This window comes from Ruditapes philippinarum, unplaced genomic scaffold (assembly GCF_026571515.1).
Source record: "Ruditapes philippinarum isolate M1 unplaced genomic scaffold, ASM2657151v2 ctg2143_1_1_1_1, whole genome shotgun sequence".
Lineage (NCBI taxonomy): Eukaryota > Metazoa > Mollusca > Bivalvia > Venerida > Veneridae > Ruditapes > Ruditapes philippinarum.
This window is the reverse complement of record NW_026857690.1, coordinates 271,527-343,615: the sequence shown is the minus strand read 5'-3', so window position 1 is coordinate 343,615 and position 72,089 is coordinate 271,527. Positions and strand designations below refer to the sequence as shown.

Below are 72,089 nucleotides of genomic sequence, written 5' to 3'. Positions count from 1 at the left end.
TATATAGATTGATGAAAATTGATGCGGGTTGTAAGAGGTTTGTTAACTACACGATGTTGTCTACATGAACATTTGTATTTCAAATCGCGAGTCAATGAATTCAATTCATATTTCGTTTAGATGTCCGTAAACACGTAGTTGATTTATATGGAATTTAAACAATGCTATTTCAATCAGTGACTTAAATTCGAAAGAAACTAGTAACATGTTACTTCTTAGCAATAAATTGGTTATGTCCAAAAGCATGTCCGATTACATAATTCCCTTTAGACTACATAAATCATACAAAAAATATCCAACGAAAAGGATTAAGTTCAAAAATGTGTGTGAATATATGCTTGAATTATCAAGTTGACAGTAAGCTGTAATGTTATTATATTGTTGCATTTATTTCAAGTTTACGAAACAATCTTGAGTCAGATAAACAGAAATAAGATTAAGGCCTACAGAAACAAATTAGTTTAAGCACTTAGCATATTACATAATATTAAATGCTTAAATCTGGAAAAGTCATAGAAAGGTCTTTATATTTTCTGTATCATATCATGCAAGCCAAACATAAACAAGAGCTATCACTAATGGTGATTCATACCCCTATCAGCAGCCTTAACTTAAAAAAAATAGGTCTGAAGAAATATTTGGACTCTATCTATATTTTATGATGTTTAATCTGTGTACCAACAATTATTACAATGTTTCATTTATCTTTCACAAGCCATTTTTCTATTTCAGTAACAGTGACCTTTAACCTATAGGGTTCAACAACAATGCCAAGTGAACTTATCTCCAACCCTATGGGTTCCAAAAGCTATCCCTACTTTACATAAATATGTACCAAGTTTGATTCTCAGTCCTAACTCTTACAAGAAAAGCATTGATGCAAAGCATCAAAGGGCGTACAAGCAAGAAATGCAGCAATTGAATTGTATATTTTTTGTAATAATCTATTTTGTTATATGAATAATACATTAATATTAGCACGTTACTTGGCGATTTTCTTTTACATTTTGAAAATAATAAAATACATATATAATTTTATATTATAATTGTTATTTTTTATGGTCATAATATCGTGATTAATAATAGCAACGGATATAAACAATCATTTACAATCCATTTGTGTAACGCCTGATCAACACCACACTTGTGTATTGTCCCTTATTATGTTATCTCTATTAGCGAAGACCCCTTCTTAAGATATCTGTTCACACTGGTTTTATTACCATGTTGATCATGTTGAGCATAATTGTTTTATTATACAATAATTGTAAGATCTATTTCAATATTATTTTTTACATATTTTATGAATAATGTTTTCTTTTTTGTGTGTTTATGTGCCATTTTAATACTGATTTTTTTACGTATACTACTTTTTATAGTAACCAAACTTAGTGACAAACATTCATTTTTGAAAAAAAAAAACTTATTTGTCTGTAACGATATCAAACATCTACTCCAAAACCGGACAATAAACGTGTGATACTATTCGCCGGTCTCTAGTAAATCCCGGTCAGAATAGACCGGGAGAGACCGGGAATTACCGATAGGATACCGGCGAATAGTACATTCCTCTATAAACAGATTTTCAGACTAAGGTCATCATTCTATTTACAGCTTTCGGATACATGTACAACAATAACACACCATGTACTACAAAATGATTAATAAAATCCCGAAGAGCGAGATTAATTGACGGAAAAGATTATTTCATTTGAATATATTTGCATTGCGAAATTCTCCAGTTCGCTATTCATTGTACATATCTTAAATAATCAAACACCCTCATACCAATCGGAATGATCGGCTATTATAACCGACTAAAAAGCCCGAGAAGTTGCTGCCGCCCTTTCACAAAATCTGATTTCATTCCATAAGTGGCGCCGCGCTTTGGCGCGGACGCCAATCATTGTCCAGAAACCATTTTTCTATTTTTAAAAACAGTGACCGTGACCCCAGGGGGACTTAAGGAAATCCCAACTAGGATTTTCACATAAGTTCGCTATTGTAACGAACTGACATTCAGTAATTCTATCACAAAATGGCTTGAACCTAGTTTATTGTTTCATTTGTTCGTTACCCCACCCACTATTTTTATAAATCAAATTATTAAATGTGCTTAATCATCTTATTGTTGATATTTGTTAATTTTAGATAATAAATCACAATTTGTTGTCTATGAATGGTAATTATGTTCATTTTTAGATTTAGATTTTAGATTTTCAGATTTAATGTTTTACTGTGCACCGCGATATTTGATCGAAGTATTCACTTGAATTTTGTGTTTGAAATTGGCGATTTTGAGTCCCCTGGAATATGCTGATTACTTCTACTAAACCGCACTCATATATGCGGAATAAAGTTGAACCACTCACTGTTTGTCCAGCTAATTTTGTCTATAAAAGTAAATATTGCACGAAATCGTCAAAAGAAAGTGTATTTTTAATTGACTTCCGTGTTCAGAATTGCCATAAGCTCGCGCCACTAAATCTCGAGAATTTACGCCAAATGCCATATTAAAGCGCGGCTGGCGCGAAATTCAAGTTTATGCCTTCAAACGGTCAGTGTGTATTAAAATAGAATATCAACAGGATAATACCAATAATAAAAATGAGTGATGATGAGGTAAATTTATACCAATCAAGTTTTATTAAATAGAGCTAAAATGTTTCCCTTGTCTCCATCTCCTGTGTATTTTAATCGCGCGACACCAAATATTAACTGGTATCGAATACAAATACGCGGTTGTGTTATAATACTTGTTGGTAGATCTATATTTGTGAAATATTTATGAATTATCAAAACAAAGTGATTATGGTATATACCAACATAAATGTTGAATTATATTAAAAGACAATAATTAAGATCAACAAGGCAAAGTTCACAGGACACAGACCCCGACACACCAAAGTAGGGCACCCAGAAGGCACCCAACCAAAACCTGGAGTGGATATAAGGGCGGTGAAAGGAGAGGGACATGTAATGCGTGAAATAATATTATCTGAAACGGGCCCATATATGGGAAAGAACATATTTGTGAATAATTGACAGAATACCAGTATGGTAGAATTCTATCTGGTATCGATACCAACAGATGTTTTACTAGGATTTCGTGTGCAAGCTCTACCTAAGAGTATACTTTCACATATTTATAGCAGTGGTGATAATGTTAATCTTTATACATGTATATTAAATAATCCTATAATTAATTTGAACGTTAGTGTTATATTAATATAAATACCGAATACCTACCGGTATAATTGGTATCAGTAAAAGATGGTAAATGAACAACAGTAACATACGGTTATTGATAATGGTATCGTGATATCCGGACATTGTTAATAATAACAGATCAGTGATTATTGTTACGTGTATATTCTCGAAGAAAAGGTTATTTGTATAATTGATGATTTCGAGAGTTTAGTGACATTGTGAACATTATTATTAATTAGTGTATTTTATTTCTTAAACCGTGGTGCACAGTATATAACGTTTTGCATTGTGTATTGGTATTATAGATGCAGAATAAATAGCGTTATAACAAAACTATATATTGACAGTCTGATTGAAGAATATTGATACTTTTGCTTATTTTATGTAATAGTTAATATAGTAACAGTTAAAATTTTAAATTGCCTCCATTATATTATTCTTTAATCATCCTCTATTGGTTTCGCCGCGAGCTGGGTCCAGGCGAACTCACGTAACATCCCTTGTATAGTTAACAGGCTAACGCTCAAAGAAGGTGTTCGTTACAAATTTGGTGGCAGCGATGGGATAGCAAACTATTAAGTTTATATTGAAGTGAATTTGTATTTAATTATATTATATTGCTATCATAAACCTTGTACCGGTGGTGAATTGGAATATTTTTTATAATGGAAGACTCAAGCACTATAACATTTAAACAAAATGAGCATTTGTGAATCGTTACCGAGGTGATAATGAATCGATTGACGAAAATACGTGTAGTCCGTGCGGTGGTAGTATTAACGCAGGAAATGGAGATAGTGAGGACAATTCTCTCGAAAAATTAGTTAACAATTTTAATAGTCAGTTACAAAAAGGTTTGCATTCTGTACAGTTAGAAGTGAGAAAATCTATGATTGATTTTGAAAGTAAATAAGACCACATGCAAACGCAGATTGATAATGTCCATGCTAAATCGTGCAATAAAACAAATTTATATGATGACATGCATAATAAAGATTTGAGTTCTCGTGATTTATGTCTTGAAAATGGTCCAATAAGCAGTACTCATGATAATGACGATACCAATAATAATAATCCTAATTCTGTGACTCAGATTACGCCCTTTTGTAAGAAAAATAGTAACACAGGCGATTATTCCAGACAATATCCGGTAAATACGCAAGGTACTTATAGCATGTCCGACGTGTCAAATATTAAAATGAAGCCACAGACTTATGATGGTTCAGATGACCTTGACGAATATTTAGAGCAATTCAATATTGTTGCGGAACTTAATAAATTGAATTACCATACTAAGTCATTGTTTTTGGCAAGTAGTATAGTAGGGGGTGCACGTGCTATTTTATGCGAGTTAGACATAGAAAAAGGGCGTGATTTCGATTCAATCGTTTCTGCTTTGCAAATCGTTACGGTTCTATTTATAAGGTGGAGATATTTAGATTTCGACTACAAAGTAGAATATTAGGAAGGAATGAAACTATTCCTGAATTGGCACAATCAGTTAAAAAACTAACGAGAAAGGCGTATCCTAGTGCATCATCAGAAGTTGTTGATTTGTTGGCAATAGATTATTTTGTTGATGCTTTGCCGGATACTGACATTCGGTTAAGATTATGGGAAGTAGGAACAAAAATTAAAAGTGAAGCTGAAAGAGGATACATCTCAGTGCGCAAAGAATGTCTCTTAAGTAATAAAAGCTGACACGAAAGTGCTATGAGATAATGAAGTTCTTGACGATATCAGTGAGAGCTTACATGTGCAGGTCATTGACACTCATACTGATAAGAACGCAACCTCTGAAGAGTTAGGAAGTTGTAATGAAGTGATGATCGATATAGATATGAACGGTCGAAAAGGTATTCTGGCCGAAACGTATGACACAGCTTAAAATAATGGTAACATACGCAATAATACTATATGCTTTGAAAATATACCAGTAACAGAAGCTGTAGCCACCCTAAATAAGAACATTATTCTTTATATATAATTGAAGAATTGTTGTACCATCGTTGGGAGAGTGATGAATGAATCACTTCAGACTATCTTATTGTGATACCAAAGACCTTAGTGCCTGATATCTTAAAGGAATTACACAAAAGTCCCACAGGTGGTCATTTGGGAGTTAGAAAAAAAGTTTAAAGTGAAAAAAGAACTTTTTGGTATGGACTAACAAATGATATAAAGCGTTCGTGTAACACTTGTGATGATGTTCATCACATAAGCACCCTCAGAGATAGGCAAAAGCCGTCCTAAAACAATTTAATGCAGGTGCACCATTAGACAGAATAGCTTTAGATATAATGGGACCTCTACCTCGAAGCCGTGAGGGCAATAAATATGTGTTGACGATAGTGGATTTCTTTACAAAATGTATTGTAGCAATCCCTAATACATGTAAAATTAAGAGCCTGTAACAGAAGCAAACAAATTTATAGAAAAATTGGTTTCAGTGTTTGGAGTTCCAAAACAAATTCATTCTGATCAAGGTAGAAACTTTAAATCTTCCTTGTTCAAGGAAATGTGCAACATTCTAGGATCAGAGAAAGCACGTGCTACAGCATTTTGGTCGCAATCGGGCGGTCTCGTGGAAAGAGAAGAGGACAAAAACAATGCTAACAAAATTTGTTGATGACAATCAGAAGAAGTGGGATGCATATCTGCCAATCTTGTGTATGGCATACAATTCAGCCGTACAAGAAACTACTGGCTTTACTCCTAGTATGTTGATGTTTTGAAAGGAATTAGACTTACCGATTGATTTAGCACTAGGACGCCCTTCTACGCTTACAAGTGATAACAATCCGAATATGCCATGATGCCTTCCGAAAAACTTGAAGCTGTACATAATCTTGCGCGAAAACATATTTCAATCGCTAGTGATCCTCAAAAACGAATTTACGATAAAATATTGAAATATTGGTGATATAACAAAGATAATCCGCCAGTCGAACCCGGTTAAAGAGCAAAACTTTAAAAACGTTGGACCGGCCCGTATGTTATCCAAAAGAAACAAGAGCCGGTTGAACCGGGTGATGCTCCCCGAATAGGTTTTGGACACAGGAAGGTATACCTCTTGTTGTGTCAGTGTTATGTCACAGACAAAGTTCAAAGTGTAAAAACAACCCAAATATTGTGCACGACACATTGTCTCAATATGGTGATCATTTTTTTGAAATAGTTGTAAAATCCGATTTCAAATAACAAAGTTATGCGCCTGACATTATTTTGCTGCAAGGTCATGCTGTGACCTTGACCTTCAAGGTAGTGACCCAAATGTTGCATGCGACACGTCGATTCAATATGGTGATCATCTCTGTGAAATAGTTGTTAAATCCGACTTCCAGTAACAAAGTTATGGGCCAGACACGATTTTGCTGCAAGGTCATACTGTGACCTTGACCTTCAAGGTAGCGACCCAAATGTTGCGCGCGACACAATGTCTCATTGTGGTGATCATTTCTGTGAAATAGTTGTAAAATCCGACTTCAAATTATGAAGTTATGTGCCGGACACAATTTTGCTGCAAGGTCATGCTGTGACCTTGACCTTCAGTGTAGCGAGCCAAATGTTGCGCATGACACGCCATTTTAATATGGTGATCATTGCTGTGAAATAGTTTAAAAATCTGACTTCAAATAAGGAAGTTATGGGCCGGACACGATTTTGCTGAAAGGTCATGCTGGGAACTTGACCTTCAATGTAGCGACTTAAATGTTGTGCATCACACGTCATCTTAATATGATGATCATTTATGTGAAATACTTTTTAAATCTAACTTCAAATAGCGAAGTTATGGGCCGGACACGATTTTGCTGCAAGGTCATGCTGTGACCTTGACCTTCAAGGAAGCGACCCACATGTTGCGCGCGACACATCGTCTCAATATGATGATCATTTCTGTGGAATATTTTTAAATCCGACTTCAAATAACAAAGTTATGGACCGGACACGATTTTGCTGCAAGGTCATGCTGTGACCTTGACCTTCAAGGTAGAGACCCAAATGTTGCGCGCGACACGTCGTCTCAATATGGTGATCATTTCTGTGAAATATTTTTAAAATCCGACTTCAAATAATGAAGTTATGGACCGGACACGATTTTGCTGCAAGGTCATGCTGTGACCTTGACCTTCAAGGTAGCGACCCAAATGTTGCGCGCGACACGTCGTCCCAATATGGTGATCATTTCTGTGAAATAATTTTAAAATCCGACTTCAAATAACAAAGTTATGGACCGGACATGATTTTGCTGCAAGGTCATGCTGTGACATTGACCTTCAAGGTAGCGATCCAAATTTTGCACGCGACACGTCGTCTCAATATGGTGATCATTTCTGTGAAATAATTTTAAAATCCGACTTCAAATAACAGAGTTATGGGCCGGACACGAATTCGGGACGTACGGACGGACGGTCAACCCGACGACTATATGCTCAACACGTCGTCTCAATATGGTGATCATTTCTGTAAAATATTTTTAAAATCCGACTTCAAATAACAAAGTTATGGGCCGGACACGAATTCGGGACGTACGGACAACCCGACGACTATTTGCTCGACACGTCGTCTCAATATGGTTATCATTTCTGTAAAATATTTTTAAAATCCAACTTCAAATAACAAAGTTATGGACCGGACACGATTTTGCTGCAAGGTCATGCTGTGACCTTGACCTTCAAGGTAGAGACCCAAATGTTGCGCGTCACACGTCGTCTCAATATGGTGATCATTTCTGTAAAATATTTTTAAAATCCGACTTCAAATAACAAAGTTATGGGCCGGACACGAATTCGGGACGTACGGACGGACGGACAACCCGACGACTATATGCTCGACACGTCGTCTCAATATGGTGATCATTTCTGTAAAATATTTTTAAAATCCAACTTCAAATAACAAAGTTATGGACTGGACACGATTTTGCTGCAAGGTCATGCTGTGACCTTGACCTTCAAGGTAGAGACCCAAATGTTGCGCGCGACACGTCGTCTCAATATGGTGATCATTTCTGTGAAATATTTTTAAAATCCGACTTCAAATGATGAAGTTATGGACCGGACACGATTTTGCTGCAAGGTCATGCTGTGACCTTGGACCCAAATGTTGCGCGCGACACGTCGTCTCAATATGGTGATCATTTCTATGAAATAAATTTAAAATCCGACTTCAAATAACAAAGTTATGGACCGGACATGATTTTGCTGCAAGGTCCTGCTGTGACCTTGACCTTCAAGGTAGCGACCCAAATGTTGCGCGCGACACGTCGTCTCAATATGTCGATCATTTCTGTGAAATAATTTTAAAATCCGACTTCAAATAACAAAGTTATGGGCCGGACACGAATTCGGGACGTACGGACTGACTGACAAACGGACAACCCGACGACTATATGCTCCCCCGAATTTTTTCGGGGAGCATAATAAATGATGAAGTGTACCGCATACAGTTAAACAAACGTTCGAAACCGAAAGTCGTCCACCATGACCGACTTAAACGATATGAAGGGACCACTGATGAATAAAGTGTTATATAAAACTTGGAACTCACATCTACATAAGTCATTGTCAATGAGCTGATAGTACATTTATAAATACATAAATAAATAAAATCCGACTTCAAATAACAAAGTTATGGACCGGACATGATTTTGCTGCAAGGTCATGCTGTGACATTGACCTTCAAGGTAGCGACCCAAATTTTGCACGCGACACGTCGTCTCAATATGGTGATCATTTCTGTGAAATAATTTTAAAATCCGACTTCAAATAACAGAGTTATGGGCCGGACACGAATTCGGGACGTACGGACGGACGGACAACCCGACGACTATATGCTCGACACGTCGTCTCAATATGGTGATCATTTCTGTAAAATATTTTTAAAATCCGACTTCAAATAACAAAGTTATGGGCCGGACACGAATTCGGGACGTACGGACAACCCGACGACTATTTGCTCGACACGTCGTCTCAATATGGTTATCATTTCTGTAAAATATTTTTAAAATCCAACTTCAAATAACAAAGTTATGGACCGGACACGATTTTGCTGCAAGGTCATGCTGTGACCTTGACCTTCAAGGTAGAGACCCAAATGTTGCGCGCGACACGTCGTCTCAATATGGTGATCATTTCTGTGAAATATTTTTAAAATCCGACTTCAAATAATGAAGTTATGGACCGGACACGATTTTGCTGCAAGGTCATGCTGTGACCTTGACCTTCAAGGTAGCGACCCAAATTGGTCAAAGACGTACCACCGTTTGGATCTTTCGAAAGTCTTTCAGAGGATGAGATTAAAATGCTCATAAGTCAGTTACAAACTAAATCTTGTGAGCTTGACATTCTGCCCACCAAAGTATTGAAATCATTTCTCAATGAACTTTTGCCTATGATTACCCAGCTTGTGAATCTTTCTCTGACGCAAGGTGTTTTTCCAGCTAAATGGAAAAAGGCAATAGTCAGGCCTCTGTTGAAAAAATCTGGTCTTGAACTCACATTTGCCAACTATCGACCCGTCAGCAACTTGTCATTCTTGTCCAAATTGATTGAAAAAGCCGCCCTTCATCGACTAAACAAACATGTAAACGGAAACGATCTCCTTCCAACGAATCAGTCGGCCTATCGTCAGTTTCACTCCTGTGAGTCAGCCCTTCTTAGACTCGTAAACGACATTCTTGATGCAATGGAGCATCAAGAGGTCACTGCACTGATAGCTCTAGATTTAAGTGCTGCTTTTGATACTGTTGACCATAACATACTGTTAAATGTTCTTGAAAGTCAATATGGCGTCTTTGGATCTGCGCTGGAATGGATAGATTCATATTTGAGGCCGCGTAGCTGTCGAGTGAGTGTTAACTCGAATGTGTCATCAGAACGGGAACTTGACTGTAGTGTCCCCCAGGGAAGCTGTTTGGGCCCTTGGCTCTACTTGACGTACGCAGGAAACTATCTTTGACATTGTACCTCCCTCCATTTCCGTGCACGGATTTGCCGACGACCACGTTGCGAATAAACGTTTTAAACCATCACCTACCGCAGAAGCAAGCGCAATTCGGGACCTCCAGGACTGTGCAGTGCATATAAATGAGTGGATAAACAGCAACAAGTTAAAAATGAACAATTCAAAGACAGAGTTTATTCTTTTCGGAAGTCGTCCACAGCTGAATAAGTGTAACATCAAAGAAATCAATATATGTGGTAATGTTATTGAATCACAACATTGTATACGGTATCTTGGTTGCTTTTTGGATGAAGTCTCTAAATTTCAAAGATCACGATTAAAAGAAAGTGTAGAACTGCTATGTTAAAACTATTTCAAGATCAAGAAGCATTCGAAAAGTATGCTGACAAAGGAAGCCGCTTGAAACACTTGTTTTATCTTTTAGTAAATATCCCATTTAGATTATTGCAACATCATTCTGTACGGCATATCTCAAAATGAATTAGCCAAAACTTCAACGTATTCAAAATATGTGTGGCCATAACTGGTGTTAGGTCGTTCAAGTATGATAGTTCTAAAACAGGCATTATTCGATCTGCACTGGCTTCCCGATTAAAGCACGAAATCAGTTTTCAAGATACTGACATACATGTATAACTGTTTCGGTTAGGAAAACGCACCAATCATATTTAATAGAGCTTTTGTTCTTCATCAAGTGTTCCAAAACGAACCTTAAGATCATCTGAATCCTCAAGTTTGGTTGTTATGTTGTTCCTTTTAATAAGAAGAAGGAACTTTTTATCTGACAGAGCTTTTAGCAAACGAATAGGACACAAAATTGTGGAATGAAAACTACCTATTAATATGGAGAAAATGTGAATCTGTTTGAAATTTTCAAAAGACATACTGAAATCAATTTTACTTCAAGGACCTTTTTTTGCAAAGCTTTTTTAAGTGACGCTGAAGGCATTGGTCTGTTCCTAATTGTTTTGTGCATGTTTGTATAATTTCTTATGTGTTTTTATTATTTTCATTGTTATAATAATATTAATACAAGTCTAGCCCATGTGTTATCATGTGCAGGGTGCAAGGGGTGTAGTTGTTATCATGTTGGTGGGGGATTGACCCAATCACTGTGGACCGTCGCAAACTGGCTGGGGAGTATTGTGTATGGTAGCACTGAGGGAGTTAGCACATATAAGGTATATAGCTGTACAAACGCCATTGAATATGTATTCTATTATGTAGAAATAGGCGTTAAAATCAAGTTTTCAATTTTCTAGTTTCTAAGTTTCCAAAATGTTGCCGGCGCCGACAACGTTTCGTCCCAATATGGTGGATCATTTCTGTGAAATAATTAAAATATCGACTTCAAAATAAACAATAGTTTATGGACCGGACATGATTTTTGCTGCAAGGTCAATGCTGTGACATTGACCTTCAAGGTAGCGATCCAAAATTTTGCACGCGACACGTCGTCCTCAAATATGGTGAATCATTTCTGTATATTGAAATAATTTTAAAATCCGACTTCAAATAACAGAGTTATGGGCCGGACACGAATTCGGGACGTACGGACGGACGGTCAACCCGAACGACTATATGCTCAACACGTCGTCTCAATAATGGTGATCATTTTGTAAAATATTTTTAAAATCGACTTCAAATAACAAAGTTATGGGCCGGACACGAATTCGGGACGTAAACGGACAACCCGACGACTATTTTGCTCGACACGTCGTCTCAAATATGGTTATCATTTCTGTAAATATTTTTAAAATCCATACTTCAAATAACAAAGTTATGGACGGACACGATTTTGCTGCAAGGTCATGCTGTGACCTTTGACCTTCAAGGTAGAGACCCAAATGTTGCGCGTCACACGTCAAGTCTCAATATGGTGATCATTTCTGTAAAATATTTTTAAAAATCCCGACTTCAAAAATAAAGTTATGGGCCGGACACGATTTCGGGACGTAACGGAACGGACGGCAACCCGACGACTATAATGCTCGACACGTCGTCTCAATATGGGTGATCATTTCTGTAAAATATTTTTAAAATCACTTAATAACAAAGTTATGGACTTGGACACGATTTTTGCTGCAAGATCATGCTGTGACAATTGACCTTCAAGGTAGAGACCGCAAATGTTGCGCGCGACAAGTCGTCTCAATATGGTGATCAATTTCTGTTGAAATATTTTAAAATCCCGACTTCAAATGATGAAGTTATGGACCGGACACGATTTTGCTGCAAGGTCATGCTGTGACCTTGGACCCAAATGTTGCGCGCGACACGTCCGTCTCAATATGGTGATCATTTCTATGAAATAAATTTAAAATCCGACTTCCGAAAAATAACAAAGTTATGGACCGGACATGATTTTTGCTGCAAGGTCCTGTGTGACCTTGACCTTCAAGGTAGCGACCCAAATGTTGCCGCGTGAGCGACAAGCGTCGTCCTCAATATGTCGATCATTTCTCTTCTGTGAAATAATTTTAAAATCCGACTTCAATAACAAAGTTATGGGCCGGACACGGAATTCGGGACGTACGGACTGACCTGACAAACGGAAACAACCCGACGACTATATGCTCCCTCCGAATTTTTTCGGGAGCATAATAAATGATGAAGTGTACCGCATACAGTTAAACAACGTTCGAAAAACCGAAAGTCGTCCACCATGACCGACTTAAACGATATGAAGGGACCACTGATGAATAAAGTTGTTATATAAAACTTGGAACTCACAATCTACATAAGTCATTGTCAATGAGCTGATAGTACATTTATAAATACATAAATAAATAAAATCCGACTTCAAATAAAAAAGTTATGGACCGGACATGATTTTGCTGGCAAGGTTCATGCTGTGACATTGACCTTCAGGTTAGCGACCCAAATTTTGCACGCGACAACGTCGTCTAATATGGTGATCATTTCTGTGAAAATAATTTTTAAAATCCGACTTCAAAATAACAGAGTTATGGGCCGGACACGAATTCGGGACGTACGGACGGACGGACAACCCGACGACTATATGCTCGACACGTCGTCTCAATATGTGATCATTTCTGTAAAATATTTTTAAAATCCGACTTCAAATAACAAAGTTATGGGCCGGACACGAATTCGGGACGTACGGACAACCCGACGACTATTTGCTCGACACGTCGTCTCAATATGGTTATCATTTCTGTAAAATATTTTAAAAAATCCAACTTCAAATAACAAAGTTATGGACCGGACACGATTTTGCTGCAAGGTCATGCTGTGACCTTGACCTTCAAGGTAGAGACCCAAATGTTGCGCGTCACACGTCGTCGCAATATGGTGAATCATTTCTGTAAAATATTTTTAAAATCCGACTTCAAATAACAAAGTTATGGGCCGGACACGAAATTCGGGACGTACGGACGGACGGACAAACCGACGACTATATGCTCGACACGTCGTCTCAATATGGTGATCATTTCTGTAAAATATTTTTAAAATCCAACTTCAAATAACAAAGTTATGGACTGGACACGATTTTGCTGCAAGGTCATGCTTGTGACCTTGACCTTCAAGGTAGAGACCCAAATGTTGCGCGCGACACGTCGTCTCAATATGGTGATCATTTCTGTGAAATATTTTTAAAATCCGACTTCAAATGATGAAGTTATGGATCGGACACGATTTTGCTGCAAGGTCATGCTGTGACCTTGGACCCAAAATGTTGCGCGCGACACGTTCGTCTCAATATGGTGATCATTTCTATGAAATAAATTTAAAATCCGACTTCAAATAAAAAGTTATGGACCGGACATGATTTTGCTGCAAGGTCCTGCTGTGACCTTGACCTTCAAGGTAGCGACCCAAATGTTGCGCGCGACACGTCGTCTCAATATGTCGATCATTTCTGTGAAATAATTTTTAAAATCCGACTTTCAAATAACAAAAGTTATGGGCCGGACACGAAAAATTCGGGACGTACGGACTGACTGACAAACGGACAACCCGACGACTATATGCTCCCCCGAATTTTTTCGGGGAGCATAATAAATGATGAAGTGTACCGCATACAGTTAAACAAACGTTCGAAACCGAAAGTCGTCCACCATGACCGACTTAAACGATATGAAGGGACCACTGATGAATAAAGTGTTATATAAAACTTGGAACTCACATCTACATAAGTCATTGTCAATGAGCTGATAGTACATTTATAAATACATAAATAAATAGTCAAAATAATAAGTAACAAGGGCCATCAGTGATGACATGTGTCGCCTAATGATAGCCATAACTTAGCAAAAAATCAATCAACCTAAACAAACACTGTGTAATATGCACAAGAATTTGAGCTATCAATCAATCAACCCTGTTTCATTGAAAATGCATTAGTGGTATAACAGGAGTAGTCCGGACAAATCTCAAAATTAAATGCATGAAAGGGCAAAAACTTTGACAAAAATCAATGAACCGAAAAATGTTTATGAGATGCACAACTAGACATGGCCCCCAAAATTTGAAGAAATTGCACCAGCATTTTCTGAGTAGTCCAGACAAACTTCTGTGTAGCTGGCAACACAAAAACACCCTTTTTATTCAAGGGCAATAACTCAGCCAAAAATCATTCAAGCGAAAAACTTGTGTATCATGCACAAGAACTTGACCTACCAATTAAAGTTTCATTGAAATTGCATTAATGGTATATGAGGAGTAATCCGGACAAACTTTATCATTTCAAGGGCCATAACTAGGTTAAAAATCATTCAATCGGAAAACACGTGTGATATGCGCAAGAGCTTGACCTACCAATCAATCCTGTAAAGTTTCACTGAAATTGCATAAGTAGTATATGAGTAGTCTGGACAAACTTTAAAAAATAAAACAAGAAACATGGCAATGCCATGAAACCAGGTTTTCAATTATCACCATTGTAGATAAATATGTTGTATTTGAAATACAAATACAAGCAACAAACAATGTAACTATGTGTAATGTAAAACATGAATAATGTAGGAGGAATTGCCACTGAAGAAGTGTTCACTATAATATTATGTATAAGGAAAAAAACAAAGGGCCATAATTAGGTCAAAAACTATCCAATCACAAAACCCCGACAATATGTGCCAGGGTGCTTGATGACAAAGCTTCTGTGAAAGTTTGAACAAAATCTGTTGAGAAATGTAGGACGAGTTCAGCACAGAAGAATTTGTTCACTATAATTATATTGATAATTCTGTATAATGAAAAACAAGTTACAAAGTAGACATGAAATAATATATCATATCTTTTTTAAATTACCTCCAAAGATGATATGACCTTTGACTGCCAAATCAAGTTAAAATCATGTAAACAGGATTTTCAATGTTAATGTCACTGTGACCTTGACCTTGGAGCCAGCCATGCGGAACATGCGTTCTGCACGTCATCTTGATGTGGTAAACATTTGTCTGAAGTTTCATCAAAATTCTTCAAAGGGTTGAAGAGTTACAGAGCGGACAGGATTTTCAATGTTAATGAAATCATGTAAACAGGATTTTCAATGTTAATGTCACTGTGACCTTGACCTTGGAGCCAGCCATGCGGAACATGCGTTCTGCACGTCATCTTGATGTGGTAAACATTTGTCTGAAGTTTCATCAAAATTCTTCAAAGGGTTGAATAGTTACAGAGCGGACAGGATTTTCAATGTTAATGTCACTGTGACCTTGACCTTGGAGCCAGCCATGCGGAACATGCGTTCTGCACGTCATCTTGATGTGGTAAACATTTGTCTGAAGTTTCATCAAAATTCTTCAAAGGGTTGAAGAGTTACAGAGCGGACAGGATTTTCAATGTTAATGTCACTGTGACCTTGACCTTGGAGCCAGCCATGCGGAACATGCGTTCTGCACGTCATCTTGATGTGGTAAACATTTGTCTGAAGTTTCATCAAAATTCTTCAAAGGGTTGAAGAGTTACAGAGCGGACAGGATTTTCAATGTTAATGAAATCATGTAAACAGGATTTTCAATGTTAATGTCACTGTGACCTTGACCTTGGAGCCAGCCATGCGGAACATGCGTTCTGCACGTCATCTTGATGTGGTAAACATTTGTCTGAAGTTTCATCAAAATTCTTCAAAGGGTTGAAGAGTTACAGAGCGGACAGGATTTTCAATGTTACTGTCACTGTGACCTTGACCTTGGAGCCAGCCATGCGGAACATGCGTTCTGCACGTCATCTTGATGTGGTAAACATTTGTCTGAAGTTTCATCAAAATTCTTCAAAGGGTTGAAGAGTTACAGAGCGGACACAATTTCGTTTGACGCCCATCCGCCCATCCGCCCATCTGCCCATCCGCCCGCCATACCCCAATCTAATAACCAGGATTTTCAAAATTGAAAACCTGGTTAATAATTAAGGGCCATAACTCTGACAAAATTCATTGAACCCTAAAAATCCGATGATATGCACAACTAGACTTTGTACTGATCATTCCTGTAAAGTTTGGATGAAATTGCACCAGTAGTTTTTGAGAAGTAGTCCGGACCATCTTCTGTGTATCTGGCAACACACAGAAAAACACCTTTGTTTCCAGAATTTTGTACTTCACAACAGCAGGTGTCAAGTGCCGTGTGGCAGCCGTAAAAAGTTGCCCCGTACTTCACTTCAATGTTGTTATATTTTCTGGTCCTTCGGGATCATTGATGCCAACCACTATAAAGTGTTGAGAATCGAGTACCACTCAAGCCAGTGCTAGGGGGCGTGAGGGATGTTGCACTTATTCATTATCCCTCATGTACAGACTCAATAAAACCGAGTCTGCAATTCTTATGTTATTTTGTTGTGATTAATGCTTCCGAGGGATCACTTTGTTTCCAGAATTTTGTACTTCACAACAGCAGGTGTCAAGTGCCGTGTGGCAGCCGTAAAAAGTTGCCCCGTACTTCACTTCAGTGTTGTTATATTTTCTGGTCCTTCGGGATCATTGGTGCCAACACTATAAAGTGTTGAGAATTGAGTACCGCTCAAGCCGGTGCTAGGGGGCGTGAGGGATGTTGCACTTATTCATTATCCTCATGTACAGACTCGATCAAACCCGAGTCTGCAATTTCTTATGTTATTTTGTTGTGATTAATGCTTTCCGAGGGATCACTTGGTTTCCCACAGGATTTTTTATTAAGGCCGACCATAAACTCGGCCCGAAAATCAATCAAACCGAAAACCCCGTTTTAACATGCGCAAGGACTTGAGCTATAATTCAATCCTGTAAAAAATTATGATAAACAAGATCAACAAGGAAAGGCCGGCGTTCAAATTAAAGTTTTCATTGACCATTGCTTTAAAGTGGTATAAGATAAGTTAGTCCCGGACAAACTTTTAAAAAATAAAAGTTTTTATATTACGCCACTACTTCCGTAAAGGCGAACACAAAAATGCATTATCTGACCTATATAGTAATGTCTCTTGTTTTAGATTTATTTGTTCCCAAAGTGGAGGTGGAATTTTCTTTTACATTTTAGTGGCTGTGTGGTGTTCTGAAATGTAATGTTTACATAGTTTTATTTGGCGTCCAGACATGTGATGGAAAAACATAGTCACGTTCACTATCGATGCTTGAAGTGCAGAAAATTATTCTCACGAAGATGTTATAATCACAATCAGTGTTATGATTAACAAATCCAAGATTTTGTTTAAATGAGATGTTGAGCAAGAGAAGAGGGAGTTGTAGCCAAACTAACGGAATAGAAGAAAATTAAAATGCCAAATATGACACAGAAAGTAAAATTTGGGTTCTTAAATGAATTAAGAAAGCTGCAAACCGAATATGTGCCTACCACTTGTGATTATAACAATACAGAAAGTGTGAAAAGAAGTGATTTAACAAATATAGACATTGATGCAGACATAAAAATAATTATTGAAAATCCAATTTCACCAGTAAAAAGTCCAAAAAGAGATGTTCTTACAAAACTATGGATTTTGAAGAAGTGAGTGATGAATAACTTGATTTTGTGGACACTTACTCTGAAAGCGAAACTCAAAACCAAACAAAGAAATGAACAAACCTAAAATAAACAGTAACACCGGACACTACATCCTCAAGTTCAAGTGAGTCATCTAATGAAACTAGTTCATCGGAGAGCTCTGTAGTAACGCAGAAAAAGGTGTCAAATTCAAGAAATAGAAGGCGTTCATGGAAAAAGTTCTGTACTTCTCTTAGTGAACCTAGTTCAGAAAGTGAAAGTGACATTGAAAGTTCACTTGTTGAAACAAAGAAAAAGAAAAAAGACAAAAAATAAAGATGTAAACAAGAGACAAACAGAATTAAATACGAAATAAGTGAAAATAAACTCAAGGAATCCAAACAAAAAGTTAAGATGGCTCGTGTTGAAGTATGAAATGCAAACAAAGATTTAAACTTAAATAAGAAAGGGACACTAAGAAGAGAGTTAAACATTTATGTAGTAGTGTGTCAAGATATAAATATGAGTAGGAAAATGTTTTAAACTGATAAAAAGAAAGTAAACAGTGCAAGAAAAGCAACCAACATGAAAACCAAGCTGAAAATATAAGTGTAAAAGGTAATGAATTGAATGTAAACATTGTTGAAAAAGTAAATAATAAAATTGTTGAAAAAGTAGACGACAAAGATGGTGAAATAGGGAAGAAATGAGAAAGGTAGTGGAAAAGCTTAAGACAAAGATAGTGTTAAGTGCCACATTGAAGGTTCCATGATAACCGCCGTATGAACACATCTGCGGATGTTTCTAAATTCAAAATTTTACTATTTCATGTTTAAATGTTGAATTCTGCTTAAGCCGGTGCTAGGGGGCGTGGACGGTAATTTGCACTTTCCAGTACCGTCCATGAACAGGCTCAATCAAACCGAGCCTGCAACATTTTCAATTTTGTCGTGTTGGGCTTTCTTTAGGGATTCTGTATTTATCTGTTTTAAGATCACATCCGTGTTATTTGTGCCGTGTGGCGGCTGTAAAAAGTTTCCCCGTACATTTAATCAATGATGTTATATTTTCGATCCTTGTAGATCGTTCAGCACGACATAATTGTTGTGCTTGTGGTACTTTTAGTTTCAACTTTTCGGCATTTTCTAGTTTGGGTGTGTTCCAATATTCCTACTTGAATAATGTTGAATCACCCTTAGGATGTGTTGCCTGCTTTTTAAATTTGTCTTTTGACGTCTTATCTGTGATACGCAGGCTTCATAACCTCTGATCCCCTTTCAAAATTCCATTTTATTTAGTTCCGCTCATTGTTTTCTCGTTTAGGGCACACGCTTTTTATTACTTGGGGACCATACGCCGCTTTTCATGGAATGGCACGGAAGTGCCACATTGAAGGTTCCATGATAACCGCCGTATGAACACATCTGCGGATGTTTCTAAATTCAAAATTTTACTATTTCATGTTTAAATGTTGAATTCTGCTTAAGCCGGTGCTAGGGGGCGTGGACGGTAATTTGCACTTTCCAGTACCGTCCATGAACAGGCTCAATCAAACCGAGCCTGCAACATTTTCAATTTTGTCGTGTTGGGCTTTCTTTAGGGATTCTGTATTTATCTGTTTTAAGGTGAAAAGTGTTAGAAAAAGAAAATACAAAAATAGCGATACAGTCAAAGAGAAATATAACAAAGTAGAAAAAGAGAAATGAGCAAACAAGCAATGAAAATAATAATTATGACAATATGGTCAAAGAATGAAAATATGAGAAGGGTGGTGACGCAAATATAGGAAATGTTAATCTTAGTGAAGGAGGTGTTGATCGAGTGAAATACACTAACAGTCGAAATAAAACACTTAATGAAAAATCTGGAAAAAAAAAGAAATGTGAAGAGGTTACAAGGGGAGAGTCAAAAAATACCAAACAATCAGGAACAAACATCAGTTGGTTATTGTAGTGTAAATATTATATTCTTTATGGAGGAAACATAAAAGGAAAGAATCATAGTAAATATTGGTGGGCAAAAGTTCGAAACATCCCGTGTAACTTTTGTCAAAAGACCCGAATTCATTACTGGCAAAAACTATGTCTAGAGGGAATGACCCCTAGATAGGGAAACCAATACTTTATGGATCGCGATCCAGCGCACTTCAAGTTTATTTTAAACTTCAGTGTTGTTATATTTTTCTGGTCCTTCGGGATCATTGATGCCAGCACTATTAGGTGTTGAAAATCGAGTACCGCTCAAGCCGGTGCTAGGGGGCGTGAGGGATGTAAAAAGTTGCCCCGTACTTCACTTCAGTGTTGTTATATTTTTCTGGTCCTTCGGGATCATTGATGCAAGCACTATTAAGTGTTGAGAATTGAGTACCGCTCAAGCCGGTGCTAGGGGCGTGAGGATTGTTGCACGTATTCATTATCCCTCATGTACAGACTCAATCAAACAGTCTGCAATTCTCTTGTAATTTTGCTGTGATTAATGCTTCCGAGGGATCACTTTGTTTCCAGATTTTTTTCCCCTTAGAAACGGATCTTGTGTCCTTGGGACTATTCCTCATGATATGAGATACTTATATGAATTATCATATGAGGCTCTTTTCTATTGTTTGCCAGAAATACTTAATGCTGTGATAGGGAAAATTGAACAGTGTAGTGTTGTTTGTGCTAACCTCGTGCATTTAGAGGCCCATAAACTCGGAAGAATGAAGTGACAAAATGTGTGAAAATCAAAATATGTGTATAAAGTGCTGTGAATAAAATAAAGGTATAAATAGTAGATAAAATAGATAACTACAGAATCCCTAAAGAAAAAAAAAATCTGGAAACAAAGTGATCCCTCGGAAGCATTAACCCCAACAAAATTACAAGAGAATTGCAGACTCGGTTTGATTGAGTCTGTACATGAGGGATACTGAATAAGTGCAACATCCCAACACGACACAATTGAAAATGTTGCAGGCTCGGTTTGATTGAGCCTGTTCATGGACGATACTGGAAAGTGCAAGTTACCGTCCACGCCCCCTAGCACCGGCTTAAGCAGAATTCAACATTTAAACGTGAAATAGTAAAATTTTGAAATTAGAAACATCCGCAGATGTGTTCATACGGCGGTTATCATGGAACCTTCAATGTGACACTTCCGTGTCATTCCATGAAAAGCGGCGTATGGTCCCAAAGTAATAAAAAGCATTTGCCCTAAACGAGAAAACAATGGGCGGAACTAAGTAAAATGGAATTTTGAAAGGGGATCAGAGGTTATGAAGCCTGCATATCACAGATAGGACGTCAAAAGACAAATTTAAAAAGCAGGCAACATATCCTAAGGGTGATTCAACATTATTCAAGTAGGAATATTGAAACCACCCAACTAGAAAATGCCGAAAAGTTTAAACTAAAAATACCACAAGCACAACAATAATGTCGTGCTGAACGATCTTCAATGATCGAAAATATAACACCATTGATTAAATGTACGGGGAGACTTTCTACAGCCGCCACACAGCACAGATAACACGGATGTGACCATAAAATAGATAAATACAGAATCCCTAAAGGAAAATAGAGAAATACAGAATCCCTAAAGAAAGCCCAACACGACATAATTGAAAATGTTGCAGGCTCGGTTTGATTGAGCCTGTTCATGAACGGTACTGGAAAATGCAAGTTACCGTCCACGCCAACTAGCACCGGCTTAACCGTCGTATGAACACATCTGCGGATGTTTCTAAATTCAAAATTTTTACCATTTCATGTTTAAATGTTGAATTCTGCTTAAGCCGGTGCTAGGGGGCGTGGACGGTAACTTGCACTTTCCAGTACGCGTCCATGAACAGGCTCAATCAAACCGAGCCTGCAACATTTTCAATTTTGCCGTGTTGGGCTTTCTTTAGGGATTCTGTAATTTATCTATTTTAAGATCACATCCGTGTTATTGGTGCCGTGTGGCGGCTGTAAAAGTCTCCCCGTACATTTAATCAATGGTGTTATATTTTCGATCCTTGAAGATCGTTCAGCACGACATTATTGTTGTGCTTGTGGTATTTTTAGTTTCAACTTTTCGGCAATTTCTAGTTGGGTGGTTCCAATATTCCTACTTGAATAATGTTTGAATCACCCTTAGGATATGTTGCCTGCTTTTTAAAATTGTCTTTGACGTCTTATCTGTGATACGCAGGCTTCATAACCTCTGATCCCCTTTCAAAATTCCATTTTATTTAGTTCCGCCCATTGTTTTCCTCGTTTAGGGCACACGCTTTTTATTACTTGGGGGACCAATACGCCGCTTTTCATGGAATGGCACGGAAGTGTCACATTGAAGGTTCCATGATAACCGCCGTATGAACACATCTGCGGATGTTTTCTAAATTCAAAATTTTTACCATTTCATGTTTAAATGTTGAATTCTGCTTAAGCCGGTGCTAGGGGGCGTGGACGGTAACTTGCACTTTCCAGTACCGTCCATGAACAGGCTCAATCAAACCGAGCCTGCAACATTTTCAATTTTGCCGTGTTGGGCTTTCTTTAGGGATTCTGTATTTATCTATTTTAAGATCACATCCGTGTTATTTGTGCGTGTGGCGGCTGTAAAAAAGTCTCCCCGTACATTTAATCAATGGTGTTATATTTTCGATCCTTGAAGATCGTTCAGCACGACATTATTGTTGTGCTTGTGGTATTTTTAGTTTCAACTTTTCGGCAATTTCTAGTTGGGTGGTTCCAATATTCCTACTTGAATAATGTTGAATCACCCTTAGGATATGTTGCCTGCTTTTTAAATTGTCTTTTGACGTCTTATCTGTGATACGCAGGCTTCATAACCTCTGATCCCCTTTCAAAATTCCATTTTATTTAGTTCCGCCCATTGTTTCCTCGTTTAGGGCACACGCTTTTTATTACTTGGGGACCATACGCCGCTTTTCATGGAATGGCACGGAAGTGTCACATTGAAGGTTCCATGATAACCGCCGTATGAACACATCTGCGGATGTTTCTAAATTCAAAATTCTACCATTTCATGTTTAAATGTTGAATTCTGCTTAAGCCGGTGCTAGGGGGCGTGGACGGAAACTTGCACTTTCCAGTACCGTCCATGAACAGGCTCAATCAAACCGAGCCTGCAACATTTTCAATTTTGCCGTGTTGGGCTTTCTTTAGGGATTCTTTATTTATCTATTTCTTTAGGGATTCTGTATTTATCTATTTTAAGCAGAATTCAACATTTAAACACAGAAATGGTGAAATTTTGAATTTAGAAACATCCGCAGATGTGTTCATACGGCGGTTATCATGGAACCTTCAATGTGACACAGTAGTGTCATTCCATGAAAAGCGGCGTATGGTCCCCAAGTAAAAGAATGCGTGTGCCCTAAACGAGAAAACAATGGGCGGAACTAAATAAAATGGAATTTTGAAAGGGGATCTGAGGTTATGAAGCCTGCATATCACAGACAAGACGTCAAAAGACAAATTTAAACAAGCAATTATCATAGTATTGCAAGCAATCCATAAGTCCCCTACCGGATAGAACCCCATCAGCATTCTGAAGGGCCATTGGCCATTCACTAATGTGTAAATTTTTCTCTATTTTAAGTAAATTTGTTGGAAATGTTCTTTAAAAGTGATCAAAGGAAAAAGTTTTTATGAACAGACAGACAGACGGACTGAAGGACATCTAAAGTTAATATTTGAAACATCCCTGTTACCAAAATATAACATTTTAAAAAGCAAAATTTCTTAAAGAGGAGATAACTCTGGAATTAAAAAGATGCAATTTCATAAAAAGTTTCAGCTCTTTTTGACTAAAATCACAAATATTGTTATATTTGCCATGTTTTAAGCCTATTTGTTCAAAATAGGAAGAACAGACAAGACATGCATAATCTCAAAAAATATGAAAAACAAGATCAACAAGGAAAGGCGGCGTTCAATGAACGCAACCCCCATATGACCCAGCAACAAGAACCAATGGCAAGGAGCCCAGGCGGACCCCAAACATAAAAAGGACAGGGCAACGACACGTGAATCATTAAATGATAAATAATTTGTAACTGATTAGGAATTTCAAAGAAAATAATAATAGGCCCACAAAGGGAAGGGGAACAGGAGACCGGGGGAGGGGGGGGGGGGGTTAATCAAAGAAATAAAAACTAGAGGCAATGGGGAAGATACTTACCGTAGACGAGAAAAACAACAAGGGACAAAGCAAAAGTGTCACCAAAAAACAGTATGAAACAACATAGACATACATCTGAGGAACACAGTGGGGCGCCAAGACTGCCATCTACCCCACATGTCAAGTTTCATAAAAAATAATTTCCAGTACTTTTTTGAGTTTATCACTGGATTCAGTTTATGTGTAAAATTTGCCATATTTTCAGTCTATGTGTTGCCATAGCAACCAGAATTTTCAACATAGGAAGAAAAGAAAAAGACGTGCATAATTCCATACTGCCCATCTATCCATTCATTTCAAGTTTTCATAAAATTATTTCCAGTATTTTTGGCGTTATCCACTGGATCCAGTTTATGTGTAAAATTTGCCATATTTTTTCAGGGCCTATTTGTTGCTATAAGCAACCAGAATTTTCAACAACAGGAAGAAAAAGAAAAAAGACGTGCATAATCTCCATACTGCCATCTATCCATATATCAATTATGAAAAAACAAGAATCAACAAGGAAAGGCGGCGTTCAATGAACGCAAACCCCCCCCCCGCATGACCCAGCAAAACAAGAACCAATGGCAAGGAGCCCAGGCGGACCCCAAACATAAAAAAGGACAGGGCAACGACCCACGTTAATCATTAAATGATAAATAATTTGTAACTGATTAGGAATTCAAAGAAAATAATAATAGGCCCACAAAGGGGAAGGGGACAGGAGACCGGGGGAAGGGGGGGGTTAATCAAAGAAATCAAGTTTCATAAAAATATTTTCAGTACTTTTCAAGTTATCGCGGGATCCAGTTTTGTGGACGGACGGACTGACAGACAGACGGACGGAGGGTAAACCTAAAGTCCCCTCCGGTAAACCGGTAGGGGACTAAAAACAGGCAACAGGATAGGGTGATTATACAGTATTCAAGTAGGAATACTGGAAACACCCAAGTTGAAAAAGGCCCAACACGACACAATTGAAAATGTTGCAGGCTCGGTTTGATTGAGCCTGTTCATGGACGATACTGGAAAGTGCAAGTACATTTAATCAATGATGTTATATTTTCGATCCTTGAAGATCGTTCAGCACGACATTATTGTTGTGCTTGTGGTATTTTTAGTTTCAACTTTGCGGCATTTTCTAGTTGGGTGGTTCCAATATTCCTATTGGAATACGCTTGTTGCTGGGTCGGATGGGGGCTGCGTTCATTGAACGCCGCCTTTCCTTGTTGATCTAGTTTATCATATTTTTTTCCTTGTCGATCTTGTTTATCATATTTGAATAATGTTGAATCACCCTTAGGATATGTTGCCTGCTTTTTAAATTTGTCTTTTGACGTCTTATCTGTGATACGCAGGCTTCATAACCTCTGATCCCCTTTTTAAAAATTCCATTTTATTTAGTTTCCGCCCATTTTCTCGTTTAGGGCACACGCTTTTTATTTTACTTGGGGGCCATACGCCGTTTTCATGGAATGGCCACTTCCTGTGCACATTGAAGGCTTTCCATGATAACCGCCCGTAGAAACATCTCGCGGATGTTTCTAAAATTCCAAAATTTTACTATTTCACGCTATAAATGTTGAATTCTGCTTTAAAGCCGGTGCTAGGGGCGTGGAGCGGTAACTTGTATTTTCCAGTACCGTCCATGAACAGGCTCAATCAAACGCAGCCTGCAACATTTTTCAATTTTGCCAGTGTTGGGCTTTCTTTAGGGATTCTGTATTTATCTATTTTACCGTCCACGCCCCCTAGCACCGGCTTAAGCAGAATTCAACATTTAAACGTGAAATAGTAAAATGTTGAGATAAGTTTACAGTGACATTATGCCAATTCATGGGTAGATATAGACTGAACAGGTGAAATTCAAAAATAAAATATGATAAACAAGATCAACAAGGAAAGGCGGCGTTGAATGAACGCAACCCCCATATGACCCAGCAACAAGAACCAGTGGCAAGGAGCCCAGGCGGACCCAAAACAAAAACAGGGCAGGGCAAAGACAGAGCACGGACAGGTTAAACATAAGTCAACATTTTTTTCATATTTCCTCTCAATTTTATAATTTACTTCACATGAAATCATATATTATATATCATAATTATTGAATATTTCTGTAAAGTTTGAGATGTTAGGGGCTTGCTCCGCTCTCGCCACGGGTTGGCCTGGTATTGCAGTACTTCCGGGATCGGCCCACTTAACTTAAGCCGGTGCTAGGGGGCGTGGACGGTAACTTGCACTTTCCAGTACCGTCCATGAACAGGCTCAATCAAACCGAGCCTGCAACATTTTCAATTTTGCCGTGTTGGGCTTTCTTTAGGGATTCTTTATTTATCTATTTTTTGAAAAAATCTGGAACGGAAGCATAATCACAACAAAAATACGTGGAAATTGCAGCCTTGGGTTCATTGAACGCCGCCTTTCCTTGTTGATCTTGTTTATCATTTTTGATCGAGTATGTACATTGGGGGTAAAGTGTAACATCCCTTACGCCCCCTTGCACCAGCTTGAGCGGTACTCAATTCTCAACACCTACTAGTAATAGTGCTGGCATCAATGATCCACCAGAAAAATATAACAAAATATGATAAACAAGATCAACAAGGAAAGGCGGCGTTCAATGAACGCAACCCCATATGACCCAGCAACAAGAATAAATGGCAAGGAGCCCAGGCGGACCCCAAACAAAAACAGGACAGGGCAAAGACAGAGCACGGACAGGTTAATCATTAAATGATAAATAATTTGTAACTCATTAGGAATTCAAAGAAAATAATAATAGGCCCACAAAGGGGAAGGGGACAGGAGACCGGGGGAAGGGGGTGTAATCAAAGAAATAAAAACTAGAGGCAATGGGGAAAGATACTTACCGTAGACGAGAAAAACAACAAGGGACACAAGCAAAAGTGTCACCAAAACAGTATGAAACAACATAGACATACATCTGAGGAACACAGTGGGGCGCCGCCTTGGAACGGTCAGCAGCATAATAATGACTGCTGGGGAGTTTAAAAACCGGTTAATTTGGTGCACCAAACCTCGCTCTTAGCCCACCATGTTCCTATAAACGAGACAGTGTAAATAAAATGAATCCCCGCCAAGTGAAAATTCTAACAGTTGTCATGGTTACAAAAGGTTAAATAAGTAAAACACTAAAATGATTTTGTAGAAACATATAAAAGTAAACCCAATGACCATAACAAAAGTACTCAATGTCCTAAAGGAAGACAGAGCAACAAGAAAATCACCTACAAGGGCCCGACGAAGCAAGGCAGTAAATATGAAAAACAAGATCAACAAGGGAAGGCGGCGTTCAATGAACGCAACCCCCATATGACCCAGCAACAAGAACCAACGGCAAGGAGCCCAGGCGGACCCCAAACATAAAAAGGACAGGGCAACGACACGTTAATCATTAAATTATAAATAATTTGTAACTGATTAGGAATTCAAAGAAAATAATAATAGGCCCACAAAGGGGAAGGGGGGGGTTAATCAAAGAAATAAAAACTAGAGGCAATGGGGAAGATACTTACCGTAGACGAGAAAACAACAAGGGACAACAAGCAAGTGTCACCAAAACAGTATGAAACAACATAGACAAACATCTGAGGAACACAGTGGGGCGCCGCCTTGGAACGGTCAGCAGCATAATAATGACTGCTGGGGAGTTTTAAACCGGGTTAATGGTGCACCAAACCTCGCTCTTAGCCCCACCATGTTCCTATAAACGAGACAGTGAAAATAAAATGAATCCCCGCCCAAGTGAAATTCTAACAGTTGTCATGGTTACAAAAAGGTTAAATAAGTAAAACACTAAAATGATCATGTAGAAACATATAAAAGTAAACCCAATGACCATAACAAAAGTACTCAATGTCCTAAAGGAAAAATTCTGGAAACAAAAGTGATCCCTCGGAAGCATTAATCACAACAAAATAACATAAGAATTGCAGACTCGGTTTGATTGAGTCTGTACATGAGGGATAATGAATAAGTGCAACATCCCTCACGCCCCCTAGCACCGGCTTGAGCGGTACTCAATTCTCAACACTTAATAAGACAGAGCAACAAGAAAATCACCTACAAGGGCCCGACGAAGCAAGGCAGAAGACGAACATTAAGACAATTCAGTCCCAAAGGGCTTTACGAACTATCCATCATAGAGTCTCCCACTTGGTCCGTCAGATGCAATCAAAAGAGGAAAGCGTAGTGTCCAACTGTAAACGGGTTGAACACTTAACATGCAGTATGTCTTAAAATAGTAGGGTCATAACCTCTTTTAATAAAACGTTTAATGATTTTAGTAAAAACAGCAGAAAAATTACCATGACCCAAAATCTTACGAAGTTTGTAAACCACATCGCCATAAAAACCAGGCTGGCTAATCCACCAGGAGTGGAGCCTGTGGCTTAATTTGACTCAACACGGGGAAGACGAACATTAAGACAATTCAGTCCCAAAGGGCTTTACGAACTATCCATCATAGAGTCTCCCACTTGGTCCGTCAGATGCAATCAAAAGAGGAAAGCGTAGTGTCCAACTGTAAAAGGGTTGAACACTAAACATGCAGTATGTCTTAAAATAGTAGGGTCATAACCTCTTTTAATAAAACGTTTAATGATTTTAGTAAAAACAGCAGAAAAATTACCATGACCCAAAAAATAGATAAATACAGAATGCCTAAAGTAAATAGATAAAAACAGAATCCCTAAAGAAAGCCCAACACGGCAAAATTGAAAATGTTGCAGGCTCGGTTTGATTGAGCCTGTTCATGGACGGTACTGAAAAGTGCAAAAAATATGAAAAACAAGATCAACAAGGAAAGGCGTTACAAGTCGTTAACAAGTTAAGGCGTTGCAAGTTACCGTCCACGCCCCCTAGCACCGGCTTAAGGAGAATTCAACATTTAACATGAACTGGTAAAATTTAGAATTTTGAAACATCCGCAGATGTGTTCATATGGCGGTTATCATGGAACCTTCAATGTGACTCGGTAGTGCCATTCCATGAAAAGCGGCATATGGTCCCCAAGTAAAAAAATGCGTGTGTCCTAAACGAGAAAACAATGGGCGGAACTTAATAAAATGGAATTATGAAAGGGGATCTGAGGTTATGAAGCCTGCGTATCACAGATAGGACGTCAAAAGACAAATTTTAAAAGCAGGCAACATATCCTAAGGGTGATTCAACATTATTCAAGTAGGAATATTGGAACCACCCAACTAGAAAGTGCCAAAAAGTTGAAACTAAAAATACCACAAGCACAACAATAATGTGCTGAACGATCTTCAAGGATCGAAAATATAACATCATTGATTAAATGTACGGGGAGACATTTTACAGCCGCCACACGGCACAAATAACACGGATGTGATCATAAAATAGATAAATACAGAATCCCTAAAGAAAGCCCAACACGGCAAAATCTTACGAAGTAAATCACATCGCCATAAAAACCAGGCTGGCTAATCCCTTGTCACAGAAGAGTTTTTAAATCACTATTGAATTCTGGAAACAAAGTGATCCCTCGGAAGCATTAATCACAACAAAATAACATAAGAATTGCAGACTCGGTTTGATTGAGTCTGTACATGAGGGATAATGAATAAGTGCAACATCCCTCACGCCCCCTAGCACCGGCTTGAGCGGTACTCAATTCTCAACACTTTATAGTGTTGGCATCAATGATCCCGAAGGACCAGAAAATATAACAACACTGAAGTGAAGTACGGGGCAACTTTTTACGGCTGCCACACATGCCACATAAACCCCGTAAAATATGAAAAACAAGATCAACAAGGAAAGGCGGCGTTCAATGAACGCAACCCCCATATGACCCAGCAATAAGAACCAATGGCAAGGAGCCCAGGCGGACCCCAAACATAAAAAGGACAGGGCAACGACACGTTAATCATTAAATGATAAATAATTTGTAACTGATTGAATGATAGGTAAGATGTTGCATTGGGTACGTCTCCATCTAAATGTGGATAATTAACTATACAAAAGTCAAAGTCATCTCTTTTATCATAGATTTTCGTGTGAATAGAATTGTTGTTGATATCCAAAAATGATGCACTCAAATTTGAAGAGTTCGTTTTATTAAGTTGTAGTTCATGCGGATAAATGTCAGACACAAAAACAGAACAATCTTTGAACATCATCTCCTGCTGAAATAATTGATGGATGATCACCAAAGTTTGTCTGTAGCATTCCTATTCCTAGGTAAGCTTTTATCAAGACCTGCTCTAGTGATTAATTCTACATAGTCTCAAAGGTACACACTTGCAACATAGATATTTTTAACAAATCCTTTCCATAATATTAGGGCAAAATATTTCAATTTGTATAGTGAATGATGGGTTAGATGAGTGATTTAGGGCCATCTTAGTGGCCCTATTTTTTATTAAGAAGGAAACTGAAGAAGCTGAACTGAACTTGCCCAGAGAGCTGAACTGAACAGCAAGTTCATTTGAAAAATAATTTCCAACACTGAAAAGCAGCTGTTTCGTGTGAGCGACTCGGGCCCTCTTGTTTAGTTTTCCCTTTGTTAATTTTCATACTTTATTTTTGTCCGGGCCAATTGTCCTACACTTTAAAAGCTATAGACTTGGACTTTTTTTTGAGTGTGTCGGGCCCGCGTCCTGTGAACGTTGCCTTTGCCTTGTGATCTTTATTCTTGTTTTTTTGGAATCTCATAGAATGATGGATCTCATTGGAGAGAAGTGCAGTGTACAGTACTTCTACTCTGCACTTTTTTTGAGTAATTGCCCTGTGTTAATTTTCATATTTGATAGGTTTGTCCAGTGAGTTATCGCTCTTTGTAAATTTTCATAATTTATTTCTGTCCGGGCGATTTCTCCTAAACTATTAAAGCTATGGACTTTATAGGATGATAGATCTCATTGTGAAGAAATGCAGTGCACAAGACTGGTACTCTGTACATATTAATTTTAATGCCCCCGAAGGAAGGTATATCAAAATCGCACCGTCCGTCTGTTTGTGCTTCCCCCGGACTGTAACTTTTTCTGTAACAAAAACAGGACAGGGCAAAGACGGAGCACGCACAGGGTAATCACTAAATGATAAATAATTTGTAACTGATTAGGAATTCAAAGAAAACAAATAAATGATTGAATATTGGCCCACAAAATATGATAAACAAGATCAACAAGAAAGGCGGCGTTCAATGAACGCAACCCCAATATGAATCAGCAACAAGAACCAATGGCAAGGAGCCCAGGCGGACCTCAAACAAAAACAGGACAGGGCAAAGACAGAGCACGGACAGGTTAATCACACAAAGGGGAAGGGGACAATGGGGGGGGGGGGGGGTAATCAAAGAAATAAAAACTAGGGGTAATGGGGAAGATACTTACCGTAGACGAGAAAACAACAAGGGACACAAGCAAAAGTGTCACCAAAACAGTATGAAACAACATAGACATACATCTGAGGAACACAGAGGGGCGCCGCCTTGGAACGGTCAGCAGCTGAAGCTCTGCTTAAGCCGGTGCTAGGGGTCGTGGACGGTAGATTGCACTTTACAGTACCGTCCATAAACAGGCTCAATCAAACCGAGCCTGCAACATTTTTAATGTTGTGTTGGACTTTCTTTAGGGATTCTTATTTTCTCTATTTATGTGCGTCCCTACTTCATTCGTGTCCGGACTGTAACTTTATCATACATGGAGGAATTTTGAAATAGTTTGGCACAAATGTCTACCACATCAAGCCCTACCTCAAAGTTCAAGGTCACACTTACATTTTGAAGTTTCAAACTCAAACCGAGCCTGCAACATTTTTAATATTGTCGTGATGGGCTTTCTTTAGTGATTCTGTTTTACTCTATCCACATTATCACATTAGGCGTTTATAGAAACATACACTTGTGTCTTGACTGTAATTTTTTCATGCGTTGAATGATTTTAGAATAACTTGACATAAATGACTACCACATCAAGACGTCGTCGCGTCGAAGAATCACCTCCCTACTTCAAAGGTCAACTCACAATTAGAGTTTTTAGATACACACATTCGTGTCCGGATTTTAACTTTGTCATGCATTGAAGAATTTTAAATTAACTATGCATAAATGTCAACCACATTAAGACGACATGTTGCATTCAAGATCCCTGTCCCGCCCTACCTACAAGGTCAAGGCCACACTTAAGGTTTGAAGGTACTCATTCTATCGAAAAGAGTTAGAAGATACACATTCATGTCCGGACTGTAACTTTGTCGTGAATGGAAGGATTTTAAAATAACCTGGCACAAATGTCTACCAATTCAGGATGATGTGGCATGGCTAAGGCTCATGTCCGTCCCCACTTGCAAAAGAATTATGTACAGACTGTACCTTTGTCCTGCATTGAGGGATTTTGAAATAACTATGCACACATGTCTATAACATGACAATGTTGTGTCGCGTCCAAGAACCACGTCCCTTTACAAAGGTCAAGGTCACACTTATATATTGAAGGTTCACGCTATCACAATTAGGCCATTTTTTTTTTATATTTTGGTTTACTGATTTTTTCCAAAAAAAGGTAGGGTCGGAGGGGGAAAAAAAAGGAAAAGAAAAAAGTTTTGATAATTATCTTCATGTCTGGAAGGTGAGATACTTTGTAAGTATCCCTTATCTTATGATTAGTCCATCCCGATTCTGATAAATGTGATGCGTACATAGTACTTACTAGAGAAATTAAATGACCGACTATCTAAATTCCACAGTGCTTATAAATACACGTGTGAAAACAAAATAGCATCCACAAATTGATGAAATATCATGTTGCTATTATTTAATCTACACACGAAACGACCTCGCCGACCCTTTATAAGAGTCGGTAAATCTTTGATGTTCACACACATGTAGTCCCAGTTGTTTAATCCGAATCATCAAAGGTGCCGAAACTCAACTGACTTGCACTCATTTATTTATATAACAGAAGTTTAAAAACCTGTCAAGAAAAGATTACACATGTTAAATTATTGCCCAAGTTGAAAAATATTTCTATCGGAAAATTAGCGGGTCAATTACTGACATGTAAATTATTAATCGTAAGTGCATTTTTTTTATTTTGTTTGAAAGGAAACCCGTATCTAATCTCCTTTTAAAGACTATTGTTTTTGTTAAATCTGTAAATAGTGATCTTGTCACTATATTTCTTTTTAAATTTAATTTAATCTGATTCTCATTGAATAAGATTTTTCTCGCTGTATCCATGAAAGTGATAACTTGCGTATTTTGGCTCTTTTTTTTTCTTTTTTTTTGTGTAGTTGTTTTCTTTGACATTTCTACACAATTGGACCTTCAAAACATATGATTTTATACATACATAAGAAGAGTTTGAAGGTAGTTTGAACATTAGTTTCCAAACTGTAACATTATCATGCATTGAAGGATCTTTAAAAAGACTTGGAATAACTCATGCGTATCGAAACTAAAATGTGTATTTAACGGGTAAGACAATAAGAACAAGGATTGCATTGTTTAAGGCCTTTGTTTTTATAGATAGTGTTACAATGGTTGTTAGTGTTACAATGGTTGTTTTCTGTCAGCTTTTCCGAATTCAGATGATGCAACAATTACTGTGACGTCAATACAAGCACACGGCATGATTAAACGAGAAGAAATGAAAATCGGCTGGATTCAAGCAAGCAGGAAATATAAAAACTCCACAGCAGTACATGTTTACTTATGATTTATATACCAACAGTTCATACATGGAAAGGGAGTGTTGGATTTTGATATTCGATGTTACCACGTCACATTTTTAACTTGAAATGCGCACGTTTTACAATATAAGGAAGAAAACTCGTGACTTTGTATGTGCTTTAACATCTGCAGAAGCACGAGCCCTAGTCCGCAGTGCGATGGATTAATAAGTGTACATATGTTAATGCACACGAAATGGTGCAACAGCGCCTATCTTTCGATTATACGTCTGATCCGATACTTCTGCTTCGTTATTTGTTTTTCATTGGCGTCCGCGCCGAAGCGCGGCGCCTATTGGAATGAAATGAGATTTTGTGAAAGGGCGACAGCAACTTCTCGAGCCTTTTATAGTTGCCAATAATAAAAGCCGATCATTCCGATCGGTATGAGGGTGCTTGATTGTTAATTAGTCGCGATATGTACAATGAATGGCGAACTGGAGAATTTCGCAATGCAAACATTTTCAAATGAAATAACCTTTTCCGTCAATAAATCGCGCTCTTCGGGGTATTTTTGCTTATCATTTTGTAGTACACAGTGGGTTATTATGGTATGTTATTCCGAAAGCTGTTAATAGAATGATGAGTTGATGACCTTAATATTCCGAAAATCTATTTATAGAGGGATGTACTCCTAGGTAATTCCCGGTCTCTCCCGGGATTTACTAATGACCGGCGAATAGTACCACACGTTTATTGTCCGGTCTCTCCCGGTTTTGGAGTAGATATCGTTACAGAACAGAACAAATATTTTACAGATAAATAAGCTTTTTTTCAAAATGAATGTTTGTCACTTAGTTTGGTTACAATAATTAATAAACACAGATCAACTCTCGAATTGATTGATTATTATTATACATAAACATACAATTCGAAAAAAAAAACCAACAACACAAATCGCATGTTATATTTTATCTATATGAGATAAAAACAATAAATATGTACAATAATTGAGAAAAAATGTACATTTTTATGGCATTAATATGACACTATCAACTTTAAAACATTTTATATAATTTGTTATTCGTGTTTAGTAAAGATTCCGAGGAATTATTCAAAGTTACAAATCAGATTTTATGAATTATTCAATTGATTGATAATTTAAAAAATGATAAAGAAAAATACAAATGTACATGTATATGGTTTAAGAATAAACAATATTATAAATTGAAAGATTAACCATGATTTACTGACTTTTTCCAGTTAAGTTTTGACTTATAATCGTCGATCATTATGACAATTGAATTCTTAAAATAGTAGTAAACGTAAAAACTCAGTATTAAAAAAGCGCATAAAACACACACAAAAAAAGAAAAGAAAACAATATTCATAAAATCTGTATTTTTTTTTTATTAAAATAGAAATTACATTTATTGTATAATAAACAATTATGCTCAACATGATCAACATGGTAATATAACAAGTGTCATATTGTTACTTAGTGTGAACAGATACCTTAAGAGGGGGTCCTCGTTAATAGCAATAACATAATAAGGGACAATTACACAAGTATGGTGTTGATCATGCGTTACACATATGGATTATAAATGATTGTATACATGTATATCCGTTGCTATTAATAACCACGATCATAAAGAAATAACAAGTAATATTCTAATTTCTAGCATGCCGATCAAAGTTATAAATAATGAACAATGTCTTTCGTCCGTTCATTCAAAAGTGATATACAATTCTGGTAAAACCCAATGAACCATTGAAAAGTTTATAAGAATATCTTGTCATCATATATCTACTAGTTCATCTGCACCTGCTGTTTGGACGCCCTTTGATGCTTTGCATCAATGCTTTTCTTGTATAAATAACAGGTTTGCCATGCTTCCCATCTATTAGCGCGAAATCATTTGGTAGTTATGTTTTGTAGATTACACTTCCGAGGCTGTTAATGCAGTAAGCTATTTTATATGGCGCTCTGAGTTGAGTATATTATTTAATGCATATTTTTCTCCGTAATTGTTTAACTTGCGTGCACATTTGTTAAGCAATACTATATTTTTACATCATGCATTAAACCTCGTCTGTTCATATGACTTTAACCAATACATAGCAATCAGCTTAACATACACCCGAGAAAATAATTATTGTAAATATATAATTTTATGAAGATATAATCTTTATTGAATGTATATATGTTTTGTTTGTGTGTTTTTTTTTTTCAAGTATGATTACTTTATCAAGATTTACGTCAATCTTTTGAATGTCAAAAATGACAGTATGATCATGGTATGTTAATGATAAAATAATACAATAACGCACAAATATTGCGCGATTATTTAACTAACAGTTACCTTAAGGAAAAGGAAAGGAACATATTGCAATTAAGCTTTGAAAAGTTACAGAAAACCCAGATAGCTTTGCCCAGTGTCGGATTCAGGCCCAGGCATCAGGGCTGCAGCATCCACCCAGCTTGACCCAAAGATACGTTTTCAAACTTGGCTGGAATATTTTTGAATCAGTTTCATACATTATTGGCCGAAGTATACTCCCTTATTGTACTATCTAAGTGTTGTCATCTGGTTGTAAATCTCTTTCCTAGATTATTATTAGACAATACATCGAATTGGCATATTTGATTGCCTTGTTACTTTCGAAATGAAAAATGATTAAAACAATTTTGAATAACTCATCTTACAACAATTCTATTTTCATGCTATTACATATAAATGAAATGCAAGTTCCATGTGTGGAAAGGGTGTGTAAAAAGGTTCATTTTAGTATCTAGATTAGGACATTCTAAAATACATTTTTAGAAAACCCTAAAACATAGGATAGATAAACAGTATAGTTATCCTATATAATGTATAAAAACCATATTATATTTTTTTTTACAAATAAGACACATTCAGTACAAAAGTGAAATAGCTGTTTGGTATTGCATATTCTTTTGCAAAATTCAATATAAATATCTGCAAATAAATCAGTACATGTATCTTAATGTTCTTTTATTCAGTGGCTTTATTCATTCTATGTTTGTATAAGAAAACAGTTTCTGGAAAAGACAAAATCTCTGGAGACCAGTTCAAATAAAAAAAAAGATGGTGAAAATAGAATATTCGCACGTCTCCGTGTACCATCCACAACACTACATTCATATGACCAGTAATCCCAGTATAATAAAATTAACAACTTTTATATCAGCTAAATTACCGCAGGGATTTATTAAGTTATATTAAATGACACATTTTGTTAGAATTAATAAACAGTAAAATAATGTTGGAACATGTGATGTCTCTGCAATTTAACACGCATTGATATGAATAAATGTTTCCGGAACAAAATAAAGAGTATTCTGTTGCAGGAATTAAACTGTTTAGCAATGCTTTCATGCATGCGACATTCGCTGTCAAGAAAATATACAAGCATATGTTTCTTCAATACAGGTATTTGCGAACAATTATCTTGTAAACTACAAACATCAGATACATGTATATAATTTTATACATTTTAAGCCATTTGATACTTGCATCATGATCGAATCCTTAATTTTAAAACACATTATTTAACCAAACAATAGTTTTCAATTTGAGTGTTCAAATATAATTGCATTTAGAAAGTAATGTTGTCCATATTGCGATAAACACGATAAAATGAAGGTTATCGGGTAGATATACATGTTAGTTTTACATTGGTACCACATTCATTAAATTCCGTTCACTTCAACTGTTTTTAGCTATACATTGGCTTCTCGTATACTGTAATACATAAAAAAATGTCATTGAAATCCGTTCTTGTAATATGAAACACTGGCTCCTTGGCATCGGGTGTAAAGACATTTTTCATGAAAGCTGTTCTGTATATTGAGAAAATGAAATATATCTTTTTATCAGTTATTGGTTGGTTTATTCAAGTCAAATGTGGGTCCTACAACAACAACGTTTGTCAAGATGAACTTAGTTGAAAGTTATAGTTAAAACACATGCAAGATACACCACTATGTGCATAGTACAGCTAGTGTCGTTGACATCTTGTAAGGAACAGTTCTTAACATCCTCAAACGTGAAATTAAAATTAAACAGATCTTTGCTACGTGAATTTCCCATTTGCTGACAGATAAACAGAAAAAGGCTCGCGTGCAATAAGCTTAATTGTTGTCAAAAAAAGTATCAAAATGACAATGCACAGTTGCAAATGTCATCACAGATGAAACATGGGTTCATTTTATGAGCCAAAACGACAACACCAAAACAAGATTCGAGCTGCAAAGATTGGCAAACGACCATGACCTGCAAATTGACCATCAGTATAAGAAGGATGCCATTTTCTTTACAACTCAGGGTCCGCCATTTAGGTTGATGTTCTAAAAGTAAATCTATTTTTTGCGAAATTTTACCAGACAAACGTTCTTCGAAATCGTAACAAATACTTCCGAAAACGAACACGTTTTGCCAATGTCAGAATGATGCATGACAATGTCTTTATCATAACTATAGTACAATGACTTCCGGAAAGTCGTTGAACTCCTCAATCCATCGAGTTTACCTGAATGCGCCCCTTGTGACGTCTTTTTTGTTCCAAAGCTAAACGGATATTTTTCAGGTCGACAATTTGTTCACCGTAATCACATAACTCGGTTCTGCAATTTTCCAGTCCATAAAAATGACAACGCCTTCAAAGATTGGATCTGGAGACTAAAAATTTTATAACTGTTGAAGTTGAATACTTTGAGGGAACAAAATAAACGATTCATTAAAACTTAAGAAAAATCAAATGTTACTTGCTTTGAAGCATTCATATTTGAACACCCCTATTGTGATGATCAGTGTATTACTTTATTTCGTCAAAAGCAGAAGCAAAATATATTACTCCACTGTGTTTTCTGTTTGTTTGGCTGGTTGTCACGTCAATTTTAACAAATGTTTAATAATATCTCGGCAGCAATCTGACATGCTTTCCTGGACAACTAACCTGTAATTACCTTAAGTTTTTTTTTCTTAAATGACCTTATGCGAATCCCATATGATTTCCAAATCATTAGTGAGGCACAAAAGATTAATACACTCAATGTCTAAAATCAATTGAATGTAAAAGTAATTACGCCTACCCCGAGGATTAAACCAAGTCTGTGGTAATAAGTATGTTCTTAAAGGTCAAAATAATCATGAAGGTAAGACGGTATTTGATTTACAATTATTTTCTGTTCTTCAAATGTTTTTAAAAGGATTTGTTGTAAATTTTTATGAAATTATTACAGCTTTCTTGTAGTTCTGATAATAACCATGTCAACAAACTCGTGAAAATTATTTTTCGTGTATATTATCTTTCCGTCACAATAAACCATAACGTAATGTTCATTAAAATGTGAAATTTATAAAGCAGTGAAATATCAAGGTTCGCTTTTTTATTCCCATACTAATTTTGATGGCGCTACAAGTACATTAATCTGGTCTTTCTGGATAATTATTTTTTATAACTTAATTGGGTTGAAAATTGAACTCTGTAACCAGTACTATAGGGGTGGGAGAAATATCGCATTTTCCAGTTATTTCTCATGAACTGAATCTCTCAAACTGAGTCGGCAACTTTCACCTTTTTATTTGTTTTATTGCTTCTCTTTGTCCAAATTTTGAATCATATGAAGGTTAAGTGCATAAGGTGAGTTAATCGGACTTTTTTTCTGAACCTAAGTAGAAAGATTCCTAAAATATATGAAATGTATTGATAGGTTTTGTTTCTCTATCAATCATTTACAGCAACCATTATAACAAGCATTAAATATGTTTTTACCAATTTTCGAATTCATTGTTAAAAATATACTATGCTTAAATTCGATATTTGAACCTTTACAGTAAGTATTTCTTCATTAAAGTCTTTTTTTTACCAATTTCGAGTTTATTGATAAAGGTACATTATTCAATACGCTCAAATTTTATATTTAGAAATACTGATAATTGCTATAAAGTCTATTATTAAATTAATGTAGAATAAACATCTTTTGAGTAAACACAGAGAAGCTATGATACGTTTAAAATTCTACACAATATAGGAATCATAGTTCGATAAAACGTGTCATAAAAATCTGCCACACTATTTTATAAGAAAAGGACACTTTTTCAAATTAGACATATTCAGTAAACATTTTCCAGATTTCTATTAACTATTGAAGTTAAATCTCTAACATAAAGACTATCCAAAACATAATTGATACAATTTCTGGATCGTGATAAATCTGCATGTAAGACTACGAATATATATTTTGCTGCTAACAGAGGTGAAAGAGAAGTCAGCAATAACGCAGCTCATTCAATTACCGATAGTGTCAAACAGCGTGTAGGAGTAACGGAATTACAATTCATGTCATTTGCTCGCTTTGTGGTAATATCATGCTCCTTGACTGATGTAAATCATTAATATCATTATATAAATCGAAACATTTCTTGAACATTAGTTTTATTTCATTTTTAAAAAACAAATACAAGTCGACACATTGTTATTCTTCATTATGAGTAAAGCTTCGAGAACAGTGTTTAGAACTATTTATTATGCAATACTTAAAGTACAAAATAATTATCAACTATAGAGAAATATATATATAACTGAGGTCAAGTTCGGGGTGAATTTCTGGAACTGTCAAATAGCACGTCACTATGGTTGCTGTTTCAAGCCATGCCATATTTTCTGACTCTCAATTTTTTTGGCGAACAGCAAACTTATGACCTACGTTTTTGTAAGAGAGAATATGGCAAACAGATGCGTAATGATAACAAGTGAATGATGAAAGTAGGTTTTTATTATTTTTATTTTATATAAGTCTCATCCAAGACATGTACATATAATCACTTAAATGTGAAAAACTTGTAAATTGTCATTCTTCTGAAGAAATATAGGAGACTATGTATGGTGTAACAAACATGCTACAAGTATAATAATATACAATCTACATTTAAAAGGTTAGAATACCATTACAAATAGAACACATAAAATATCTTTGCTTTTTCGCAACGAAAATGTGAAGTTAAATATCTGAAAAAGACACATCACATTAGAAATGAACACGTTACTTTAATTTTTATTATTAATTATTTTTCATTATATATTTCTTTTCTCTTTGATTATTTCTAATTCCAGACAAAAGAAAAACTATGTAAACTATCAGTTTGTTCTTACATATAGGCAATGAAATGTGAAACAGCACGAATAAAACAAAACTATCAAAATTACATAAAATGATAAAATATGATAGTTTAAGCAGCAGGAAGAACTAATTTTTATCATTTTTAGAGAATGTTGATCTTCATAGAAATAGCATCTTTTGTGAGAACGTAGAAAATTCATCGATCAAAACAATTTCTGTCGAAGACAAAAATAGAATTTTTTGTGTCGTTAATAAAAGCTATAAAGTAGTCAATTAATACCTCTGAAGTAATTGGTAATTGTCTCAGAGCGTGCGTGTAGGCATTCTGGAAATTCAATCAACGTTATTTGCTCGCTCGTTTCGGTGATTTATGAAATAAATAATCCGGGCAATGTTAGAGTTATAATGAATGTTGTATTTTGTTTAGTAAAATAAGAATATAATTTAAGATTTTCAAAATTGCATAGATTGATAGAAATTGATGCGGACAGGAAAAGTCAGGATGTAAGAGGTTTTTGTTAATTATATGGCGTTATCTTCATGAACATTTATTTGTATCTCAAATCGCAAAGCAATAAATTTAATTTATATTTCTTTACACGTTATTGAAATATATCGAATGAAAACAATGCTTATTTAATCAATGACTAATTCTAAAGCACCTAATTCCATAATAAGTTCATTATGTTCCAAAGTATGTCCGACTGCATAATGCCTTCGTATCAAACTCAATCTTAAATAACAAGATAATTACAGTGCCATCATTCTTAGTTGAAAGATAATAAGAAAATACATTTTTGTATTTTCTGATCGCAGATGAGAAAATACAATGCTGCCATTCAATCTCTGACACAGAATTTCACGACAAACCTAACAACAAGTAGTTCTCAAAACAGCTTAAAACTAGCGATGCAAAAGAAAGAACTATCTTTATTTTGTTACAAGTGTCCAACAAATTACTACGCATTCAAAGTTTAAAAGTAGCATTGGCTTATAGAAATGTCAATAAATGCACAATCACAAATGACGCGGATGAATATCATTTTAATCAATAAATGCTATTTTTAGCGATGTCGATTATCGAATACTGAAGAGCGTAGTACAAAAATAAATCTTGCTGTCGAGTAGTGGAATATATATATGTCGGACTGTTTTGGCGAGAAGAGTTTCGCTAAATTATTTACATCAGTGTTAAACAGGGGTTTATCGTAAACAAAATGCCTCGAAATTGATAAGGATTACAAACCCGAAATGGAAATTTTAAATTTAGAATTATATGATTTTATTCAGGCATTCATGGAATAACTTCTCCGTGGTGCAGTGGTAACGCGCTCGTTCAGGGTGTGAGATGTGTGAGGTTCAAATCCCAGTCGAGGCAACTATTTTTTAAGTGATTTTTAAGGAAGTAGCCACGATATGCAAGGATAAAGTGTGGCTAACAGAAACAATTTTTTGATGCAACTCTAGTCATGCAAAATTCCGTATGTATCAAACTCAAACTGTTATAGTAAAAACTCTAAGCGCAGTCGCTGCATCTCGGTGCCCTGTAAGATGAATTACAGTATATAAAATAAACTTATACAGAAAAATACATACAGATATACAGTACGTTTTAGATTGCAAAGATCAGAAAATACCACAGAGCTTGCAGCCCTTTGATTAAACATGAACGAGTACAAAAATAAAATAAGCTTTCAAGAATCGACTTGTTTCAGTTTGTTCATTAGAGATTGTTAATAGTTCAATTTCTCTCGCCACCTTACATCGCTTCAGGGTATTTAATTTTCAATACACAAGGTATAAAAATCAATTAAACTAAAGTACCAAGATCAAAATGAAGTACAGATTGTTATCTATGTAAAATACACATGTATTTTTTTGGGGTGAAACACCTATTTGTTATTGCAATATTATGTAATGTTATTTTGCAAACTTTAATATGAAAGTATACGATAGCAAGTCAGTACATGTATCTTAATTTTCAAATTATTTATTTTTGTTATTATGTATTATATTAATCTGATAAGCATCAGATAATATCTCCTCTCGATGGCAGTAAAAACGGAAGTAAACAAAAAAGTAAAGTCACTGTGGTGAAAATGGAATATTTCTCACGAATCCGTGGAACCTGATTTTCGTCGGCGGTCTTCTTCTAAAACCTCGTAACTGCAAAATATCAACTTTCCAAAAACCGAAAAAAATACTGTGTTTCATTTAAAACGGGCTATATGATCGCAAAATCAACATTACAAACTCCCTTGTCTATGATATATTTGATAAATTAACTGAGCATCAGAATTTTCAATAAAAAAACACTGTGTGACACGTACGAGGTTTTATAACTGATGTGAATGCAGTTACGAGATATACGGCTTTTTAATTTTTAATAATCGTGATATACGTGTTTTAAGAAGGTATATCAACTAAGTATTAAGTGGCATTCCATTGTTATTTTAACATTATAGTTGCTTATTATATCACATTTTAGCACGGATTTAAATCTCTCTTCGTCGGTACTCAACAACACAACTGTTACTGTATACTAGTTTAGATCTATACTGTTCTACCTTGGCATTAATATTTAAGACAATCAATTTTAGTTCTTTTATTAAATCAAACAACAGTTAAACCTTTCAAACATTTAATACGATACGAATACTAATTATTTTTTCCTTAATATAAAAGAAAATGTAACATGAACAATAAAAAAATGTCAAAGATGCAACGCTCTTTGGAATATTTCAACATAATTATAATACATTATGATTATCATTTACCTTGAAGAAAATGAAAAAAAAACTGTTAAAGACGCAATGATCATTGGACCATTTAAACATATTAAACAAAATGAAACTTGAACAATGATGTCAAGGTAAATGTCATCTGATGTCTCTAATACTCCTAGTTAGCTGGGTGCGAACAACAGTTGGACCATTTACATACATACTTTGGTACGATTATCATTTAATAAATTTAACTTTAACAATAAAAAAACAACAACAATTAAACTTACATATTATGCAAAGTTCATGTCACTAAATAATGCTTTTAACATTTGTATTATCTAGTGTTCATCACAATCAATTATGATTTTGTATTTCAGTTACTTTACTCAATATAAAACAACTTATTGCAATTAAGCATACGTGCTTCAATATATATTTGAATCGTATGTCAGTTATCGTGCTTGAGATTGTCATAAAAACTATGATAATCTTTTGGTATCACGGTCTTCAATTGTTGTACATGCGTATACTTTGTAGCTTTGATAGACGATGGTCCAGTGGCTGCTTTGCCTACGCTCTCAACATTAATTTTTGGTATAGCGGTTCGCGTTGCGCGACGTGGCATATCAATGAACTCTTCGTTATAACTTAGTTTATATTGTATCTGTCCTGATGGAGAGTACTTTATCACCCTAAGATCTGTTACGACTGGGTCACCCTTACTACTTCCAGGTCTGATCGAACTATAATAGTTCAGAGAACTGTATGATTTAAAGAAGTCGAAAGCCAGATATTTCACTTCGTATGGTTGCGACACTCTAGCTTCTCCAATAGCTTCTACATAATTTTGAGGAATATATATATTTCTTTTACACAACCTTCGTTCGATCATACTGTGGACGCTGTCCACCTCCATCTTGGTGTGGCCCTTTTCAAGAAATTTCTGCGTAATAACGATTTTATGTTTGATTGCAAATAACAGCAATGTATTAGCTAGTGTAACATTTCGGTTTTGGTACCCACATCCGTCACTGTAAACTACAATTTGTTCTAAACCAGGTTTTAACAAGTTGCTTAGATAGTCATAAATACAGCTTGCAAAAGCGTCGGCTGTTAGCCCATACTCTCCCTCGTGCCAAAAATAGCACGTGACGTGTTTAGTTGCTACATCGTAAACTGTGTAGTTATGGCACGCCAACTTCGTTTTATAGTATAGGGCACTGGCCTCCAGACGTGGGCAGAGCAAGACTGCCTGCGTATCAATTGTGATGACTAAGTTTATTGTCCACTAATGCTATTTCTTTATCCTTCTCTTTCTCTTTCCTAGCTTCATCTTTTCTTTCAATGTGCAATCTGTATTCCTCTTCTGAGAGATTTTTAGTTTCATAAGAACAACAAGTGTCGCATTGATCTTTACGCGGCTTAAAAATTGAAAGATTCAAACAATTGAATACTTCCTTGAAGGTTTTAATACCTACGATATTTTTATCATTGTTACGACAATCCTGTTGGTAAACTCTATATAGATCCATCACCGTATTGAAGACTGGTTCGATATATTGTTTCATAGAACTGGACCGACAATAATGTGATGGCATCTTTGGTAAATTAGCTAAAAACGTCTCTACGTGTTCTCTAGCTGGCGAATCTTTTTTCCTTGGAATTTCATCACGGCTTTCATCTGGTATCCCGGTTATATTAACCCGATTCACCCAATCATATACCATATATTCGCCAATACCCAGAGTTGATATAAACATGTTCTTGCAGACTGGAACCCGTGTCTCTCCAAACTTTAGGTTGTATTTAAAAGTATGTTTTCTGCGTCCACCAGCTTCTCCTGTACGCCTCTTGGGGATACACACATCCACCAAACCTACTACATACATCTTTTTTTCTTGCCAATTCATATTTTTCCAGAAACTATTGAATATCTCTTGTCTTTGATTTCCACTTATAGTGGTACAACGGAGTGATTTTTCACATCGTTTAGAACATGTTCTTTCAGACATTATTCGTTCATTTCTTTCCTTGCAAAACACATGTTTCCCGTGTTCATTTCTTGCATAGCCTTTGTAATTTTTCCCGTTCATTCTAAGGTTCTTTTGAACATTTTTTTCCCAAGAACTTACCTTGGCTTCTCCTTTTTTCGATCTTACTTTACGTATATTTGAGTTAAAATCTGTATCAACAATCTCTTCATGATCTATATTTTCAAATACGACAGTTTCACCTTCCTCGACAATTTTTGTATTTTCATTGTTTACCTGTGAAGTAGTCTGATACATATTTTGTTCTTCACTGTTATCAATATTCTCATCACTGTCATACTGTTGGTTTCTTTTCTGTGGTGGTTCCCAGTCTTTGTCTGTAGCATCATCATCGTAGTCATAAAATTCTTCTTCCATTTCATCTAAAGTACTTGTGTGGCTATCAGAATCTTCATTGTTATTAATGTCAAAACCAAATTTCTTATTTATGACATCATCTTGATTAGTTTCTTCATCTATGTTTTCCGTTATTACTTTTTGTGGGCCATTAGCATTGTCAATTACTTTTATTTCTGTTCCTTGAATTTGTAAAGTAATGTGGCTTGAATTTTGATCAGCTTCACCATGGGAGTTATATTCAGCTGTCCTATTAGAAATAGTTTTGTCGTTTCTCCCACTGGAGTTTAAGTGATCTTTTTCAGAATCATTAGGGGACTCGTTTGTTTCCTCTAAGCTTTCATCATTGCAGTCTGTCTTAACCAGCTTTCTCTGTATTATTTTTTCAAGAGCTAGCTGCACCATGTATCTACGCTTAGTAGCCATGTTTAATGATTAGCTGTAGTGCGACCAGGTTCACAAAGGTTGCAGTGAATGCCGTTTTCTTGTAACTCGTTAAGATGTGAGTAGCTAAGTGCCTCGTCTGGGAACGTTGGATGAATGCATGTTAAGTGAAAGTATCTTGAGCAATCATCAAAAAGGCACCTTACAAAATATCGTCCGTTTGGTAGAGTAATCAAATAAGGTCCAACTTCAATAATCTGTTGCAACATATGTATAAGGACGTTTGTATCCGGCTTATATTGGCATATATGACATTTGTATTCAAGAAGTTGCGTTTCTTCTGTTGATTCTGTGTCACTATCTCCTGACATGACAAGTTAAGATAGCTGAAAATAATGAAAAATATTTTGTTATCTACTATTATATAAAATACTTTTATTATGTTTTATATTATTTAGAATAATTTCGCCTTAATGTCCAAGGACAAAAACAATCTTAATCAATTCGGTTCTGCTTTCATAAATTTTCTTGGTTGCGCTACTTCAAGTTATATTAAATTATATGTCTGATGAAATGAGAAATTTTTAAAAGACTTACCAGCTTTTAAACAATTAAGAAATATACATTTATATTCCTATATTTAGAGACACTGTGTATAATTATGTTTGTGCTATTTACGGTATAAGTGTAGTGTTTAAAATATAAAATGACGTCATTCAAAATAGTTAAATTTACGTAATAAACTATCTACCCAAATAACCTTGAGCGCAAACTACCAATATCATAGAATAATTTTGATGTCATTCCGACTCCAGTTAAGTTCTAAAATCTCGTAACTGACAAAAGCAAATAAAATATAGTCTATACAAAAAAATTCTAATATGCCGGATATGCATTAATCATATTAAAACTAACATTTAGAGTAAGTTTGCACATTTCTAATTTTAAAAACAGTATTTTATTCTATCAAATATAACAGTTGGAAGGGGAAAATTCCGTTGTTTATTTTAGTAAGAGTAAAATACGTTTTGAAAGCAGTCTGTTTCTTTATTTGCAAAATTAAAGTCGATTTTCTCATTTTAATTGCATATATATAGTAATCTTATAACGTAATATGAAAAAACATGGACTAATATATAACATACTTGCCTTTGTGTAGACGTTTCTTGGAGTTTTCTAGAGTTTTCTGAGACTTCCTCCGGTTTGCAAAATTATGTGCAGTTACGTGGTTTTAGAAGAACAAAATTTGATCCAATCAATATACGTGATTTTATCACGTGTGAATAAATAACGTTTCTGATTGGCTATAACCAAGGGTACTTTTGCAAAATAAGCGGGAATTAGAATTGATTATAATAAGCCGAAAAAACAAATTTTGGCGAAGTTGCACTTACGAGGTTTTAGAAGACCGCCGACGTTTTGCTGTTTACATATTTGAAATAACAAATTTTTATTTTAAAAAGGTAATTTTATTTCGAGATTTTTAAAAGCTATATTTAACGACATATTCCGTTAGAATTTATAAAAGGTGCTATAATGATGTAACATTAATAACATCAATATGCATTATACAATTTTCCTGAAACAAATATGATGATGCTATTTTACATAGGGGTTAAACTGGTTAGCAACTGGTTTTATGCATGCAACGTGTTTTATTGTTTGTCTCGTTTTGACGTCAATCTTTTCGTCATATCTCGGCGGCCGGCACAACTTACCGGCTGTCCTGGATAACTTTTACGTTAAAGACAGCGATACATGCTTCCTTTAATTTCTTAGTTCATAGTAAACTTAATTATCACAGCCGGTTTTCTAACTATCGCCTGCTACAATGATGATTTTAAAAGGTCAAAATAATCATGAAGGTAAGAGATAATATGGCAAACAATTATTATCCGTCATATGACAGAGGATACTTTTCCTTAATGTACATTGTATCTTACTCTGAAGGTTATCAAAGGTTTAATTGTAAATTTCAATGCAATCAGTAACAACATTCTATGAGCACTCAAAGACACGGAAATATATGGTTGATAATAACTATCTGTCAGCAGATTAACTATGTCAAATATTGGTTGCACACGAACTTGTTTTAATTATTTTTCTTATTGGTTGTATTTCTTGATAACGTAATTGTGTTTATCATTGAATTTCAAATTTTCATCAAAATGAATATCTTTGAGCAATTAGAACAAAAATTTAAATAGCAAGAGTATAATTATTATTTATATTATATTATTAATTATTTTATTTACTCATTTTGATAGTGCTACTAGTACATTTATCAGGACTTTCTGGATAACTGATTTTTATAACGAAGAGAAGATTGAATACTGCTTTATCCGGTCCTATGTGAAGTGGAATATGCTGCATTTCCAATTATCATCCTTCAATAGATTTGCCTCAGTTAACGTTTGTTCGATCATGATATGGTATTAATTATATATCCAGTGTTCATTAAAATAGCTTCTTGAATATTGCAATAAATGGGGATTAGACGTTAATGTAAATGAAACCCAAAATAGTAGTTTTTCGTAAGGGAGATGTTTTAAAAGCAGAAAAAAACTGAGTTCATAAAAACATGTAGACGTCTGTAACACTCTCGGAAATTTTCAAAACGGAACAATTTCTTGTGCTTATGTATCAGCTGATACCACATGTATATGCTAATATAATTATGTTGAAAAGAAATAGCATTTCTGTTGTAAATATCTCCTACAAGTACACATATGAGGTTTGCTTAATGAACCTCGTTTATTAAAGAGTTGGCTTACATTTATGTGTATTCAAAGTCAAAAGTCAAAAGTAAAATATTGCACATCAATATTTATGTGCAGAACTTGGTTTTAAAATGTTAAATAAGTTACGTTATCTGAAAAAATGTATGAAAAATAAATTATTGAGACAGAAAGCTATATTTGAAAGAAAGATTTTATCTATGTAGGAATAATTGTTTCAAAAACGGCATTAAGGTGTGTTATGGACATGTTATCATTCTTTATATCTTCTAAAATAAACTTAGATAATTTATAGATTATGCATACAGATATGACAAAAAGCAATTATTATTGCTGTGTCTACAAATAAAAAAATATTTTGCGATAACTTTGGTTAATAATTGTACCGATAAAAATGAGTAAAATTATAATGACAACAGCAGATTAAATTAAGTGTTGTTTAAAACCAATTCTAACACGACCCGCATTTTCCCTATTGAGCATAGAAGAACCGAAAGTGTGTATTATTATGCTATTAAATCACTGTTTGACGTTCTATATTTAGACATTGACGTAATCATTATACATGTGACGTAACCTCTACAGAGAGTAAGTACGGAAACAAATTAGGCGCAATTTTGCTTAATATCAGGTTCGGCAACATTTATTTTTTTGATTTCGTGTTAGAATCGAAATAATATATCCCAAACTGTGATTTTATCTCTGGATAACATCACTGTTTGTCGTTCGAATGCGCATACGCCCTCGTGATATAAGTCCTCGCATCCGAACTCCAAACAGTGATGTTATTGAGCGATAAAATCACAGTTTGGGATATATTATTTCTTAAACAGAATATATTCTAACTAAACAAAAGAATAAATCGAGAACGTCATATAAGTAGGTGTACAACATCACATCATATAGTCTATAAATAGAGATGTCTAGAAGTGACAAGATGCCACTTATACAAATACTGTCAAAATGACAAAGTTTTATAGATTCTAAATGATTGTAATTGGTAAGCAAATCCGAAAGAAAATACCAAACATTATAAATAAAAATAATAATAATAATGATAAAAAATAAATAAAAATAATAATGATAATAATAGATCTAATATAATAATAATAATAATAATAATAATAATAATAATAATAATAATGATGATGATGATGATGATGATGATGATGATGATGATGCTAAAGATAAATAATAACAGAAACTACATAACATAATTATACTGATTAAAATAGAAAGCTGAAATAAGTTGTTGAGTAATCCAAAGGTTTATTTTCCTTTTTTGTGATGAGATTATATTTAAAGGTGATATCTAAGTCAATGGATAATCATCTCTGATCTATAATAAAGTAAATCAAATACATGAAAAAGCAGCAAAAGTTTGTGAAAAGTGGTCAATTTATACGATGTATATTCAAAAAATAATTTGTTATAAAGTAACATCGAGCGATGGATAATGGTTTTCTTTATATACATGTGAAATAATTTTTATAACTTGACAGGTCAAACCGATCCTGCAACATTTCAATTATGTCGCGCTGTGCGTTTCTTTTAGGTTTCCATTTTGAATACTTTTATTAGCAGAAAGAAAAACATGTTTGGAGGTGTACTTAATTAAATGCTTTTATGTAAACTGAAAGCATTGTAAATGTTGTCATTTAAATATTGTCTATATTTAAAGGTTAAACTTGTTAAGAAGCAACTCAAAGTAGCAAAATCAATGTGATATTTCATTTATACTCTGCTGTTTTCAAAAATAAATCCTAAATGCAAAATAATACGTATACTTATGCGACAATATGATTGAAATTAATCTACGTCTGTGCTATGATTACAACGTATTATTGTGACTTTTAACATTTGATACAAGACACCTTGTTATCCGTTATAACCTCATAGACCATATTCAAAAATACACATATACTACGCGTAAAAAGTTGAAAATAATAGGGAAACAGGTTTAAACGTAGAAAATCGCTCGGACATAATGATGGTCAATATTATCAATACTATAGATCTATAAAAAAAGGAACCGGTAATTACCACTGACAATTTGATGATTACAAAATAAACTTCTTTTTTCTAGAACATGGCTAGACGTTTGTCAATAGTTCAGTAGGGCTGTAATGTAGAATGACAAAAAAAACGAGCTATAATTGTTTAATATTGTATCACCGTACTGCCAGTCTCTATCATTATCAAATACATTAAAAGTAACAACTCCTATTATTCATACAATATATTATATACTACAACATAAACGAATCCTGTGAAGAACATTTAGCGAAAACAATTTTATGCATTAGCATTTAATGGATATGAGCCAATAAATAAAGCTTTATATTTCATAGAAAAATTATCTATATGTTGAGGTCATCCATAGGTATTCAAAATAATGAGTCTGTGGAATGTGTAACAAGTATTCTAAATATACATGCGTAATAATAGCGTACATGTGCCATGTTAATTGGGCACCGCTGAACGTCAAATGTTATAACTTAGTTTTGCTAACAACAATACATTTTGTATGACCCCTAGATATTTAGAAAGAACGAAACCTTTTAGCAAAAACATAGATGATAGACATTGAAGACAAAGGTAACCTCAGTTTGCAACCTGGTTAAAGTTTTATTATGCGGATGTTTCTAAAGTCTATATCACTTCAGCACGAACAACGTGACAGAAACGGCAGCTTGTATCTACCACAACCGGTTAGGACCATGTTAAATTGAACTGAACCTGCATTTTTGTCATTTTTCTGTGTTTTGACGCCTAATATGGTTTGACAACGCCTTAATATGAAATAGCCCTGAACTAAAATCAAACTATCTTAAACTCAAAAAATTATAGGAAAATTGTTAGGTGATATTAAATCATAAATGTGTTCGTATTTAGTGTTTACCGATTTGTTGACAATGTAATACTTCTTGTGTTCATATTCCAAATGGCCTGAAATAAATCTACCCTGTTTCGGCAGTACTAGTATTTTGCGTTAAATGCAAGTTTGATTCTGGATTGTGCATACACCCGATGTTGAAAAAATACAGAAATTGAACAAATGTCGATAAGGCTGAAAACTTCTGATAACTGAACGTCTTTTTCATCTGTACAAAAAGTCTTTAATCAAATTTTTTACAGCAAATATTACTCTAATGTGTGCGTACATATTCTTATGTTGTTTTAACTTCATATCCTTTCTTCAAAGCAGTCTTTTGTTCATGATGGGATCAAGCCAGCTGCACGAGCGAACAAAAAGAGATAAAAAATAACATTCAAATCTTGTGATAAAATATGTTACTGGCTAAACGGTCGAAATGGAAACCATTAAGGTCGCCAGCTATGACGCAACAGAAAATGTCAAAGGCTCGGTTTGTTCGAGTCTGTTCGCGTGTAAGAATGATTAATGCAAGCAGTCGCCCAATACCGAGCTATGGAATGTCAATAAAATACGGATAAGAAGAACAAAATATACATTAATACATTTGAACAAGTGAAGTCAAGTAAATTTTATTGATAAATCCGGATACAAATTACAATTAACAATTTACTACTTAATTAAGTGGCATGCAGTTACATTTGTTTAATGTTATCTTTTCTTTAGAAGTTGTTGATATTATTTAGACAGGTGAAAAGTTCTTACTATGTATTATAAACAGCTTTATATTGTAATGTTCTTAACTTTTCAATTAACATGTATACAACATAAAGAAGCATTGACTTCGTATGTCACTAGGTAAAATAGTTAAGAAAGTCTGGATCATGTTTGAATGTCTAAATATACAAGCGTAAAAAAACGTACACTGTGCCATGTTAATTGTGAGTCTCACGATCCTCCCTGCCATACCTTAGTTTAGCAAACAAAATTGATCTTACCCTTTTCACTTCTTTGTTTTCATGTAGGGTATTTAAAAAGTTATGACAAATAAGTTTACATAAAATACTTTTTGTATGACCTATTTAGAAAGAACGAACCTATTTAGCAAACACATGGGTGATGACATTGAATACAAAGATAACTTCAGTTTGTAACCTGGTTAAAGGTTTATTATTTTCTCTTTTCTCACCCTTCTCTCTCCTTTGTTTTCATGCAGGGTATTTAAAAAGTTAAGACAAATAAGTTTACATAAACTACTTCTTGTATGACCTAGATATTTAGATAGAACGAACCCATTAGGCAAAACAAAAAGTGATAACATTGAATACAAAGATAACCTCAGTTTGTAACCTGGTTAAAGGTTTATTATTTTCTCTATTTTATCATGCGGATGTTTCTACACTCTATATCAATTTAAATGTTAAATTCAGAGCGAGCCACAGGATATGAACGGCAGCTTGTATCTACCACAACAGTTCAGGACCAGGCTCAATTGAACAATTGAACTGACCCAGCAATATTTTCATTTTTCTGTGTTTGGTAGTTTATATGGTTACATGTAAACGCTCTAATGTAAAATAATCCTAAACGAAACTATCTTAAAATCAAAAGATTTTTGGGGAAAATGTGTTTCATATAAAATTCAAACACGACAAAAAATATAGGTTTCTTTTCAGAAATGTTTTCTTATCAAGTGTTTACCGATTTCTTGACAGTGTAATGTTTCTTGTTTTAATATTCCAAATGGCTTGAAATAAATCTACCCTGTATCGTCAGTATTTTTCGTTAAATGCGACTTGGATTCCAGATTCTGCATACACCCGGTGTACAGAAATTGAACAAATGTTGATTAAGGTGAAAGTTTCTGACAACTGGACGTCTTTTTCATTCGTACAAAAAGTCTTAAACCACATTTTTTTTACAGAAAATAGTAATCTTAATTGTGCGTACATATCATTATGTTATTTAAATTGTATATACTTCCTTCAAAGCAATCTTTGTTTCATAATTGGATCAAGTGAACAAAAAAAAGATAAATCAGCATTCAAATCTTGTGATTAAATATCTTGCTAGCTGGAGGAACATGAAATAGTCGAAATGGAAACTGTTAAGGTCGCCAACTATGACACAACAGTAAATGTCTAAGGCTCGGTTTGATTGAGTGTGTTCATGTATGCAAGCAGCCACCCAATTACTAGCTAGTCAATAAAGTACGGATAAGAAGAAGAAAATATACAACATTGTAACAAATCAAGTCAAGTAAATTTTATTTATAAAGCCGGATACAAATTACAATTATCAATTAGAAGTTGTTGATATTATTTTGACAGGCCTTGCTATGTATTATAAACAGCTTTATATTGTAATTTTATTAACTTTTCAATATACATGTATACAACATAAAGTAGCATTGACTTCTTATGTCACTAGGTAAAATAGTTAAGAAAGTCTGTATCATTTTTGAATGTCATCGAGGAAACTCGAGCCATAAACTTTTTTTGTATAGATAACATAAAACAAAGTTAAAATATTGCATTTCATTTATAGAACATTTGATGTTTTAGTTGCGCTCAGACACATCTGTTTTGCTCTATCTATCTATCTCAGGTGTTTCCTAAAGTATAACTGAAAAGACAAACCATAATAAAATTTATCAGTTCAAAAACAAAACTGAACACTAAATAAAAGACTACAAATAAGAGAGTCCATCGAAATCGACGAAAATACACTGTAATATTGATTGTTCTTTTAAAACGGTGTATCATTAGACAAAATTATGTACATTTTTAATGTTTCAACCGCAAATTAAAGGTTAGCGATAGACCAATAGGTAAATCAATTATCACCAGAATCATTAAAATATGACTAACTAAAATGCTAACATCTAATTGGAAAAAAAAACAGAATCTTCCATAAGGAAACTTTTTGGTTTGTCGTTTATATAGATTACTGTCTTTATCCAAGAATGTCATATACATTGTATATACTGGACCAATCTCGAAAGATATATTAGAAATTTTACATACATTGTATATTATCTTTGACTAAAGTCGCACATTGTCAACAAATTTAACCATAGCAACTTATTTGTAGTAGTCTTTAGGTTGACTTTATTAGCATAAAACTTTACAAAGTGGATAATAGATGAGTATCCTATAGACGAATGAATAAATGAATGGACAAAGTGGGCGACCGAGAGAAAATATGATTTACCAGTCTGTAATAGGTGTATGTGACTGGTGTATGTGACTGGTGTTTGTGACTGGTGTATGTGACTGGTATGGTGTGACTGGTGTATGTGACTGGTGTATGTGACTGGCATGGTGCGACTGGTGTATGTGACTGGTGTATGTGACTGATATGGTGTGACTGGTGTATGTTGGTGTATGTGACTGGTATGGTGTGACTGGTGTGTGTGACTGGTGTATGTGACTGATATGGTGTGACTGGTGTATGTGACTGGTGTATGTGACTGATATGGTGTGACTGGTGTATGTGACTGGTGTATGTGACTGATATGGTGTGACTGGTGTATGTGACTGGTATGGTGTGACTGGTGTATGTGACTGGTGTGGTGTAACTTGTGCATGTGACTGGTATGGTGTGACTGGTGTATGTGACTGGTATGGTGTGACTGGTGTATGTGACTGGTGTATGTGACTGGTATGGTGTGACTGGTGTATGTGACTGGTGTATGTGACTGATATGGTGTGACTGGTGTATGTGACTGGTGTATGTGACTGATATGGTGTGACTGGTGTATGTGACTGGTGTATGTGACTGATATGGTGTGACTGGTGTATGTGACTGGTGTATGTGACTGATATGGTGTGACTGGTGTATGTGACTGGTATGGTGTGACTGGTGTATGTGACTGGTGTATGTGACTGATATGGTGTGACTGGTGTATGTGACTGGTATGGTGTGACTGGTATGGTGTGACTGGTGTATGTGACTGATATGGTGTGACTGGTGTATGTGACTGGTGTATGTGACTGATTTGGTGTGACTGGTGTATGTGACTGGTATGGTGTGACTGGTGTATGTGCCTGGTGTATGTGACTGATATGGTGTGACTGGTGTATGTGACTGGTATGGTGTGACTGGTGTATGTGACTGGTGTATGTGACTGGTGTATGTGACTGGTGTATGTGACTGGTGTATGTGACTGGTGTATGTGACTGATATGGTGTGACTGGTGTATGTGACTGGTGTATGTGACTGATATGGTGTGACTGGTGTATGTGACTGGTATGGTGTGACTGGTGTATGTGACTGGTGTATGTGACTGGTGTATGTGACTGGTGTATGTGACTGATATGGTGTGACTGGTGTATGTGACTGGTGTATGTGACTGATATGGTGTGACTGGTGTATGTTGGTGTATGTGACTGGTATGGTGTGACTGGTGTATGTTGGTGTATGTGACTGGTATGGTGTGACTGGTGTATGTGACTGGCGTGGTGTGACTGGTGTATGTGACTGGTATATTTGACTTGCGTGGTGTGACTGGTGTATGTGACTGGTGTGGTGTGACTGTTGTATGTGTCTGGTGTATGTGACTGCTACGGTGTGACTGGGGTATGTGAATGGCATAGGGGGACTGGTGTATGTGACTGGTGAAGTGTTACTGGTGTGTGTGACTAAAATGGTATGGTGTGACTGGTTTATATGACTGGTGGGATATATCTGGTGTATTTGACTGATGAGGTGTGATTTGTGTATGTGACTGGTATGGTGTGACTGGTGTATGTGACTGGTTTATGTGACTGGTGTATGTGACTGATATGGTGTGACTGGTGTATGTGACTGGTGTATGTGACTGATATGGTGTGACTGGTGTATGTGACTGGTGTATGTGACTGATATGGTATGGTGTGACTGGCGTATGTGACTGGTGTATGTGACTGGTGTATGTGACTGGTATGGTATGGTGTGACTGGCGTATGTGACTGGTGTATGTGACTGATATGGTGTGACTGGTTTATGTGACTGGTGTATGTGACTGATATGGTGTGACTGGCTTATGTGACTGGTGTATGTGACTGATATGGTGTGACTGGTGTATGTGACTGGTGTATGTGACTGGTGTATGTGACTGGTATATGTGACTGGCGTGGTGTGACTGGTATATGTGACTGGTGTGGTGTTACTGTTGTATGTGACTGGTGTGGTGTTACTGTTGTATGTGACTGGTGTATGTGACTGGTATGGTGTGACAGAGTGATACCAAATTATAAACTTGATTTCATATTGCTTTGTTAACAGTGTTTGTTTGTTTATTTGCTAGTTATATTGTTGTTTTTTCTATCTGGGCAATTATGGGGAAAGATGACTTACAAAATACATTAACACGACTAACCGTATCTTTGTGGTTACAAATTGCTGGTATATTAAATGCTGTCGGGTCACTAATTCCTTTTGTTACATTCTGATACAAACTCATGCGCAATATGTAATCTGAAAATATAATGCTCCAAACAATCCCTAAATGTAAACAATGTTTTACAATATTTTACGAAATAAATATCAAACTTATCAAATATTTGTTTTATTATTGTAAGTTTAGTAGACCCTATTCCATTTATATTTTATGATAGTACACATGCAACCATGTTATCATTAAAATTTTGAATTATAACAATATTTTATGCATAAATCTTATATACAATAAATTGGATAATAAAACAGCTGCTCAATAAGAAAGTTTAAAATATAGCTTTAAATGTTGATTTTGTCAATTAAAACATATATCTGATATATACATCTATATATACCGGTATATATATTAAATTCGAACAAAACACCAGCATCGCTAAATAACACATGTGACTGATTATTGAAACATTTCAAAATGTGTCTATATAAATAGACAAATGCCACGAATATCATTTAAATGTCAACTTAATTTGTATTGAAAAAGGCGTATAAATTACCTTACACATAATACTACATAGTTTCACCTTCTGAAAACTTATATTAATGTACTGTTGGTTTTGTCTAGATAAGAAGCCAATAAGTATCATGTGTGAAGTTTCCTTTATTATGAAAAAAACACTATTATCTTTTTCAGGCTGGGTTTTACGTCGCACCAACACAGCTTTACTGGTGGAGGAAGACCCCAGGTGTTCCTCTGTGCATTATTTCAGGCACGAAATGCAGCTGATGAGTAAAACCAGAAAGCTAGCTGTGTAGCTAAAAATGTTGAAATAACAAGAGTGTGACATTCGTGCCACTATAATAAAAACGTGTTCTTAACCCTTTCACTGCCATTGGGACGGCTTAAGCCGTCCCTGTTATTTTCGGCGTATTTGACATATGGACGGCTTTAGCCGTTTCTATAATAATAATAGTAATAATTATAAATTAATAAAAATAATAATAAAAATAATAATCAATATAAAGATATAATTATACCATCGACAATAATTATTATTATACTAACAGATTTGGAAACATAAAGAATTATTATAATACTAATAATAAATAATAATAATTATATTAATTAATAATATAGTAATTTCTTAGAAAAACCTCTGGCAAATCGGTGAACAATAAAACAATAACCCTCTGGCAGCGAAAGGGTTAATATCATTATTACAGTATATCACATTTACTGAATAAAAATATACATACATCTAATATCACTTATAGGGACTTCACTGAGGTTTAAAAGCCTAAAAACATAACATTCAAATTTCTAACATAAATGAGCTGGGGCACTTTAAACAGAAATACATGCAAAGATAGTTAAGAAATATACTTTGAAATAAATTGAAAATCGTATTGTTATGCTTTTCTTAGCCCGATTTGAGTGAAACGTGTTTTTTGGGTCATTTTTTTACAATTGAATAATTATTCTTGAAAAAAAAGAAGTGCGCGAAAGATCTGAAATTTTGCAAAAAGATTAGTGGTCTAAACCTTCATCAAATTGTTGGAAACAAATATTGTCAGTCCCATCATGTCAAAAAACCTCATTGGGGTCCTTTTGAATTAGCAGATCTGTTGTAAAGGTACGACATGTATCACTAACTGCGTGTATTTAATGAACTTCTGGCTTTTACTCTGTTACGTTGATCCCTTCGTGATTTTTGATGTTATTAAGGAATTGAATTCTTTGCCAAATATGTGAATTAGGCAGTTACATTGAAGATGAAAAACAGTTTGTCTTTTTGACTGTTTCTGGTCATTTGGGATCATTGATGCCAGCACTATTAAGTGTTGAGAATTGAGTACCGCTCTTGAGAACCGCTCAAGCCGGTGCTAGGAGCGTGAGGGATGTTGCACTTATTCATTATCCTTCATGTACAGACTCAATCAAACCGAATCTGCATTTTTCATGTAATTTTGTTGTGATAAGTGCTTCCGAGGGATCACTTTGTTTCCAGATGTTTGAAAACGCACGTCTGTATTATTATATATATATATAATATATACATGTTGAAATGTTTGTGTTCAACGTTAGTAAGATGATGCTTTGCTCATCCTTTTATTATAAATATACAATTACATTACCTAGTGTGTGTGCAGAATATTTTTTTTATTTAGTAAATAACCGATTCTCTGCAATTCTAATCAAGGGTAGGAATCGATACGTTTTTCGCTATTGAATTATTGTTTAAGTCATACTGAGTAGCTTCCCTTTATTAAATGTCCTTCAGTGCTAATTGTAGCTTCTTACCTGGTCCTCCTGAGATAATAGATTCGGAGAGAGGTAAACAGTCTTCTTGAGTTACAGAAATACGTTTTGAACCACCGTTCACCTTGTCGGGTACAAACCAAACGGACGCCTTGACACCAGCTGGGTACGAATGCGTTCCGAACGAAGTGGCGTCATCTTTAGAAATATGTAGTATTATAATAAAGAATATATTAGTCAAAATAAATAAAGTCAAAGATGTATACGTGTATATAAAACATTTCCGGTTTATATAGCTTATATAAATAAAGGAATTGACAATTCACATTAAATGAATTTGCCCTACTTTGACTTTGAAGTTTTAACACGGATTTCAATATTTAAACATGTCCAAAAGCTTTGTAGAGCCTAGTCGGACTGCTCGGATGTGCAAGTCTTGCTCCATACTAGTAGCACAGAATACTACACTTCGGGTTCAAACAGGTCAAAGATGGATTACGTACCTGGTATACAAGGCGACTCCATGCTAGTACTTATGGATTCTACTGTACATGTTTTGGATACAATTGTATACTTCTTACCCTGTAAATACGAAAGATAGTTAAGAAATAAAATGCAATGAATGTATAACTTGATACTTCATTTGTATTTGTTTCATATTATATGAATTTACGACAATACAAAAACATACAACAGTAACACTTATATACATGTACATTGTTATATAAAGGTTATATCATTATTATAATTCCAATGATTATCATTATCTTTCACAAATATAATAGATAACTGCCTAAATGTGTACCGTGCAACAACATAAAGATAACTTTGTTAGAACTGATAGATTTTCAGTATGTATTTTCTATTGTTTAGTGAATTACATGTAAATTGCAGCCCGGTGTTTAACATCTTAATTTAAATGATTACTTGTGATTACAGACATCAGTACGCTACCTGTACATTATAGTGTCGCTTTCTTGCATTTACCGTGAAAATATGATAAAAAAATTGAAATTGAAACCATCATTTTGTAATTAACTAACATTACCTCTATGTATTTGATGATTATTTTTGTTTGTGTCTTTATGTGAGCTGTCCTGTTATCTCTATCCTCCAAATAGGCAAACTGTTTCCCCGTATAATCATAGTAAACCTCTCTGTTAATATAGGCGAGTGATGCCGAGTCCAAATCTTGATTGTACTCACCTGTAGTTTATACATGAATAAAACAATAATGTAATTATCTTATTCTGTCCGAATCGTTTGCTTTTTTTTGTTAATTATTGATTTCTTTATATTATTTATATAATTGATTTCTTTATATTGACTGCAATGAAATGTACATGCAATACTTGAAATTTATTATGTATATGACGATGTACTATGTACAAATCAAAAATACTAGTTTTGTGCTATTCTGTTCTGGTCCGATTATAGCGCCTGACAAATTAGCACGTCAAGATGTTAAGGCATGGTGAAAATGAAATGCCTGGATATTCTTTAATCAATTAACGAGACGTGTTTAATATACATTACTGGCGTTGTCAAAAAGATGGTGCAGAGTTAAGATATTTTTTATCAAGAAAAGCGTTTATTACATTATAAAATAAATCTTAGTTACATGAAAAATTATTCATATTTACCGGTAGTTTCCACAAGATTTGCAGTCCATTGATCAGGAAAACAACACTGTCCAGATGTTGATGGTAAGATTGACAATATAGACACCACCACAAATGTCATAAATTTTGTAAAGTTATTCATGTTTGATATATGAAGCTAGACATATATATATAACATATATATAATGAACCTCCTCAGTTTAATCTCTCTTTCTATTTCACATCTGATAGCTAATCAAAATAAGCTACCATTTATTAAATGTATGTCAATTTTTTATCAGTCGTCAAATTCAGATTTGAACGATTTAAAGGTAACCTCGGGTACATAACACACCAGTGAGCTAGGGGATAAACGGGCAAAACTGCCTGTAAATCATTAAATCATTAACTCACTCGCTGCTACCTACTTTCCTGTCTAAACTATTTTAATAAAACATTACAACGGAAAATTCAAATCAAAAAGAAGATTTACTATTTGATGTACCGTTATTGCATTTAGTAACATTAAAAGCAACCATCTTTTTATTGATAGCGTTTCATAATTGATATCTTAGTTTAACCGTCAGCCTTTTTACGGCTACCGATTCTTCAGTTGGTACATATTTTGTTTAAGTCATGAAAGGGATGATTGTTTCATCAAAACTAAAAGACTAAAAAGTCCATTAACGATGTTAAGGGTGAAAAGTGATAGATAAATATAATTATAATAACTATTAAAGCAACACGCCTCCAGATTCATGCTAACTTTCATGAAAATTTTGAAAATGTGTTTAAAAGTAGTATTTAGTGAAATAACCAAAAGGAAGCAATTTGCAAATTATCAATGGCACTTACAGCCCACGTAAATTATGAAAAAGAGGACAAAATATGCAAAAATTAACGCAGTAGAAATATAATTATAAATACTGAAAAATCAGTCATTAATCGCACAGAACATGTAAATTATTACTCGAATCTTGAATAATTTTACTTTTCCTAGAATCTTAGTACATTTTTCTTAAATTTGTTTTTATTGAAATATTTTCGCTCATCTGGAGGCATGCAGCTTTAAATAGAATATCTCTATTATTCAACACACATGACTATTGAATGTGAACAGAATAAAATGTTCCATGTATTTGTATTTTAATAAGGTTTTAACCGTTTAGCAATGACTATGTGCATTCGCCATTTCTCATTAAGAAATATACTTGTACAAACATTTCTTTCAAACAGGTATTTCGGATTTTTTTTTAATTCAAACAAAATCTTGAAATACCTCAACAGAATACAGAAACACACGTCTGACTATATTAAGAATATTGTATATTGATGTGAAATGCTAAATTAGAAAAGGACAGTGTTGTCATATTTATTTATAATTCTTGCATATTTAATGGAAGGGACGTAATTCATTTATGGCTTTCATATTTGACAGGACGAGTTATCCGTGTCACCTTTCACAGACAGGTAAATATCTCAACAAAAGAACATATAAATCGGTATCTGATCATCTACATTCTCGGTTATCTTTCACAATATATTTATTGTTGATAACAATGTTTAATGTATTACTGTATCCAAAATATGTTAAATTCAACGTTATTTTCACTTATTTTTGTCACTCTAGGGGTTTGTATGGTATCTAAGGTCTTAGCAGTGGAGGGTCGAACTTGGGCCAACCCTTTTGCTATTTGTTATTTCGAAATCAATTATTTTGTCTGTATATATTAGCAATAAAATATGATTAGAAAAAAAAATCAAGGTCTTGTCGGCGAAACTTTGTTTGAAATAAACATGCACAGAGTAGATCATATTATTGTAAAAGAAATAGATACCGATACCCAAAATTGTATATTAAAAGTTATATTGTATTCATATCGTAAGCTAGAACAGGGTCGATATTCATGGCTTAAATAAACATTATTTAATTTCAAGGTTAAACATCCGTACGTATTACAGAAATAGTGTAAAAAGATGTGTATGTGTCTTGTTTGTTATTGATCATGTATATATATAAACAATCTGTTCTAAAATGGTACAAGACTGACTTATTTGAACTTGTTTTACCAAGGCTGTTTACATCTATCCTTCAAAAAGATACTTTTTGTGTTATCTTGCCTGTGTTAGCTCTTAACTTATAGTGTTTAATCTGCATCAGTTTAAAAGTGGTGCCTTCCTTCAACAAATAACGCTCCCCATCATGAAGTCGGTTATATACAAATTCAAGGAAGTGATAACTAACATCATCATCATCGTCGTCATCATCATTATCATCACCATCAAAGTCATAAGAATCATCGACCCCATTGTCAACAACATCAACATCATCATCAAACTCATCATCGCGTCCATCAACATCAAAATCATCATCATTATCAAAATCATTATACTATTATTATCACCTTTATGCCCATCATCAACATAAATCCTTCATAATCAATATTATCAAACAATATAATTATCATCAAAATAACAATATCATCAAAATCACAATTATCATCATTGAAGTCATCATCATTGTCATCATCACAAAAAATAATATCACGTCTATCATCATCATCATCATCATCAACCGATCAACATCATTATTGAAATCATCATACGTCAATCATCACCAAAATCACCTCAAATTATTTAAACTATGATCAGCTTCATCATCATCCAAATCGTTATCATCATTATCCTCATCATCAAAATTATAATAATCATCACCTCAATAATCATCACTTAATTCTTAATAACATTCAACATTGTCAATATTATTATCATCTCCATCATAATTATCAAAATCAAACTATCATCACATTCATCATCATTATCATCTTGAATAAACCTAAATAAAGGTGATCTGAGTCGCATTTTCTTCAAAACCTTGTATCTGACAATAATTACCTCTCAACCCCGTGATCATGTGGTCAAGCCGTTCTGTGTCACGGCTATATTTCCTCAAATTCGACAGCTTTTTTCAAACAAGTTTCAAGCTTTCATAGAAATCGAGCGAAAAATAGTAAAATGTAGCTATTCTTAGCAATTTAATATTGTTCCTTAATTATTTTTATTGCAAATTGCAAAATCTAAAGACTGTATATCAGCTAGTCTTTTAATTATGGTTGAGTTTCAATGCTACTTATTAGTAAAAAAAAACTCTTTCTTTTATTTTTATAAAAGGTATCAGTACACACCATATATTTTACTTGGTAGTTTCAGGTTTTGAATAACATTTAATGCAGTAGCTAATTGACTATTCCATTTATAAACGCCTGAAATAATTCTGTAAAGAAAGCCGAACTTTGAAGAAAAATTATAAAATAAACTATTTCAACTTTCAACTATTTCAAAATTACATTTTTTGTTAAACATAAAGACGCACCATTGATGCGTGACCGATACTGTTCAACTTTTTCACATTTTCATTTTGGTTTAATAATTTTCACTATTCAATCATATCACTTCTTTAGATATTAGTTTAGAGTACATTTCATTGAAGCAACTCAAAGGAGTCAATAACCATTATGTAGATAAAATAACTTGGTATCGGAAAATGGCTGACTATTGATTGCAATAGCTAAGCGTCCTTGGTTACGCTAAAACAACTATGAATAAAATATATCTACTACATATAAATGTGCTCGTCCCGAGTCATTGATTTAAACCTTACACTTTAACTACATAAAGCACGGTGTTTATTTTTTACTCGTTCAGTTGGTCAACTTTACTTTAACAGAACACAAGTGAAAATGACACATGTAGATTTTGGGACCCACTTTCCATCCGGTCAACTCATTGATAAAGATGGGGGCTGTGAGCTTCAACCTGAAAATTATGAATATATAGGTAAGATTCCTTCTTTTATTATTTCTTTAATTGGAATAATTATATTTTCATTATATTTTTATAAAGTTATTATGTGTAAGTTGATAGCCGATTCATTAGACAGATTAACCATTTGCTTGATAATAGAATTTTTTATTATGGTATGTTTTTATGTTCGGTTAATTGGAAATGTATCTTTAGTTAACAAAGATTAAAAATCAAAGCTAAATATTTCAGTCTTTTATACACACGGTTAAATTTTTAAACATTTTTTTTCGTTGAAACAAATTAAAAGTTGTCAATGGTTACACCAGCTAAACAATGATATTTATTGGAAAACTAGAAATACCATTAAAAAAAAGATACTCGGCCGCGGTAAATCTAGCTGTTCTGTTAAGTAATAGAAAGAGCATCGAAACACGAGGCTATCTGATTTGTACGAGGGGGCGTAGCCCCCGAGTATTAATCAGATTGCCGAGTGTTTTGATGTTCTTTCTCTTTTGTATCATAGTCAAACATAAAATCACGCTCCCTGTTGTCACAATATGAAACCCCAGAAAAAAAGGAACCAATGAACGAGCATCTGAAAATGACATTTCTATCGCTTTCCCTTTCTCTTCCGTCACAATAAGTAAACCCCAGCAAATATTAGCCAATCAATAGGCATGCTCTGGAGTGCGGGTAACTAATACCTGCACTCCAGTTAACGCACTGTGCATGTATATGTATACGATTTAACTCTGACACATTTTCAACAGAAAGGTCCCCAAACTATGATACAGTTTACAGTCACATGTTTAGTTATGACATTAAAACGGATTAACTGTCCAGTTTGAACACAAAGAAAAACCAAGGTTGAATCTTTATTGCACAATTGTGAATAAATTCTTATGAAAAATTGTGTATGATTTTTTTGGCAGAATCTATGTATAAATATGAGTTTTGGAAAACGAAATTCAAACTATGTATAAAATATGTTTTTTTTTCTTGTATGTTAGTAAATAAAGTGTAGTTCATTTTGATACAATTCAAACGAATAGTCTATATCAAGGTAAACTGTTGTTCAATTACATTGAAGATGTCACCGTGTATATCCAGTAACACAGGAATGTGCAAATAACGAATGAATGAATAGTTCAAAAGTAACACAGAATTGTGCTTTTCTATTGCGAAATGGGTACCAACTACCAGCTACCAACTTCTTACTAAATTGACGTTCATACATGTTATTGTATATCAAATAAAAAAAAATAAGCGCATTCGGTTGCTGAGATGTTATTATCAAAACCTTTTCAAGCTCATTCGAGTGAATTATGACCTGGCTAGGTATTGAATGTGACTTATTTTGTTTTCGTCGATATTTTTAAATACAATAGCGTACATTATACATGTTTTCTTTTAGATATGTTGCATACCCGTAACATTTGTCGAATTTCTAGTGTAATATAACACAAAAATTTAGCTGATGAAATGTTTATAAGGTGGACGATTTCTGCCATATAGTGGTTTCGTGCATTCGCCCCTCAAAAGTCAAAGGCGAAAATATAAAGATACGATAATATACTCACTTATCGAAGACACGAAATGTTAGAAATTATATGTTAATTCGTAAATGATGCACCGAAGCATTGCTGGTTACCTCATACAAAATTACGTGAATAATATTTTTTAAAGTAAAATGCAATAGCAACCATATTAGCTTAATCAATTCGTTTTTGATTTTCTGTAAAGTATTCGGTCCGTTAACTTACTGTGATACTTGTTTTGGCCATAGTATTGAACAGATTTGGCGTTACTTTTGCATTATTTTTACATTCCTGCGTTTCTGGATATACACGTTGCATGGGTGCGTTAACAATTTTCAGGGCTGTATTTCTCCGCTCATTGGTGTCCACCTTGCAGGGGTTTTACACCTGATCTTAAGAAACTGTATGAAACAAAGTCTGATGAAGACGGGAAAAAACTACAGATAGTATTTATCAGCTCAGATCGGGACGAAACCAGCTTTAGTGAATATTTTGGAGAAATGCCGTGGATTGCACTGAAATATAATGATAGAGATGGAAAGGTATAACTCTTGCCGCTTTCAAACACAAAACTAACCGTCATTATTTCTGTAGGAAACGTTTTATTTTTTAACTATTTATTTATACGATCAGTGATATAGTGTTAGTAATATATCAGAATAATATTGTTTTAGATATAATGGTTCTGTCCAGTCTGATCAGGAATTATATAGCTCTAATTTTTTGTTATTGTAATTTGAAATCCCTTAACTTTTGAAATGGACGGTTCCAAATTCAAATCGACCCTCCTGAGGTCAATTACAAAACAACAGCAGGTTAGGAGTTATATTATGTAATGTATCTCAACACTCACCGTTTATATCCAGTAACGCACGCATCTGCAAATAACGCAGTACATGTGCACAAAAGTAACGATCGATTTGTTCCCGCAGGGTAAAGGAACCAATATATTTATCGTAAATCATATTCAAAGATAATTAGCGCATGCGGTTGCTGAAATATTATATTCAAACCTCATTAAAACATTTCATCAAAGTGTTTATTTTCCTGAAAAAAAATTAATGCTGATCTAAGTATAATGTCATAACAGCCATATGTGCTTATTCATTTCTTGTTATTTGATTTAGGGTGAAATATTTTGGTCTGGTTTCTTACCATGCTACCGTTTTGACCATAGAGTTGCATGGAGTCGGCGCGATTTATACGTTAGTTGCGAATCCCGGCGTTACTTGATATACACGGTGACACTGATGTCAACAAGCAACATTTATTCAAATCAGAGTCAGTACCATTTTCACATGTATTGTTAGAAAAGTTATAATCTTATTTATGCGCTTAACAGTTTATACCATTTTCTTCTTATGGTCATCAAAGCATGTTTTACATGTGTATTGCAGGCAAAATTATCAAGCTTGTTTGAAGTAACAGGCATTCCAACACTCGTGATACTTGATAAAAATGGAGATTTAGTAACTAAAGATGGGCGGTCAGGAGCGTCTGGTTGTAACTCAGCTGGTGACTTTGTTAAATGGTGCCGGAAGCAGAAGAAGTAAAAAATACCAGTCATTGACTGTTTTAGAGTAAACATTCAGTCAAGCACTACTTTTTTATTATAAACATTTTGATGTACAATGTATTGTGTTTTTATGGTCTGTTTACACACTTTTGACACGTCGACATAGAAGAAGAAGAGGAAAAGTTTATTTCCAACTTGTACAAATAGAGTACCTCGTTACTTCAAGTATAAATAAAATATACATACAGTATAAAAATGATAAATAAAATGTCTATAACAGGAGGAAATAATAACAACAAATCATAACAAGTAGAGATTTTGATGCTAAAGCATCAAGTCGCCGGATAGAAAATGACTGTATTATCATAAATATAAAACAATCAGTTTAATTAATGGTTTCAGGTATAAAGAAAAGAGGAACAATTTATGTTGAGTAACTGTTTTATTCAAAATAAAACATCATATATGAAGCAAACTTGCTTAGCAATATTGTTAAGGAACTGCTATGATTATTAAGCAAGTATTTCGTACGTTAGTTTACGTAACTTATTATGATTTATGCTAAAGATTTTATTGATAGTATAGATCTCGATATTAAATTAATTAATATGTGGTAAGTATAGGACGAAGTTGTGACCTAGTAGGCCAAATTCGAATCTTTGAAAATCCCTTTTGCAGTTTTCATAAAACTATTTTTTTTTGCGCTATCGAAAAAAATAAGCTGTTTAGTTGAAATCAATATTCCTGTCGTTACATACGATATAGTTAACGTTTAATTGCCTTTCAGTTCGATAAAATATTAACAAAAAGATATTTTATTAGTTTTCATTATTATGTGTCGTACCGTTTTGGTAACCTGCGCGACGGAAATCGACGGAATATAACGAAGACGACGGTTACCACTATTTATTTCAATAAATGTGCCTCTTTAGCATTAATCTATTTTGTGATGTTCAACCTAAACTAAACTATTGAACATTGACAGAAAGGGCAAAATTTAACCCTTTACCAAGATAAAATGAAAAGGTTTTGAAAATTTATTTAATTCTTTAATGTAGAAATCTACTAATCCTTTCTAATGATATAAAATATGAAACTGATTAATGAAAGATAACTTTGTAATTATTTATACATTTGCATCTAATTAGCCCCCATACCGTTTTCCAACTAGTATGTCTTATCAGCAATCTGTTACTATTAATAGATTCTATAACACTAACATACAACGTGTAGTCACGTGATTCTTACAATAGAACAGGGAGAATCTGTTTATAATTAGATAAAATAATGAAATATAATAGGTGTCATAAGATATAAAACAACCAGATAATTTAAATGTGTCATTTTAAATATCATTCGTGATTTATCAATCATAAAATAGCAACGCTTGACACTTAGAAAAAAGTAAAAGTATCCCTAAATTCAATGACTGGTCCATAGGGATACGTTATTAATTCATTTTATGAAAATTGTAAAGTTGCTTTTTAAGATGTCAATATTTGTATATTTCATTTCATTTAGCAACGTTAATTTATTTTTGAATTTTTAAGATTCTGAAAAATAATTGTGGTCCTTAATTGTTCAGTAATTGATTTGCTTTTATTTTCAGATTTTAAGGCCTTCTCCTACCATAGATATAATATTAAACTGTTACAAATATAGTCGCCGGTTTCTACCGGCGACTAATAATGCCATTTTTAAGCAAAGTTACTTGCTTGAATTACAAATTTAGCTTTACTCATGATTGTTGTATAAAATGTTTGACACATATTACTAATCATCTATGTAAAAATAAAACTTTATCAATGTTGTTTGAAAAGAAAGAATGAAAAAGAAAAAAGATAAATGCTGTGTTTTGTTTCAGATTTTCATCTTTTTATAATTGATGCAAATATTGAAAAACAATATTTTACATTTGGTCCAAATAAACACATTGTATTCTACAATAAAAAGCAAACTGTTTTCCTTTATTGAATTCTTTTTCATACTGATCTTATGAACTTATGTTAGGTTAAAAGCTTTTAACTTTAACAAGTCATCATTACATACATGCAAGCGGTCAAAGCGAAGAAATTGCAAATATCTCAGTCCATGTTTTGTTTGTTTCGCAAGCAAGAACTATATCCTATAATTATAAATTGCGGATTTAGTAGCAAAGAATGTTTCATACCACAATTATTCAAGAAAAGCATTTTACTGTTTATTCTTGCATACAAATGCCCATGCATATATACATTAATTGAGAGAGATTAAACTAAATAAAAAAACATGCATTAACGATAAATTCACATGATCAAGCGCCGGTGCGTTGCACGTTGTTTAGAATTCGTGACTCAGGGCGTAATGTAAGAATAGTTGATTGCAATGAAGGTCCCGGTAATTTCATTATCAACTTACAAAACATGTAGGCAAGCATAGCGCTGACGTACCTTATCTTGCAAGTATACTGACTTATTACACGCCTACTAAACAGTGTTTTTTCACATTTTGGTGATCTGTTTAAATGAGAGCCCTCGATACTTCCGTTGAAGAGCCATCGACCAAAACAAAGCAGAAACAGACTAACACAGTTTGTTAAAATATCCGTCTTTTAAAAACGTAATTGTCTTTCAAAAATTTAAGAATGCTACGTCACAAAAAACATTTTTAATGCAATTTCCAGGTTGCAAGAACCTTTAAAAAAATATTAACTCGTGTTTTTTTTCTGTTACGTTGAGAAATATCTTGAGTGATTTTTGTCCTGTAAAGTAAATATCTGCCCAATTTATCGTGCATGGAACATGATCCTAACATCCTCTTTAAAGAGCCTGGTTAAAAATGAAATACTTAAATTTAATCAAATGTGATTGAGCCATCCACACGGTGTGCTGGCGCCATCAGCAATGTGAAAGATCCCTAGCAAATGTGATCGAGCCAAACATCCAATTAGTGTCGATAGTGTAGAATACTGACGATTAATATTCATAAATAGGCAAAATTGCATGAGTTGATAAAGACTTACATTCATGACATGTTTAAGTGTGGCGTTTGGCACGAAGTAAATCTCGCAAAAGCAATGCAATACTATTTAAAAGTTACAGTCAATACAATGAACATTAAATCAAGAATGAATCTTCGACTTGCCCCTTCGTCGAAAACAATTAAAATAATGCACATTAAAGAACCACGTTTAAAAAAAGAGAATCAAAAAAGCATGATCAAAGACACTATCTTTGCAACTTTAACATTTTACACCCAGGAAAACATTAAAATGGCATTGAATTTTCCCTTGAAAGTTATCCAATCAGTGATGAAGAAGTTATTGAAAATGACACCTTTTATACTTTCACAGATATATATTAGTAGATACTGAAGAACCTATGCTATCCTAAATGAAAAGGCAAAACAAAATAAAATGATCTGTTCTATATTATTTGCTGAACCGTACTATGTGCGATAATGTATTTTATATTTCAGCGTTTTTTTTTGGTTATTCTCATTATTAGAAGTATACAAAATTGAAAACGGATCCTCTTTTTTGGCTAAAGTTTCACCCCCAATTCGTCTGTGAAAAACTGAATAGAATGATCGTGGATTTCGGCCATCCATACGGAAAACGTTGAAGCTCGTCCGAAATATATGACCATTTATTTTGGCAGCAACACCTTATGCATACAAGTACAAATGTTGCTGCAATGCAGCAATTGAGAAGCTCAACGCAAAAAAAAATGCGCTCATTACAGATACCTTACCAAATCATTCCTACGTACAGGTCATGTTTTATTCAGATTAAGTAAAGTAAGTAAAGTAATTGCATTTTATAGTCTAAGTTTCATGCTTACGCACG

General features: G+C 34.7%; 2 protein-coding genes and 1 pseudogene across 2 annotated transcripts; 2 read left to right on the top strand and 1 right to left on the bottom strand.

Annotated features, from left to right (window-relative positions):
- Window positions 1-26,290: 26,290 nt before the first annotated feature.
- On the top strand, window positions 26,291-26,447 carry LOC132750600 (U2 spliceosomal RNA; annotated as a pseudogene).
- Window positions 26,448-54,433: 27,986 nt separating this feature from the next.
- On the bottom strand, window positions 54,434-61,689 carry LOC132750599 (uncharacterized). The gene is made up of 6 exons (XM_060740611.1): window positions 61,448-61,689; window positions 60,853-61,010; window positions 60,308-60,386; window positions 59,847-60,002; window positions 57,528-57,625; window positions 54,434-54,790 (listed from the first exon to the last, which is right to left on the bottom strand). The coding sequence occupies exons 1-6, from the start codon at window positions 61,566-61,568 to the stop codon at window positions 54,764-54,766; spliced, it is 639 nt and encodes a 212-aa protein (XP_060596594.1). The 5' UTR covers window positions 61,569-61,689; the 3' UTR covers window positions 54,434-54,763.
- A 3,405-nt stretch (window positions 61,690-65,094) lies between these two features.
- Window positions 65,095-68,566, top strand: LOC132750595 (nucleoredoxin-like). Its single transcript, XM_060740608.1, has 3 exons — window positions 65,095-65,242; window positions 67,087-67,289; window positions 68,145-68,566. The coding sequence occupies exons 1-3, from the start codon at window positions 65,146-65,148 to the stop codon at window positions 68,298-68,300; spliced, it is 456 nt and encodes a 151-aa protein (XP_060596591.1). The 5' UTR covers window positions 65,095-65,145; the 3' UTR covers window positions 68,301-68,566.
- The last annotated feature ends 3,523 nt before the right edge of the window (window positions 68,567-72,089 follow it).

What these genes read in the sequence shown, in the direction of transcription:
- LOC132750599 (XM_060740611.1), bottom strand. Translation starts at nt 61,568, where the DNA reads ATGAATAACTTTACAAAATTTATGACATTTGTGGTGGTGTCTATATTG. An exon ending in TAATCATCAAATACATAGAG is followed by an intron (nt 60,387 to 60,852) that starts GTAATGTTAGTT and finishes TCGTATTTACAG; the next exon opens with GGTAAGAAGTATACAATTGT. An exon ending in TATTATCTCAGGAGGACCAG is followed by an intron (nt 57,626 to 59,846) that starts GTAAGAAGCTAC and finishes TTATATTTTCAG; the next exon opens with ATTACATATTGCGCATGAGT.
- LOC132750595 (XM_060740608.1), top strand. Translation starts at nt 65,146, where the DNA reads ATGACACATGTAGATTTTGGGACCCACTTTCCATCCGGTCAACTCATT. An exon ending in TGAAAATTATGAATATATAG is followed by an intron (nt 65,243 to 67,086) that starts GTAAGATTCCTT and finishes AACAATTTTCAG; the next exon opens with GGCTGTATTTCTCCGCTCAT. An exon ending in ATAATGATAGAGATGGAAAG is followed by an intron (nt 67,290 to 68,144) that starts GTATAACTCTTG and finishes TGTGTATTGCAG; the next exon opens with GCAAAATTATCAAGCTTGTT.